This window comes from Musca vetustissima, unplaced genomic scaffold (genome assembly GCF_032173495.1).
Source record: "Musca vetustissima isolate MV318-11 ecotype Yass unplaced genomic scaffold, APGP_CSIRO_Mvet_v1 utg45329, whole genome shotgun sequence".
Classification (NCBI taxonomy): domain Eukaryota; kingdom Metazoa; phylum Arthropoda; class Insecta; order Diptera; family Muscidae; genus Musca; species Musca vetustissima.
In genome coordinates, this window is record NW_026874773.1 from 25269 (window position 1) to 97357 (window position 72089).

General features: G+C 33.1%; 6 protein-coding genes across 6 annotated transcripts in view; 4 read left to right on the forward strand and 2 right to left on the reverse strand.

The window, feature by feature from the left end:
- Nucleotides 1–19062: 19062 nt before the first annotated feature.
- Nucleotides 19063–26466, forward strand: LOC133336569 (nuclear pore complex protein DDB_G0274915-like). The gene is made up of 3 exons (XM_061544853.1): nt 19063–19251; nt 24895–24995; nt 26045–26466. The coding sequence occupies exons 1-3, from the start codon at nt 19121–19123 to the stop codon at nt 26464–26466; spliced, it is 654 nt and encodes a 217-aa protein (XP_061400837.1). The 5' UTR covers nt 19063–19120.
- LOC133336621 (glutathione hydrolase 1 proenzyme-like) lies at nt 26319–32854 on the forward strand. Its single transcript, XM_061544905.1, has 6 exons — nt 26319–26462; nt 28034–28450; nt 28524–28974; nt 29037–29227; nt 29288–29648; nt 32688–32854. The coding sequence occupies exons 2-6, from the start codon at nt 28107–28109 to the stop codon at nt 32832–32834; spliced, it is 1494 nt and encodes a 497-aa protein (XP_061400889.1). The 5' UTR covers nt 26319–26462; nt 28034–28106; the 3' UTR covers nt 32835–32854.
- Nucleotides 32855–37569: 4715 nt separating this feature from the next.
- Nucleotides 37570–40234, forward strand: LOC133336661 (glutathione hydrolase 1 proenzyme). The gene is made up of 4 exons (XM_061544944.1): nt 37570–37669; nt 37736–38784; nt 38843–39039; nt 39727–40234. The coding sequence occupies exons 1-4, from the start codon at nt 37600–37602 to the stop codon at nt 40232–40234; spliced, it is 1824 nt and encodes a 607-aa protein (XP_061400928.1). The 5' UTR covers nt 37570–37599.
- A 5641-nt stretch (nt 40235–45875) lies between these two features.
- LOC133336580 (pickpocket protein 28-like) lies at nt 45876–46474 on the forward strand. The gene is made up of 2 exons (XM_061544862.1): nt 45876–46236; nt 46305–46474. Exons 1-2 carry the CDS (start codon nt 45876–45878, stop codon nt 46472–46474), a joined length of 531 nt encoding a protein of 176 aa, XP_061400846.1.
- A 6250-nt stretch (nt 46475–52724) lies between these two features.
- LOC133336589 (pickpocket protein 28-like) lies at nt 52725–56375 on the reverse strand. The gene is made up of 7 exons (XM_061544873.1): nt 56176–56375; nt 55905–56105; nt 55729–55846; nt 55520–55668; nt 53720–53924; nt 53076–53661; nt 52725–53011 (listed from the first exon to the last, which is right to left on the reverse strand). The coding sequence occupies exons 1-7, from the start codon at nt 56373–56375 to the stop codon at nt 52725–52727; spliced, it is 1746 nt and encodes a 581-aa protein (XP_061400857.1).
- A 6562-nt stretch (nt 56376–62937) lies between these two features.
- Nucleotides 62938–72089, reverse strand: part of LOC133336599 (pickpocket protein 28-like) — an 11650-nt gene continuing 2498 nt past the window's right edge. The window contains exons 2-8 of the mRNA XM_061544884.1: nt 67028–67228; nt 66842–66959; nt 66519–66667; nt 64138–64262; nt 63983–64071; nt 63324–63912; nt 62938–63122 (exon numbers count right to left, since the gene is read on the reverse strand). Coding sequence (XP_061400868.1) covers nt 62938–63122; nt 63324–63912; nt 63983–64071; nt 64138–64262; nt 66519–66667; nt 66842–66959; nt 67028–67228 — 1456 coding nt within the window. The remainder of the gene's footprint in view (nt 63123–63323; nt 63913–63982; nt 64072–64137; nt 64263–66518; nt 66668–66841; nt 66960–67027; nt 67229–72089) is intronic.

Below are 72089 nucleotides of genomic sequence, written 5' to 3' on the forward strand. Positions count from 1 at the left end.
TGTTTGTATCTTGATTTTTTTGTATATATGTACGAACTCATCTACTTGTGCAACGGGGTCTTATTACAATGTCTTGTGCATCATACGCCTTATGGTACGCCGCGTATAGATTTAAATTCAAAAATTATAAAAAAATACAACTTAAATAAATTAGAAAAAAAGTCTACGAAAACACACACATAAATCTAACTCTTTCCTTAAGTGATGGTGGCGGTGTCTGTTGTCAGTGTAGACTAAAGAACTGAAAAGCAGAAAATAAATTTGCAACGCACATTAATCAAATTGTTCCAGATTTTCGACACATCCGATTGCACGGATTTCTGTGTGAGAGCGTTGTGTTTTCTGTGACGGTCCGGTATTAGTTTTCAAGTGAAGTTGACTGATATTTGTGTGGCTGTGCTGTGCATCAAACCGAAAATAAAACCCCAGCAAAAATTATTACAACCGAATTTGTTTTCATAAGGTAAGGACGGAGTGAGTGGGAAGAAGTACAAGAACGCAAACATTTTGTGCTCTGTGACCTTTAACCTTTGCTTTGTATTATTTATTTTTTGTTGACTTGTACGAGATAGATTATTAGTGTTCATTAGTACAAACAAAGACATCTCTATATCTACATTTATTTTTTGTAATAAATATTTTTGGATAAGTAGCGACTAGGGAATAGTAACGATAAAGTTCAAATGTCATGTTTTTTATGGGTATTGTCATAAAAGAATGAAATGTCTGTCATTAATAACTATTGGAATTGTTGGTATTTGTGTCCAAAAATAAATCAAATTAAATTATCATTTGTATTTTCTCACATATAAAATTTATGACAAATTAAATTTTGTACTGACGTATAAATGTCATATATCCTCAGCTATTTGAGGCAATGTTTTAAAGGAATAAATTATTTATATGAGTTTAAAACTTTTTTAATCCAATTTTAAAAGAATTATTAAATTTTATGTTTGCTTATAAAGTTCCTTTCAAATATTATTTAAACCAGTAAGGAAAGTTCAAAAGTCGGACGGGCCGACTATATGATACCCTTCAACACTTTGGGTCCACTCGGAAATTTATGAAAAATTGAATGTCAATCATCGAGCAAAATATGTAAATGATCTATAAATAAATTAAAGTATTGAGCAACCGTGACATCCACCATTTGCTATGCTGCAACACAGTGCGCCATTCAAAATTTATCTCGAAATCTAGACCTAATTCAATACTCTGTACAAAAATTTTGTCTCAATTGGACCACCATCAATAGTATGGTGCACCATTTAAATAAAATTGGATGAAACTAGATATGGGAGCTATATCTAAATCTTAACAGATTTCAAAAAAATTTCGCATACATAAATTTGGACCCAATTCAGTACGCTGTGCAAAATTTGTCTAAATCGGACCAATATTGGCATTTTTGTGCTCCATTTACATCAAATCGAACGAAACTATATGGGAGCTATATTTAAATCTGAACCGATTTCAACAAAACTTGGCGTAAATCAATCTAGACCTAATTCAGTATTCTGTGCAAAATGTTGTCTCAACCGGAATAAAATCGGAGGAAACTATATATGGGACTATATATGAACCGATTTCAACAAAACGGGACATGTATCAATCTAGACCTAATGCAGTACTCTGTGCAAAATTTTGTTTCAATCGGACATATATTGGGAGTTTGGTGCACCATTTACCTAAAATCGGACGAAACTATATATATGGGAGCTATATCTACATCTGAACCGATTTTCTCCAATTTCAATAGGGTTCGTCCGTGGGCCAAATTAGTGACATGTCCCAAATTTCATCCAAATTGGACCTGTACTTTGATCACAAAAATATGGCTACGCTGGCTCTTGAAAAATATCTTTTATCAATCGAAAATGTATGCCTCCATTGATCCTTAAAAAATGTTCTCCAACAATCCAAGTTTTATGGTTTCAATGACACTTATACTAGTCCTTGAAAATTATCTTTTTGAAAAATATTCTTTAAAAAAAATATACTTTAAAAAATCCACGCCTTGTATTGGTCCTTGAAAATTATCTTTTTGAAAAATATTCTTTAAAAAAATATACTTTAAAAAATCCACGCCTTGTATTGGTCCTTGAAAATTATCTTTTTGAAAAATATTCTTTAAAAAAATATACTTTAAAAAATCCACGCCTTGTATTGGTCCTTGAAAATTATCTTTTTGAAAAATATTCTTTAAAAAAAAAATATACTTTAAAAAATCCACGCCTTGTATTGGTCCTTGAAAATTATCTTTTTGAAAAATAATCTTTAAAAAAAATATACTTTAATAAATCCACGCCTTGTATTGATCCTGGAAAAAATATTCTTTAATAAATCCACGCCTTGTATTGATCCTGGAAAAAATATTCTTTAATAAATCCACGCCTTGTATTGATCCTTGAAAAAATATTCCTTAATAAATCCACGCCTTGTATTGATCCTTGAAAAAATATTTTTTAATAAATCCACGCCTTGTATTGGTCCTTGAAAAAATATTCTTTAATAAATCCACGCCTTGTATTGGTCCTTGAAAAAATATTCTTTAATAAATCCACGCCTTGTATTGGTCCTTGAAAAAATATTCTTTAATAAATCCACGCCTTGTATTGGTTCTTGAAAAAATATTCTTTAATAAATCCACGCCTTGTATTGGTTCTTGAAAAAATATTCTTTAATAAATCCACGCCTTGTATTGGTCCTTGAAAAAATATTCTTTGATAAATCCACGCCTTGTATTGGTCCTTGAAAAATATTCTTTAATAAATCCACGCCTTGTATTGGTCCTTGAAAAAATATTCTTTAAAAAATCCACGACTTGTATTGGTCCTTGAAAAAATATTCTTTAAAAAATCCACGACTTGTATTGGTCCTTGAAAAAATATTCTTTAAAAAATCCACGCCTTGTATTGGTCCTTGAAAAAATATTCTTTAAAAAATCCACGCCTTGTTTTGGTCCTTGAAAAAATATTCTTTAAAAAATCCACGCCTTGTATTGGTCCTTGAAAAACTGTTCTTTAAAAAATCGACGCCTTGTATTGGTGCTTGATAAAAATATTCTGTATATCCATGCCTGTGTGGATCATGAAAAAATAATGTATTGTTTTGATACACCTTAAACATATTTAAACAAACCGGTCGAATTGTTCAGTAGATAGGCCCATCAACCTATTTGTTGAACTTAGTCGATTCACCTCATTATTTTAAGTTCACACACTCATAGAACAATTGTAGAACAACAATACACTTTATTGACTGTGTAAATAAATTAATTAACTATAATTGTGAGATGTAATTAAATGTTATCTGAAATTAGTAAACAATAGCTAACAACTATAACATGTTTTGATGGCTGAGCAAACTCTATTACAATGAGACAGCAATTTTGGCGTTAGCAAACAATGCACTGTGGGTGATTTTTACACTTATTTTCAATGACAGCAATTGATGCACCGGGAGGAAGTGAGGGTAATGAAAAAGATTTATAGATTTCAGATCTGAAAAATAGACAATGGAAATATTCCAATGAAAAACTACTTCCATGAATTGAAATGCAGTCATGGAATACCGACCGTCTCAATCGACTTCTGATGGCGATTACAATCTCAATATGCAATATACTTATTTTTCTATATTTCCTTTAAATACATTTGACGTTTCGATGACATACTACCATTTGCCATGTCTATGGATAATTGTGCTCTTATTAAAATCCAATTAAATGCAATGATAATATTTTTTGTGTGTGCAATATATTTAAACAAACTTGCAACAAACATCATCATCATCATTTATACGTGCAACGTTTAGTTGCATGTGTGCCTGTGTACGCCACATCATTGTTATTGTTGTATGCTTTTTTTGCTGTTGTTCTCTCACTCATTCATTCATTGTGTCATTTTCAAACTAGCTTTAGCAAAAATTCCGAACAGATTTTTATCACAATGTCATTGATGTCAAGTTAAATGGATCAAAGTGTTATTCATCCGTTTAATAAATTGCTGTGTTTGTTTGTCTGTTGAGCTACTACAAGTTTTCATCATCGCAAAACTGAGATTATCTGAAATTAGAACAATTTGATATAATCTTCATTTGTTTAATATACATATAGTTGTATGCATGGAAATGTTCGTTTAAATGCCGTTCAAGAGGATTTTTTAGTATTGAAATACATGGAATTTTTTCTATATGGGTTTAAAAGTCATATATTTCAAAGTTTAGACTTATAGTCCTTAAAAATATAACCAACATTAGATGGGCCTTGGAAAACAATTCTTTTAAAAAATCCACACGTAGATGGGCCTTGAAAAACTATTCTTTGAAAAGTCCATAGAAGACCTTAAAATGATCTTTAACCCTATGGTCAACAACCGGGTACATTTGTACCTTTTTTTGAAAAAAATGCTATAAATAATGGAGACATATGGATCAAATTTTGAGGAATCATTATTGAGGTATTTTCGCACATAATCGAAGAAAAAATTATATATATTTTCCATATATATAATTTTTACAATTTTTTAAAGTTATCACCTACGTAGATAAATAACCGTGGTACATTTGTACCCATTCAGAAATAGCTTTGTAATGCATTAAAATATTTGACTATCGTCCGGTTTTTTGGTTTTACATTAGTCTATATGGATCTGATATACATGTAGGAACTAAAAATTATAAATACATAAATCCACGCCTTATATATGTCCTTGAAAAAATATTTTTTAAAAAAGTCACGCCTTTTGTTGGTTCTTTAAAAAAACCCACGTCTCTTAGAAGTCCTTTACGGCTTGATGGCTCTTGAAAAATGTTTGTTTAAACAAATGTTTGAAAAAATATTCTTTAAAAAATCTACGCCTTGATGGCCCTTGAAAAAATATTCTTTAAAAAATCTACGCCTTGATGGCCCTTTAAAAAAATATTCTTTAAAAAATCTACGCCTTGATGGCCCTTGAAAAAATATTCTTTAAAAAATCTACGCCTTGATGGCCCTTTAAAAAAATATTCTTTAAAAAATCTACGCCTTGATGGCCCTTGAAAAAATATTCTTTAAAAAATCTACGCCTTGATGGCCCTTGAAAAAATATTCTTTAAAAAATCTACGCCTTGATGGCCCTTGAAAAAATATTCTTTAAAAAATCTACGCCTTGATGGCCCTTGAAAAAATATTCTTTAAAAAATCTACGCCTTGATGGCCCTTGAAAAAATATTCTTTAAAAAATCTACGCCTTGATGGCCCTTGAAAAAATATTCTTTAAAAAATCTACGCCTTGATGGCCCTTGAAAAAATATTCTTTAAAAAATCTCCGCCTTGATGGCCCTTGAAAAAATATTCTTTAAAAAATCTACGCCTTGATGGCCCTTGAAAAAATATTCTTTAAAAAATCTACGCCTTGATGGCCCTTGAAAAAATATTCTTTAAAAAATCTACGCCTTGATGGCCCTTGAAAAAATATTCTTTAAAAAATCTACGCCTTGATGGTCCTTGAAAAAATATTCTTTAAAAAATCTACGCCTTGATGGCCCTTGAAAAAATATTCTTTAAAAAATCTACGCCTTGATGGCCCTTGAAAAAATATTCTTTAAAAAATCTACGCCTTGATGGCCCTTGAAAAAATATTCTTTAAAAAATCTACGCCTTGATGGCCCTTGAAAAAATATTCTTTAAAAAATCTACGCCTTGATGGCCCTTGAAAAAATATTCTTTAAAAAATCTACGCCTTGATGGCCCTTGAAAAAATATTCTTTAAAAAATCTACGCCTTGATGGCCCTTGAAAAAATATTCTTTAAAAAATCTACGCCTTGATGGCCCTTGAAAAAATATTCTTTAAAAAATCTACGCCTTGATGGCCCTTGAAAAAATATTCTTTAAAAAATCTACGCCTTGATGGCCCTTGAAAAAATATTCTTTAAAAAATCTACGCCTTGATGGCCCTTGAAAAAATATTCTTTAAAAAATCTACGCCTTGATGGCCCTTGAAAAAATATTCTTTAAAAAATCTACGCCTTGATGGCCCTTGAAAAAATATTCTTTAAAAAATCTACGCCTTGATGGCCCTTGAAAAAATATTCTTTAAAAAATCTACGCCTTGATGGCCCTTGAAAAAATATTCTTTAAAAAATCTACGCCTTGATGGCCCTTGAAAAAATATTCTTTAAAAAATCTACGCCTTGATGGCCCTTGAAAAAATATTCTTTAAAAAATCTACGCCTTGATGGCCCTTGAAAAAATATTCTTTAAAAAATCTACGCCTTGATGGCCCTTGAAAAAATATTCTTTAAAAAATCTACGCCTTGATGGCCCTTGAAAAAATATTCTTTAAAAAATCTACGCCTTGATGGCCCTTGAAAAAATATTCTTTAAAAAATCTACGCCTTGATGGCCCTTGAAAAAATATTCTTTAAAAAATCTACGCCTTGATGGCCCTTGAAAAAATATTCTTTAAAAAATCTACGCCTTGATGGCCCTTGAAAAAATATTCTTTAAAAAATCTACGCCTTGATGGCCCTTGAAAAAATATTCTTTAAAAAATCTACGCCTTGATGGCCCTTGAAAAAATATTCTTTAAAAAATCTACGCCTTGATGGCCCTTGAAAAAATATTCTTTAAAAAATCTACGCCTTGATGGCCCTTGAAAAAATATTCTGTAAAAAATCTACGCCTTGGTGGCCCTTGAAAAAGTATTCTTTACAAAATCTACGCCCTATAATCCGCCTTGAAAGCAATTGTTAAAAAATAAGGTGTATATATTTTTCAAAAAAAAAAAAATATTCTTGAAAAGTGTACGCCAGTGTTGGTCCTGTCCCTGAAATAATATTCTAGAAAACAATATTGTTTAACAAATCTACGGCCTGTCCCTGAATTTATTAGAAAATCGGCGCCTTGTGCTATTTATTGGAAAAATATTCCATTATAAATCTATGCTTTTTGTTGGTACGTATGAATGTCCTTGGAAAAATCTACGTTTGTGTAGATCCCTGAACAATTGTGTTTTTTTTTTAATTCAAAAAAAAAAAAAAAAAGAAATCCACGCTTTGGTTGGTCCCTGTAAAAGTCCACTCCTTATGTTTGTCCTTGAAAAAATATTAGGCAACAATTTTTTCAAGTATTTTATGAAAACATAAAGCTTGTGGTGTTTCTTAAAAATATTCTTTCAAAATCCATGTTTCCTATAGATTTTGAAAAAATATGTTCTTTAAAAATTCGACGCTTAAGGATTTCCTTTCCAGTTTATCAAGTCATATTTTGACCTATTTATAACGAAGACATTATATTTCTTCAAATCCTATTTGTTGCCTATTTTAGAAACTTGTAATCCATTTGCAATTCAAAATTACAAATATCACAAACATATATGCATTTATTTGAATCCTTTTCGCTGGAATAATTATCATATCTAGGACATTTTCAGTAACACGTAACACATTTTAGGTTAATAGTTTGTAAATATTACATATTTAAGTACACATTTTTAAGTATTGCCTTAGTTATAATTACAGCCTACGAAAAAAGGGGTCATCACGTGTCTAGGTAATACTTTATTTACAGGCGGCAATATTCAACATGCAAGCGCAGGGTTTTTATTGCATATTTTTTCCTGTCAATAAATGCAGTGTTTTAGAATTGAGGGAAAAGACAAGAATTTTCCATTTTCTATTTGGGGTTAATGACTGGAAAATGCCCTCTAAAGGAAATTGTAATTACATTTTATGGAAGAATAAACAGTAATAGGAATTATGAATATTGAAAGGGTGAAAAGGATATAGAAAATAAGATGGTGCAAAAGAAGTGAAGCTTACTGAAAATTTGAATATAGACTTTAAGATTACCATTTATTATTACGAAACTGTGATATATGATGACATAATTCTATATTGTTAAAACAAAATAATATTTTCTTAGATTTTTGTTTGCTTCAAATAAATTTGATTAAACAATGTCATACAATTCTAAGAAGCTAATGCCACAATTGTGATAGTAATTTAGTAATAACCGTAAAGCAAATATCAAGACAAAATTCGCGTTGCATACAAATGATGACATTAAAAGGAATGAGATTTTGTGTCAGCAGAATTACTAAAATTCTTCGTAAAACAGCTCATCCAATTAAGAACGGAATATTCATTAATTATAATCTCAACAATTTAATACAATAACAAACAGTTTATTAAAACAAAACAAAAATAATAATATTTATTTTAAATCCACAGCAAAATCTCTTTATTAAATACATTTTATTATTTTTATAAAATACCTCCGTCACTCACACGCGCACATGTTTTCATTCATATCGATTCAATATATTGACAGTTTTCAATCCAACTCATAGCCAAGCACATCTATTTATGGCATAACGATGTAATAAAACTAATTAAGATTTTATTAAGCACTTCAGCTGCGTTAACAAAATTGGAAATTGCCATATAGGTAAATGTGTAGATATATGTGTGTGTGATGTTGTTGAAAAAAAGAGTTATTACAAAAAAATAATACTATGCCTATTAATGATATTGTTAACAAAAGAAGTATTTTTTTGTTGTTTTTGTCACAAGTGTTACTTCCATATTGGTAAATATTTTTAAGTAGGCATGGAAGTTCGAATGGTGTCAGAAAGATGGACGGAGTCATGAAATTGTCCATTCAAAAATTGAGTAAGGAACTACAAAATTTAATAGTGTAATAAATTATTTGTTTTTTTTTTTTTTGGTATTACCAAATTAATAAAAAATAACATTTATTAATGGGGAAAAAACATTAGATTACATCCGATAGTAAAAATTATTAATATGAAATATGGTCATAAAATTTTAATTATTAAAAAAATATTTGTGAATAAGAAATTATATATTAAAATAATATTTCGAAATAAGTAAAAAATTTTTAAAATTAGGTATTTCGAAATTATTGTATGGTTTTAACAATATTTTAAAGTTATTTATTAGTACGAGTATTTTTTAAAGAATATTTTTCAAGCACTATCAGAAGGTGTGGATTTTTAAAAGAATATTTTTTTATGGACTATTATAAGGCGTGGATTTTGTAAAGAATATTTTTTAACGACCAACACATGGATTTTTTAAAGAATATTTTTTCAACGACCAACACAAGGCGTGGTTTTTTTAAAGAATATTTTTTTAACGACCAATACAAGGGGTAATTTTTTAAAGAATATTTTTTTAACGACCAATACAAGGGGTAATTTTTTAAAGAATATTTTTTCAAGGACCAATACAAGGCGTGGATTTTTTAAGAATATTTTTTCATGGACTATTATAAGGCGTGGATGTTTTAAAGAATATTTTTTCATGGACTATTATAAGGCATTGATTTTTTAAGAATTTTTTTATGGACCATTGTAAGGCGTGGATTTTTTAAAGAATTTTTTTTTTTAACGACCAATACAAGGGGTAATTTTTTAAAGAATATTTTTTCAAGGACCAATACAAGGCGTGGATTTTTTAAGAATATTTTTTCTGGACTATTATAAGGCGTGGATTTTTTAAGAATTTTTTTATGGACCATAGTAAGGCGTGGATTTTTTAAAGAATTATTTTTTTATGGACCATAGTAAGGCGTGGATTTTTTAAGATTTTTTTTTATGGACCATTGTAAGGCGTGGATTTTTTAATAATTTTTTTATGGACCATTGTAAGGCGTGGATTGTTTTAAAGAATATTTATTCAAGGGCTATCATAAGGCGTGGATTTTTTAAAGAATATTTTTTCAAGGGCTATCATAAGGCGTGGATTTTTTAAAGAATTTTTTTTCAAGGGCTATCATGGATTTTTTAAAGAATATTTTTTCATGGCGTGGATTTTTTAAAAAATATTTTTCCAAGGTCTCAAAAAGGCGTGGATTTTTTAAAAAATATTATTTTAACGACCAATACAAGGGGTAACTTTTTAAAGAATATTTTTTCATGGACTTTTATAAGGCGTGGACTTATTAAAGGATATTTCTTCATGGACTTTTATAAGGCGTGGATTTGTTATAGAATATTTTTCGTGGACTTTTATAAGGCGTGTGTTTTTTGAAGGATATTTTTTCATGGACTTTTATAAGGCGTATGTTTTTTGAAGGATATTTTTTTCATGGACTATTATAATTCGTGATTTTTTTAAAGGGTATTATGTCTTTGTGCATATGTTTGTAACAGACAAAAGGAAACAATATAGACACATGGTTCCTTTTGAGAATATGTATAGAATCACATTCTGAGTCGATTTAAGCATGTACATCTGTCCGTCCGTCCATGTATTTTCGGGAGCAAAGTACAGATCGCATTTATAATCTGAATGGGATGAAATTTGGCACAGCCCATTGGTTTGGCCCAAGGACGAACCCTATTGAAATTGGAGAAAATCGGTTAAGTTTTAGATATAGCTCCCATATATATTTTCGACCGATTATAGGTAAATGGTGCACCAAAGTCCCTGAAAATCATTAGATTTGCACGAATTTTGACATAGAGTACTAAATTAAGTCGACAATGATGTGTGCTGAATTTCGGGAAAATCGGTTCAGATTTAGATATAGCTCCCATATACAGATTCGCCCGATTTTAAGTAAATGGTGCACCAAAGTCCCTGAAAATCATTAGAGTTGCACGAATTTTGGCATAGCGTACTGAATTAAGTGTAGAATTAAGTTTCGTTAAAATCGGCTCAGATTTAGATATAGCTCCCATATATAGTTTCGCCCGATTTTAGGTAAATGGTGGACCCAAGTCCCTGAAAATCATTAGATTTTCACGAATTTTCGCATAGTGCACTCAATTAAGTATAGAAGTATAGAACGTGTGCTAAGTTTCGTTAAAATCGGTTCAGATTTAGATATAGCTCCCTTACTCCCAAACTCCCTGAAAATCATTCGATTTGCACGAATTTCGGCCTAGCGCACTCAATTAAGTGATTCTCGATTTTAATTTTTCAAGATTTTCAATGGACTGGTAAATCAATATCAATGCTTGTTAAGGTTTGTAACTTTGCACAATTGAAGATTTAAAAGAGAAGAAAAATAATTTACAAAAAAATGTTGTTATTGCTTTGTTGTTGTTTTTTGTAATTAAAGAAAAGTTATTATTTTTGATGGCGGGCATGATAACTCCTCACTCATCCGAAAATTCCAACGGTGTTAGAAAGAGTACATGTCTGGCTCTCGTATGAACTAGGATTATTGACTTCGCTCTAAAATTAACAAAATGGCGGAACATTGAAAAAATATTTTTGGAAAATCGCCGATTTTTGACCAAACTCCAAGTTAAGAAATAAGGAAGGTCTTCACCGATTGGCTTTATCCTAGTTCATACGATAGCTATACGATCACAGAGAAACGTGTAAAAATTTGGAATCGATTGGGTTATTAGTTTTTGAGTTATCGTGCCCGCCATTCGCAAAAGAGAAGAACGCGTTTAAAGTTTGAGAAGCCCTTTAGCCGTCACTTGATGCTGACACAATAAATCGGCTATATCTTCCAGAGTTCTTGAAATTTTCAGTTGAAATTTTGTAGAGACATTCTTCAATTAGGGTAAAATCGAATTAAATCAAAAAAAAATTTTTGACCCCGAGAATTGGGGGGTCCCCTTAAGTCCAGAATGACGTGTGCTAAGTTTCGTTAAAATCGGTTCAGATTTAGATATAGCTCATGGTGCGCCAAAGTCCCTGCAAATCTTTTGATTTGAACGAATTTTGGCATAGCGTACTAAGTTGAGTCTAGAATAATATGTACAAAGTTTCGTGAAAATCGGCTCAGATTTAGATTTAGCTCCCATATATATTTTCGTTCCATTTTATGTAAATGCAGCACCAAAGCACCCTATATCTTTAGATTTTGGTATAGCGTACAGAATTACGTCTAGAATGATGTGTGCAAAGTTTCGTGAAAATCGGATCAGATTTACAAAAACTTCCTATATTCGTACGATTTTAAGTAAATGGTGCACTAAAGACCCCTATAGCTTCCATATATAATTTCGACTTATTCATGTTTATTGTACACCAAATAATCAATGGGTGTTTGATTGAGATTAAATTTTAAACAGTGCAGTATACCGAATAGCGTGTGTCAAGTTTGCTTTAAATCGATTTACAAAATTTAGCATAGGTTGCAGAATGACATGTGTAGGGATTGATGTTAGTCGGTTTAGATATAGATAAAGATCACATATTTAAGTTTGTTCAATTTCATGTCAATGTTGCTTCGAAAAGGCAACGTCTTTTAGAATACATATGTAGAATATACCCAAAGTGGTGAAGGGTATCATATAGTCGGTCCACTCCGACTTTACTACTTTCCTTACTGGTTTAAAGATTATTTGTTCAAGGACTATTATAAGGCGTGGATTATTTTTTCAAGGACCATTACAAGGGGTGACTTTTTTAAATATTGTTTTCTGGGACTTTTATAAGGGGTGGATGTTTTAAGGAATACTTATTCAAGGGCTACCATAAGACGTGGATGTTTTAAAGAATACTTTTTCAAGGGCTATCATAAGGGCTTTTTTGAAGAATAAAAAAACTCCAAATTTTTCCCATTTCAAAATATAGCATAATTAAAATTCTGCCCCCTGAGAGCTTTATTTTAATTACGTTGCATTTTGTATAACAAAATACATTCCAATAACTCATTCCCTTCTTTCATTAAAATAAATCCCACTTTTATAAGCAATATTAAAAAAACGGCTACTTCAAACATTGCTGATTTTTTCCGTCTACAAAACTAATTATTTCGGATTATTTTAAAATGCATTCTTACAACTTTGCCCTAGTAAACTAGATTTGCATTACAACATTTTTTTATTTTTCGCTTTCCAAGAAACACCCTTTACGTGTATCGAAAAAATTAACGAGGTCCTTTAGCGTGCACTTTATTACAGTTCGAGTGCTAGAGAAAATCGCGTACAAAATGTAAATGCAAGTATTCCAAGAATTTGTTTCTATGTTATTTTGCAGCGAAAGTGCTGCCGCTACTATACAGAAGAGGATGGCTACCAAGTGAACGTAGATGTTTATGTGTTGGGATATTTAGATTTTAATGAACCACCAGTTCGCTCCTCTTATTCGTGTTCTGTTGCTGCAGTAATTTGCATGTTACTGTGTGACCCATTTTTTTTTTTTCAACAAAAAAAATTCATGGCCCAAACATTCTACTCCAAATTGTGTTACCATTTGTGTGGCGGGCTTTTTCGTTTTGTTTTTGTGGCCAATGCATTTAGAGCAACAACAAAATGCTGGGGTTTGCGTTTTAATGTTTATGTTGCCAGACATTGCTTGCGGTGGGTTTGGTTTTGTAAGTCAACGAATGGATGGCTAGGTTACTATCCAACCCAGACCACCCAAGGCAAATGCATTGGTGTTGATTTTTCTGCTGTCCTTTATGACAGGAAATCATTTTCTTGGTTTTTTTATTTACCATGGTAATATTCGCATGGCCGCCGTACTGCCATCGTCAACATTGTTGTCTTTGCCAGCCTTGCCGACAACATCATCGTCATCAGCATTGCCACTGGCAACGCCAATGAAAGTCACATCGTGAACAACATTGTCACTCAGACACACATATAGTTTTGGTTGTACATATATAGACTACATTTATGTTTAAATGTTTTTTTCCTGTCTCTCTGAACAATTATTTGTGGAATAAAATTGTCCACGTGTACATGTGTGATCGGAAACATATGCCCCGTAATAGTAGCATATAAAAACACAGATTTTTTTTTAAAGGGTTGCCAGAGTTTTATTTATTTTCCCATTAGAATTTAGCCTTACATATTAGTCAAGTCGACTAACTTAAATCTTTGGCTTCAATCTAGTTTAGTAAAAACGATCAGATTTTTTTAATTTTTTCCAGAGGTATTTTTGCCATTATTATAGCTTTGTATATCTAAATATTCAAAATAATATTCTATTTTAATGGAGATTATGTCGCGTAGCGTTAAGTTCGGCCGGGCCGAACTTTGTATACCCTCCGCCATAGATATACTGACAGGTACTTGAAATAAAAATATACGGAAAATACCAAAAAGTGGACCTATATCGACATTTCCACAAACCGGTTATATAAACCAAATGTAAACTATAAAACAAATTTCAGAAATTTTTAATGGACAATTATTCTCTCAGCTTTATGGATAATGAGGGCATATACACTTTGACACGGTTAAAATGGTTCTAGATCCATGTTTCTTTGGATCAAATTTGTTTCAGAAAATGTCGATTTCATCCAAACTTTGGCCATCGTTCAAACTTAGTTCAAGTTCGAAGATGGGGAACCTCGGTCCACTCCTTCTTGTACCTTCCACACAGGGGCTAGGTCTAAATACGGGTTATAGTTCATATATAGTTCATTATCGAACCGTACGTTCTAGTTTTTTATCTCGATATCCTTCGCATGTTAAATGATCACAACAGAGTGTTAGAACCAAATCAAAAACGCGGAAAAAACAGATAATTATATTAATATAAAAATGGGGTTATATGGGGACTACGCCTAAAAGGGGTTGACTATTAATAATTTTTGGTAGGGAGATTTGTTTCCACATATGGCTACAAAATACCAAAATTCAGCGATTTCGATTGAAAAACGCGCTCAAGAACCTCCAAATGCCGAAATTTGGGGGTACCTTTATATGGGGGCTAACAGAAAAAAATTGACTTATATTTATAATTTTTAGCGGAAATATTTGGTACCAAATAAGAACCCAATATACCAAATTTCAGCGAATTCGGTTGAAAAACGCGGTCAAGAACCCCAAAATACCAAAATTTGGGGGTACCCTTATATGGGGGCTACCAGAAAAATGGACTTATATTTATAATTTTTAGTGGAGATATTTGGTACCCAATAAGAACCCAATATACCAAATTTCAGCGAATTAGGTTTAAAAAGAACCTCAAAATACCGAAAATTGGGGGTACCCTTAAATGGGGGGCTACCAGAAAAAATGGACCTATATTCATAATTTTTTGTGGAGTGATTTGGAACCTATTTAGAACTCACAGTATTAAATTACAGCCAATTTGGTGGAAAAATACGACCAAAACCCCCAAAATACTGAAAATTAGGAAGTACCGTTATATGGGGGCTACCAGAAAAAGTGGACCTATATTTATAATTTTTTGTGGCGACATTTAGTACCCAATAAGAACCCAATGTACCAAATTTCAGCGAATTCGGTTTAAAAACGCGCTCAAGAACCCCAAAATTCCGAAAATTTGGGGGTACCCTTATATGGGAGCTATGCCGATATATCCCATCTTCGAACTTGACCTGCCTGCAGACAAAAGACAACCCTATGCAAAATATCAGCACCCTATCTAAATTCCTTCGGAAGATAGCGTGATTACAACAGACGCACGGACGGACGGACATGACTAGATCGTCTTAGAATTTTACCCTCATCAAGAATATATATATACTTTATAGGGTCGGAAATGAATATTTCGGTGAGTTACAAACGGAATGACAAAATTAATATACCCTCTATACTATGGTGGAGGGTATAAAAACGAAATTCTGTCGCGTAGCCGGTGTTTGTACCTGTCCATAGGAGAATGTCTGAAATCCCCGACAGAAGGCCAACCATCCAAAAAACTATTCCCCCAAAAAAAACCTATTACGGCTACGCGAAAGAATTTCCTTGTTTTTGTAGGTTTCTAAGGACCATATGTTTTGATCCACAATAGATACAGATACATATCGCCCTTTTTGGGAAGGGCTCACCCAAAAAAGCCTATTTTAAAGTAGATTCTGTAGGTATCTTAGAGAATGTCTTAAATCCCCGATCAATCCGACAATGGTATTATAGCTTTGCGGCCCAAGAGTTTGTAACACCACGAAATATTGGTCATACTAATTGAGTCGATATAGATATGTGTGTCCGGTCGGCGGCCTGTCTGTCCATTATAATTTGTAAACATGATACTGGTCATAGTTATGGACCAATCGTTACGAAATTTTTCATGCAGGACAGGTTCTAACAAAAGAAACCACCTATTTTTTGTAATGATCGGTTAATATTTATGGACCAAAAGGAATGGGCCAAAATCTGTATTTTTGTCTGTGTTTTCTGGTCGGTCTAGAGGCTATAGTCACGAAATTTTACACAGAAAAAGAGATCTGACCAAGGAACTGGCATGGTTCTTTTCATGATAATCGGTCAATAATTATTTATTTTTTTTGTGTTGAAAATTACAGCATTTTTATACATTTACTTCTGAAGGACATAGACCCGAGAATTTGGTTGTATATTCAGAGTAGTGGTTGACCTTTAAATTGACACGAATTTTATTGATGGATGAGTAGTTATGTGCAATATTTAAGGAGTATAAGTTTTCTGAAATAGTTTGGTAGAACTATTACCACACTAGATGGCGGAAATGTAGCGCTAGGACATTTTGCATGAGGTTCCGGGAGAGGATAATTTTTATTAATGAACAGATGATATTTCGGGAAGAATTGGACCGAAAACCTTTTTGTCTGGTTTTTTAGTCGCCCAAGTGCCAATTATATGGCGAATATCACAACATGAGTATTTTTTTTTTTACTCCGGGAAAACATGATTCTGAAAAGATGCCACAAATGAGCTATTGACATCTAATCAGTCAAGAAAGTGCAAATATCGCGAAATACTACCCTGGCATGGAATAAAGACCCTCAGAATGTTAGAAATTCGTAGTAGTTGTGTAGGGTATAATATCGTCGTCCCCATCCGACTATACTCATCCATTCACTGGTTTCATAGATGTAGATCGATATACAGGTTTCTAAAAGTGGAAAATGAATATTTCATATTCCTAGAATATTTCCTATTCCTTTGCACAATATTTGATCGAAAAATATCTCGCGTTGTGGTATTCAAGAAAGTTAGAATGAAAAATGCCAAGAAGGAATCGGGGTAGAAGATTGATATGTTTCCAAAAATTTTCCTCATCCGATTAGACAGAAGACATGTCATCTCAAAGTTTATTTTTGAGATGAAGAATTTATAAAGCGTTTTCATCGTGAAATTTATAGTTCACAGAAAAAATCATCAAAATCATTACTCGAAAACTGGAATTATGGCGTATACATAAGAGGTGCTCCAAGTATTATTTCTTAGCCTTATAAAGCCTTAATTAATGTTCCTCTCTAATGATTTTGGATGAAAATCTACCGAAAGGAATTAACTGAATCTCCATCGTTTTTACGAAATCTTAATACGCCTTTTTCTGTACTTAATTAGGTTAAACAAATTACCAATATCGAACGGAAATATATATCGGAGATATAATTAAATCAGAATTGATTCCAACAAAACTTAATACTCGTCAGTCTAGGCTGAACTTAGAAAGCTGTACAAAATATCGATGGGCCGCTGGTTCAGAATCGTGAAATTGGACGAAAATAAATATAAATCAGAACCGATTTGCTCCAGTTGCAGTATGTTCGTCCAAAATAAATGAGATGTGCTAAATTTTATATGAGAGGCAGACAAACGGACGGACATATTTGTCGTATTTTACCTATCCTTTTAATTCCCCTACTATATATCTCCGCATTGCATGAAAAATAGTTTCCGATTTTCTTACCCTATCAGTTGCCGAAAGATATATACCCTCAGTCTATGGTTTGCGGAGGTCTTCGGAATTACGCACTGGATTTATTATTCGCTTTATATAAGGTATTTTCTTATTAAAGAGGTTTCAAATTTAATGTGGATCAAATCGGTTATTCAATACGCTTCAATTCAATTAAATTTACAAGTTTATAAAATATTAATGGGTGAGAATATTTGTGGGTGAGAATATTTGTGGGTGAGAATATTTGTGGGTGAGAAACCAGAAGGAGTGGGCCGACGGGTCCCATTTTCGGACTTGATCAAGGTTTGGTAAATATAATAGGTTGTCCATGGGTTGGTTCAAATCGGGCATTCTTTTCGTCTAATATTGGATTAATAAATATTGAAAATGATGACAATTTGTGGGGGAAGTGCCAGAAGTAGTGGACCAATGGTTGAACTAAGTTTGAAGGAAACATTACGATGTGCAAAGTTTGGATAAAATCGGTTACTCCCTTTGAGAGTTATCGTTGGCACCAGCCAACTAGACAAACGGACGGACATTTGTAAATCGACTACAAATTGTTTGAAACGGATTTGGTAAAAAGAAACATGGTGTGGATCTAAATCCAATATTTCGATGAGGCACATTTTTCCGTACCAAAGTGTACATACCCTAATTAGCCATAAGACTGAGGGTATAAAAAGATATATCATGATTAGACCAAAATATATTAAAAATAAAGAAATATTCCTCTTCTCAATCACTCCACACATATTGTAATATATTGTGTATCTTCGAGAACTTTTAATCCTTTTTTTGAAATTCAAACATTTTCAAAATCTCTTTCCCCACTGTTCTATGCAAAACAAAACTTAAATCAGCAAACTTAAATTAATTCACGCTCCTGCATTGACTTTGATAAGTTCGTTTAAAAATGAAATTACAATCTATGCTATCTAATTTGGCAATCCTTTTAATGCACACACAACAGGAATACATTTCCACACACACACACACACACACACATGCATACACTACTACAAACTATCAAAAATAACGAAACACCCGCATCGGGTGTAAATGATATGAAAGACGATAACGGTAATAGCATAGTAGTTCCTTCGTTGACAGGAAAAACGCAAACACACGCATACACAAGTATAAAAGACGAATGCCACCCAACCAGCCAGTCATAGCAGACTAAACAAACGACTAACAACGATGCAATTCTATGGTCAGTATGCATTTGGCAGACGGCCGGTGTGGTAGTGTTACGCATACACAGAAAGAGAGAAAGACAGAATTAGACCGGATACGGAATACAGAGCATATACACACAAGAATTTATTTCGCATAAATTCACCCACATACCCAGCCACCCAAGACCCACACTCATTGACTCAACAATAGCCGACGAAACAGAACAACTGCGGTGTATCTCGTACAGTAAATTCATTTTAAATAAATTAATGTTGCATACCTTTGGGAGTAATAAAAAAATATTAATATTCTTTTTTCGTTCGTTTTCTCTTTTGTTTTTGTCGTTTCAGGGCTGCTGCTGATGGCTTAAAAATGGGTCTAAGCAATAATGATGATGCTATGAACAAAATTCCTCTCAAGTCAGGAGTCGATGATGAAGAGAAAAATGGCGGTGAATTTATACATGATACAGCGACAGCGGAAGAGGCGAGACGAGAGCAGAGGTATGTATTTATGAGTGTAGCTGAATATCAAAGATTTCCACAGAGCACTCATGGTCATAAGTGTTGGCGTTAAGTGTAGTGTTTTTTTGTTTTGTTTATTAGAATAAGAAGACATGTGCTTGAATTTGTGTATAGAGTGAAAATATGGAAAATGTTTAAAAAGTGTTATTAGGAGTTGTTGAGAAATAATACAAAGTGTTATTGTTTTAATGATTATCTAGATCCGACACAGTGCGGAATGGTTAGTGTGAAAGAAAGGTGTTGAAAGATAAAATGACGATGATAACATTCGAATATCGGATTCTTGTCTTTGAAGACCATATAAAGTTCACGGTTCATGAAAACAAAGATGAACCAGTAAGGAAAGTAGTAAAGTCGGACTGGGCCAACTATATGATACCCACCACTTTGGGTATATAATTATCCTGTCTTATTATGTCTTTCTGTAAACAAAAAATTTAATTTCATTCGGGCAAATTTAAACTCGTCTGCGTACCATGGTACAATTTTATGGAAAACGATTTATAGCACAATTGATACACACTATTCGGCCTCACTGTTAACAATTTAATCACAGTCAGACACTATGGCCGCATCTGCACCAATTTCAACAAAACGCAATAACGTCATTCAAGTCTCAATTTGATATGCAAAATTTCATGTTAATCGGACAAACAGTAGGCGTTTGGTGCACCATTTATATAAAATTGGACGAATATATATATATGGGCAATATTGCCAATTTTTTAATATTCCATTTTCAAAAAATCGACTTTTTTGTTTTTGTGGCACATCAATGATTTTTGGTACACATATAGAGAAAAATGTTCTGACTCCGAAACCGTTCGCGATCAAATTTTTGGTTGATGCGCGCAAAAGTTATCAAGGTTTTAATTTTGGGCATAAGAAAAAAATCTTAAAATTACGCCGTTTATTATATTGACCAAAAACGTTGATATATATCTTCCTCCGTAAAATAAGAATATGAATATATTATAATAATCACGGTAAAGTTGCACATATTCGCGAAATATGAGAAAAATAAAAAAAAATATAGCAGATTACATCAATATTTTCATTATATTAATGACATACACACACCTAAAAATTTAAAAATTTAATTTAAAAATATCTACATAATCTAAAGACCACGATGAATCAAATGATATCAAAATCACACAAGTCCGTGTAGCGGTTTCTAAATCACAGCGACAACAAAACAAGATATTGAGGAAAAAATATTTGTTTTTGGTTCGAAAAAATAATGTCATCATATTTATTTTTTAATTTTATACAAGAAATTTCAGAAAAAAATGTTTGGGTTATTCTGCTGTTTTACCCGAATTTCGCACAAAAATTTACATACTTAAAAATAATCACATTTGGTGTATAAGTATACACCTTGTGGATTGTAGCAAGACCCTTCCGATAAATCTTGGGGTTCTATAAATAGGAATAAATCTTAAAATAAAATAATATTATGAAATATACATTTTAAATTGCGTGTAAATCGCGTAATTCTCAAAATCATTTGATGCGCATGCGGTTTCCAGGAAGTACTGAAGTTTATCTTCCAATCCATATATATTTTGCGAAATTTCATTTGACGGCTAAGATGTGCCACACGTTGCATTGAAGTACCCAAAAAATCGTAAAACGCGAATAATTTCCGAAAACTCCATATGCCATTAACGCGCATCCGATTTCGGTGTGCACCCTAAACAAATACATCGATCTATACCGATTTCAATGTGGTCCATTAAGAACCATGGATGTGCCAGCTCACACTATTTTTGAGATAAATTGGGTACATCTCTCTTTCGGCTGAAGTTTTTAAAGGTCTCTTTTCGAAAAAGATCAAAATCCGTATGAGGTCATTTATTGAAACGGAAATGATCTACAGAAAACGAAATTAAATCCGCGATGTTTTCAAAAACATGTTTTGCCAAATTTCGTGTTTTTGGAAGGCCAGTTCCCGCCGTTCTAGTAGATGGATTTTCACGAAGAAGATTTTATATCATCCGAAACGTAAAAAACCTTATTGATCGCGGGTACCCATGTCATTCAGTTGACAGATCTAAAAATTTGGCCCGAAAAATAGGTTTTTTAGAAATTTGATCGCACAAAATTCGCACCTTCGGATGAGTATTACTCTGAAGCTGTGCATACTACATACACAAAATACATATCAAATTACGCAGATTCGCGACTACAATAATCTTATAATCGATTTTTATAAATTCCTGTTTGCGTATTAAAGCTAGAAGTAAAATTAAAAAAACACTCAAAATCGAGCTTCAAAATGTCAGCATCATTTAAAGGTAGATGCAGTGAAAATTTTGAAAAATGATACATAAGGGGCGTAGTCCCCATTTTGTTGGCTTCTAGTTTTATTTTGACACGAAGACCGTGCAATGAGTGGCTTAGTCACAAATCGATAGAGAACATAAAAAAACTGGTTCGCCTCAACCTGATTTTACACATTTTTTTACATTAAAGTAGACACAGCTTCCACCAAAACAAAGTTTGGAGGTCAATATCATGAACAGTTTGCAACGACAGATCAATTAACCCAAAACTATTCACTTTTTTCATACACTTAAGTAGTTCCCGAGTTACAAAGGGGTGAACCTCCGCTTCAGCTATGTTAAAAAATTGGCAATATTTCCCATATATATGTATATGTGGGAAATTTGAACCCATTTTCCCGAAACTTACCACTCATCATTCTAGACTCAATACATTGGTGCACCATTTACATTAAATCAGACGAAAATATATGTGGGAGCTATATATAAATCTGAGACGATTTTCACGAATCTTAACAAACATCACTCTTGACTTCGTTCAGTACGCTATGCCAAATTTCTGGCAAATCCAAGGATATATAGCGATTTTGGTGCACCATTGACCTAAAATTGGACGAAAATATAAATGGGAGCTATATCTAAATCTGAACCGATTTTCACGAAATTTAACACACCTCGTTCTAGACCAAATTCAGTACGCTGTGCCAAATTTCGCAAATGGAAGGATATAAAGAAACTTTGGTGCACAATTTACATTAAATCGGACAAAAATATATAAGGGAGCTATATCTAAATCGGAGCCGATTTTCACGAAACTTAACACACATCACTCTAGCCTTCATTCAGAACGCTATGTCAAATTTCGTGCAAATCGAAAGATATATAGGAACTTTGGTACATCATTTACATAAAATCGAACGAAAATATATATGGGAGCAATATCGAAATCTGAACTGATTTTCCCGAAACTTACCAATCATCATTCTGGACTCAAGTCAGTACACTATGCCAAAATTCGTGTAAATCGAAGAATATAAATGGACCTAAAATCGGACGAAAATATATATGGAAGCTATATCTACATCTGAACCGATTTTTCAATTCAATAGGAGTCGTCCTTGAGGCAAATAAATGAGCTGTGCCAAATTTCATCGAATTCTAATCAAAAATGCGACCTAATCAAAAATGGACAGAAAGACGGACGGACATTCATAAATCGACTTAAAAAGTGATTCTATGCACATTCACAAAAGGAACCATTGGTCTATCTCGATTCCTTTTGCCTGTTACAAACATATGAACCAAGACATATTACACTGTACCACAGTGTGGTGGAGGGTATAAAAATTGGATGAAACACATTTCCTAGTAAGCTAACGATGTGATACCATACACAACTGCAGTGGGTTTCGATAAGAGGTGCTATTTAAATATTCGAAGAAAACGGGATATAGGAGTTCTCGATGACCAATTCTCATCACCTCTTGGAGAGATATTACGGCCCGGAACCTTCTTTCAGTAAGGGAATACAAATCCAACCATAAAATGTTATTAAACCTATTTCCATCCAATCTTATTTTCGAAAAACAATTTTACGCATTTCCCGGACAAATCAGCAAAGGCGCCACATTGTTGATTAGCAACCGGTTTGAGTAATTGTTTTAACTGACGATTATAAGACTTTGTGCATAATACGGGGTGAGGATGTTGGTAAAATGTCAAAAAACAAGACAACACTTGGACAAAATATTAAAATTATAAATTTTATTAAAATTATAAATTTATTAAAATTATTATATATTAAAAAATTGTTTCAGTCACTAAAAATGTTTGAGTCAAGACATGACATCAACATTTTTATAAACTACATTGGATTATAAATTAAATTATATTGTTACCAGGTCTGCGGGAGTCTACGTGTCGATTTCGGGCAATTTTAATATTCACATCTCCATTAATATACTAAAAATCTCGAAAACTAAATCCGATTTGTAATTCAATGAATTCCGTTTGAAATTCGAATTATTATAATCGGCATTCATTCGACATCCATATGGAGTTTAGCTCTGCGTGACCCAAAGTTTGTAACACGGCGAAATATTGGTCCCAGACCCACATTTGAGTATATCGATCGTCATATCGACTAGCTGAGTTTGTCTGTCCTTTGTAAATTGTAAACACAAAACAAAGGCTGTAGGTATGGACCAATCGACACGAAAGGTTTAATGTGGGTTCGGATCGGTCCAAAGCAGACCCTTCTGTTTTTGTCAATGGTCGATTCATATTTAGGTTGTGAAATAAACCTAACACATTTTGTTTGTATGTTTTTTCTTGTAGCTCTAGAGAATATCACGAAATTTTACACAGAGATAGGGATCTGATGAAGAAATAAGCATTTCCTGATAATCGGTCAATATTTAGCGGGTTAAATGAACCCCGACTTTTGTGTGAAAATTGGGTATATATTTAGTCCTGAAGGGCATAGATCGGAGAAGTTGGTTACATATCCAAGAGGAGTGGTTGACCTTAAAATTAATACCAATTATGTTCCGGTTTTGGTCAAGTGCGATGGTATAAATCGTTGATTATCGTTTTTGTTTGGTTTTCTAGCCGCTCAAGAGGCCACAGATAAGCCAAAGATAACAAATTTTAAACTTCAATATTAGGTTGGGGAAAAAGAAATCCATTGATTTTTTTTTTTGGTGTATAGGGTTCAAAACAGTTATGGTCGATTTTTAGCTCCTAGAATTTCTTATGAAATCCTCAATTTTCAACTCGAATGTCAAGAATTAAAAATTATATTCTAGAATGTCACAGAAATCCTTAAAATTTCGTATCACGTTGGCAATATTAAATACATATTTTTTACTATTAAACCTAAGTCTGTTTTTACACGGTAGATTGGTTCCAGAAGAAGCCGTGTAAAAAAGACATTGATCTTAATTCCTCTAAATTAGGGCTATTCACATTTGCTTTGACCAGTAAAAATTGTTTGTACGCGCTAAAGGGGAATTCACTTAAATCTTTAAGCTAGTGTTCGCAAACTAGCGATACTATCGATGGTTTCAGACTTTTTTCTTTCATAAATATTTTTTGTGATATGAACATACTTCGCAAAAATTAAATTTGACAAAAAATTTAAGTACATAGAATTTCAAATCGTGCTAAATGGAATAAAATCGTGTAAAAAATTAAAAATATTCAATTTTCAAACCGTGTTATATCAAACCGTGTACAAAAGGACCGTGTAAAAACAGACTTAGGTGTATTGATAAAACTATGACAATATTTATGAACTTCACTGTACTAAGTAACATGTGTTGTCTACTTTCAGGCGGGTAAAGTTGCTGAATTTAATGAAAAAATTGACCATCGGCATCATATGTTTCATTGGTATTGCCTTAATTAGTTATGTTATCATCAGTTTATGTTTTAGTGGTAAGTAACGAAAACACATTCAATATTATTTAAATTTTATTAAAAAATTTTTACTAAAGAAATGGAAACTTGTTGTATGGCCATTTTCGTCAAAATAATTTTATAAAAAAATTGGTGAAAATGACAATAAAGCGAATAGCTACACATGTTTTTATTTTCTACCAAAAAAAAAGAATATGAAATATTTGCACTGTTTCAAAATGACAACTGACACCTTTCTTGTTTTTTCTCTCTGTTCTTTTTTCTTCACGTTTGTTTTTCTGTGTTGTTGCCTTTATGCCGAAAATGCTTTACAATAATGCACACGAAAAAAATAATGCAAAACCAAAAAAAAAACGACAACAACAATAACTAAATTGTTCCCAAACAAAAATAATATAATAACTAATGTCAATATCCTTGAAAAAACATCCTCCTCTTTTGTGTTTTGTTTTCACACGTTTGTTTTTTATTGCTCCAAATATTTTTTTGTGTGTTCTCATTTTTTGTGTTGACAACATGTTATTCTTGCGCTTGTTATCTTTGCTGGCGGCGGCGGCGATGTGTTCCACTCCCTGTCTGCTTTTGTGTTTCTTTTTGCATTTCCTGCTTTCCCTTTTCTTTTGCTCTTTGCTCTGTCTTCGTTAATGTAGAATGGCCCAAGTCGGGAACAATGCCAACAGCATCAACACTCACAAAACGAACAAATACATCAACAACAACAACTAGGACTACAACAAGAGAACAAGAAACACCTCCTACAAACACACATACCACAACGAGTTTGAGCAAAAGCAATCCCACCAATTATCCAAACCTGCCCCAAACTTTATCTACTTCCACTCTCGAAAGCACTACCACCACCACCTCCAATACAATTGAAACCGCAGCAAATTTAAGCGCCACAGTTACAGCCAGCACCACAACCACCACTCCTCTCTTAACTACTACAATAACAAGTACAGCAACAACAACAATAGCGAGAGATACAGATAGCCCCCCACTTCCACCCACAGCTAGTCCTTTACTAAGTTTACCCACAACCTTTAACTCTTCTCTTTTGTCAGATGATAATAGCAATACTAATGGCCCCGCAGTAGCATCCACAACATCAACAAGTCCTTTAGATAATGGCAGCAATGGCAGCGACAGCAGCAGCAACAATCAAATATTGTCAGCCTCCATATTGGGTGCGGGTGGCGTTGCCACACCAACAACAGCGTTGCCACCATCCTCACAACAGCCAACAACAGGTGCCAGTGTCACAAGTGGTACTACAACACCAGCAGCAGCAACAACAGCCGAGAAGGATGCGGCTACTGTCGTTGAGAGTAGTGACGACGATGGCAAGGTGACAACTGAAGTGACAGACAATTCCCTGCTCAAGGATGAACCAATTCTTGAAAAGAATTTCACCTCAAATTTGGGCGTTTATGAAAAGGCAGCTGTTTGTTCCGATAAACCTGTATGCAGTCAAATTGGCAGGTGAGTGAGAGTGAATGATAGAAGAGGTGGTAAAATTTTGTAATTTAATCGTTGAAGACAATGGCTAAGTTTTGAGTCTATTATTTGTTTTGGCAATTAGATTATGGCAGTTTAATATCTCCTTTGAACACATGGTAGTCAATTTTAATTGAATCAATTAAATACTGAAGCAAGTCAGGATAGAATATGTCTCCTTAAAGAGCAGTTTGTTTGAAATATATTTTTTCAAGGTCTACAATTAGGCGTGGGTTTAAAAAACTTCAAGGCCTACCATTAGGCGTGGATTTTTTAAACGTCTACCATAAGGCGTGGATTTTTTAAACGTCTACCATAAGGCGTGGATTTTTTAAAAGTCTACCATAAGGCGTGGATTTTTTAAACGTCTACCATAAGGCGTGGATTTTTTAAAAGTCTACCATTAGGCGTGGACTTTTTTAAAGTCTACCATTTGGCATGCATTTTTTAAAAGTCTACCATTTGGCATGCATTTTTTAAAAGTCTACCATTTGTCGTGGATTTTTTAAAGTCTACCATTAGTCGTGAATTTTTTTAAAGCCGACCATTAGGCGTGGATTTTTTGAAATTATAATTTTTCAAGATCTATCCTAAGGCGTAGATTTTTAAAATATAATTTTCAATGTCTTTTCTGAGGCGTATTTTTTTAATATATGTTTTTTAAGGTCTATCCTGAGGCGTAGATTTTTAAAATATAAATTTCAAGGTCTATCCTAAGGCGTAGTTTTTTAAAATATAATTTTCAAGGTCTATCCTGAGGCGTAGATTTTTAAAATATATTTTTCAAGGTCTATCCTGAGGCCTAGATTTTTGAAATATAATTTTCAAGGTCTATTCTGAAGCGTAGTTTTTTAAAATACAGTGTTCAAAGTCTACGATTTTTAAAATATACATTTTCAAGGTCTATAGATTTTTAAAATATAATTATCAAGGTCTAACCTGAGGCGTAGATTTTTAAAATATAATTTTCAAGGTCTATCCTGAGGCGTAGATATTTAAAATATAATTTTCAAGGTCTATCCTTAGGCGTAAATTTTTAAAATATAATTTTCAAGGTCTATCCTGAGGCGTAGATTTTTAAAATATAATTTTCAAGGTCTATCCTGAGGCGTAGATTTTTAAAATATAATTTTCAAGGTCTATCCTGAGGCGTAGATTTTTAAAATATAATTTTCAAGGTCTATCCTGAGGCGTAGATTTTTAAAATATATAAAATATATAATTTTCAAGGTCTATCCTGAGGCGTAGAAGTTTAAATGAAAAATTTGTGTGGTCTATCTTAAGGCGTAGAAGTTTAAATGAACAATTTGTGTGGTCTATCTTAAGGCGTAGACGTTTAAATGATAATTTTTGAGGTCTATCTTAAGATGTAGATATTTAAATTATAATGTTCGAGGTCTATCTTAAGGCGTAGAAGTTTAAATGATAACTTTTTGAGGTTTATCTTAAGGTGTAGATGTTTAAATTATAATTTTTTAAGGTCTATCTTAAGGCGTAGATGTTGATGATGATTTTTAAATAATATTGATATAAAAAATTCCATCTCTCCATTTCAGCAACATCTTGAAGGATGGCGGTAGTGCTGTCGATTCAGCAATTGCCACCCTACTCTGTAACGGTATTGTGACAATGCACAGCATGGGTATTGGCGGTGGTATGTTAATGAATATTTACATCAAAGAAGACAAGCAAGCCTATTCGGTAGATGGCCGTGAAGTGGCACCCTTTGCTGTGCATGATGATAAATTCAGCAACGTAGACAGTAATGATCTATTGCATGGTCCCCTATCGATTGCCGTGCCCGGTGAATTGATGGGCTATCATAGGGCCCATGAGAAATTTGGTAAATTACCATGGAAGAAATTGGTGGAACCCTCACTGCAAATCTGTAAAGATGGTTTCTATGTTACCAAACACCAGTACAATGCCCTGGCCTATAAGGATAAGTACATGAGGAATAATACGATATTGAAGTAAGTTGGGAGGGAGGAGAGGAGAGGAGCTTTGGAAAATAAAAGGCCTCTAATAATATATGTTTGTTTACAGGAAAATGTTCTATAATGAAACAACCAATACCATCCATCCAATTGGCACCCGTATTCAACCCGCTGAGGAGTTATGTAATACCTATAAACTATTGGCCGAAAATGGTCCATATGATTTTTATAATGGCACATTGGCCAAAATGGTTGCCGAGGATCTACGAGATTTGGGAAGTTTGGTTGATTTTGCCGATTTGGAAATCTATCGTGCCGATTTGGTTAGCTCCGTTACCATGCAATTGGGTGATGATATTTTGTATGCCAATCCACCGATTAGTAGTGGTACTGTCGTGGCCAATATTTTGAGTATATTGGAAGGTTTTAATTTCTCAAGTATTGATGTGCAGGATACTAAAAATGAAGCCTTGACAATACATCGTATTACCGAAGCCATGAAATTTGGTTTTGCCAAGCGATGGGAATTGGGAGATGCCCGCTTCAATGATGTGAGAGATGTAAGTTTTGAAAATTCCTTTATCAGAAATCTGAATTCTTATTTTCCAATTCTAAAATCTAGTTGGTCAGCCGTTTAACAAATCCCGAAACTGGCAACGAAATGAGAAAGAAAATCAACGATAGCCACGTTTTAGAAAACATTGCCGAATATGGTGCCCAATTCTCTGGTGAAGATGATGTTGGAACTAGTGGTTTGGTAGTCCTAGCTCCCAATGGTGATGCTGTTTCAGTTACCAGTTCAGTTAATGATTAGTAAGTATTAAAATCTAAATTTTAAAAATATTTATTTTAATATTTTTTCTGATGTTTTAGCTTTGGTTCTGGTTTGGCTGGCAAGAGGACAGGCATCATATTCAACAGTGCCATGAATGATTTCTCATTGCCCGGTAAAAGTAATCTCTTTGCCTTACCACCATCTCCAACCAATTTTGTTGATGCCCAAAAGCGTCCGCTGTCATCGATGTCGCCCATGATTTTGGCCGACAGGGATGGCAATGTAAAACTGCTTGTGAGTGCTGCTGGTGGTTCGAAAATTATCTCAGCCCTGGTTGAGGTTATGGCTGGTGTTCTATGGATGGATCAAGATATTAAACAGGCTATTGATAGGCCAAGATATCACAATCAATTGTCACCAAATGTTTTGGAATATGAGAAGAGTGGACATTTTACGGAGGTAAGGAAATAAACGAAAAAAATAGACTTGGATTTTTTTAAAAATATTTTTTCAAGAATTAGGCATGGGCTTATTATTTTTTTTCAAGAATTATGCGTGGACTTATTAAATTTTTTTTCAAGAACTAGAATTTGGGGGAGAATTTTTTTAAAAAATTTTTTCAAGGACTAGAATTAGACGAGGATTTTTATACCCTACACAACTATGTTGTGAGAGTATTATAGCTTTATGCTGGAGCCAGAAATATTGGTCCTTGACCCACCTTTAAGTATACCAATCATATCTCGACTAAGTGAGTCGATCTAGACATGTGTGTCCGTCCGTCAGTGCATTATAATTTGTAAACGCGATACAGGCCATAGTTATGGACCAATCTTCACGACATTTTGTATGTAGGATAGGTTCTGGCTAATGAAGACCCCTATTGTTTTTGGTAAAGATCGGTTAATATTTAAGGGAATAAATGGACCAAAAACTTTACTTTTGTCTGATTTTCTGGTCGCTCCAGAGGCCGCAATTATGGCCCAAACATGGAGAATCGGATCGGGCCCAAGAATAAACATGCATGTTTTGATAAATATTGCTCAATATTTATCGGCTCAAATGGACCCTGACTTTTGTGTAAAAAATGACAAAATTTGTATTCCAAGGCGTATATATTTACCCTTGAAGGACATAGACCCGAGAAGTTGATATACTACCAAGAGGATATTCCGTGGTATCCAAATTGTTATTTTATTGCGTAAATGTTCGCCTCGGAAAAACAAGTTTTGAAAAGTATGCCAGGGTAGAAAGTGGAGCAGTTGACCTATAATGAAACCAAGAGAGTGGAAATATCGGCCTGGCTCGGAATATAGATCCGCAGAAACATGGACTTCAGTGGTGGTTGTGTAGGGTATCATATGATCGGCCCCGTCCGACTATACTACTCCGCTCACTGGTTTTAATTTTGAACCGGATTCAACACTGATTTATGCAAAAATGGGCGAATCATATTTGTCCATAGCGCCCAAGTTTTGGTATAGGCCTGAAAATTAGAATTACAAAATAAGCATTCAAATACTTAAATTCGGCAGGGAAGGGTCTTGTCAAAATATGGAACCTTTTTTTAAAAACATCGATCAACATTTTCTGTTAGGAGGTCTTTCACCATCTAAAAGCCTCAAATGGCAAGTGATAACCAGTTATCCCTTTTATAAAAATGGGGCTTCTAAAAAAATTGTTGAAAATCCAAACTACATACACTCAGGATAGAAAACTGGGATAGAAACTTCAACATTCCGAAAATGCAATTGTCTCATTGACTATTAAACAAATGGACCTATATTGACAGATTTATGGGTTGAAGGTTTTATTTTACAGGAATCCGAAATACCAAATCGGTCTGGGAATGTCAAAATATGGGAGATATATCAAACCATTGACCTATATTTTCCGCCAGAAGGACTTCCACCTTCCAAAAACACCCAATGACAAGTGACAGCCGGATATATTGCAAATACCATTGATATCATAAAAAACTTAAAATCATGAACTTATAAAAAAATCCTCACTTAGGATAGAAAACTTGGCTAGGAAATTTAATATACCGAAAATTAACCGGTTATTGAAATATCTTTGGGACGACATTTCTAATTTCTAGGAGTCCGAAATGCAAATTATACCACCTTGGGGCGGAACTTATATATGAGGGTTATGTATACGATTGAAAAGGGTCTACCAAAAATTGACGGAACCTGTGGAAGCTATGTCAAAACATGAACCTTTATTGAACAGTTTCTGCAACAAATATCAATCACCCTCCCGAATCGAATGCCAAATTATACAAAAATATGTGTAAATATGATTTTTACGCTCTAAGTGCCAAAATACAGAAACTTCGGTGGGAAAATGTGGATAAACCTTCTCAATTCTGAAAATTCTGAATTCTGAATATCGCAAATCCAAGAGGAGTAGTTGGTCTTTAAATTGCAACAAATTATATTGTCGAATGTACTCGGATGTGGGAGTTACACTTAAATATTTACAGGTGCTTACGTATTCAACACGTATTAACAACACTAGAGGACGAAAATGTAGCGGTGATCGCTTTGAAATTTTCCACGAGGATCCAGGTATGGTCACGGACAACGCCTATAATTTTCGATGATGATAAGATAATAATATTGGGATGAAGTGAACCGATAACATAATTTTGTGTTTTTTTTCGAGTCGATCTATAGACCATAAGCCGAACATCACAACACAATCCACGGTGAATGTAACCAGGATTAGTAATTAGAAGAGTTTTACTGAATATTGAGAATATTCGGAAAATATGTCAGTGTAAGAAAGAGATGCTGTTGACCTCTAATCGGGCAAGAGAGTGCAACTATCACCAAATATTGGCCAGGCTCGGAAAAAATCCGCAGAATCCGTATGGTCGGCCCCGTCCGACTACACTGCTCCGCTCACTGGTTAAATAATATTTTTCAAGCTCTGTTATAATGCGTTGATTTTTAAATAATATTTCTCAAGCCCTATTATAAGGCGTGGATTTTTAAATAATATTTTTCGAGCCCTATTATAAGGCGTGGATTTTTAAATAATATTTTTCGAGCCCTATTATAAGGCGTGGATTTTTAAATAATATTTTTCGAGCCCTATTATAAGGCGTGGATTTTTAAATAATATTTTCGAGCCCTATTATAAGGCGTGGATTTTTAAATAATATTTTTCGAGCCATATTATAAGGCGTGGATTTTTAAATAATATTTTTCGAGCCCTATTATAAGGCGTGGATTTTTAAATAATATTTTTCGAGGACTATTATAAGGCGTGGATTTTTAAATAATATTTTTCGAGCCCTATTATAAGGCGTGGATTTTTAAATAATATTTTTCGAGCCCTATTATAAGGCGTGGATTTTTAAATAATAACTTCTCAAGACCTATTTTTTAAACGATATTTTTCAAGGCCTATTACATTTTAAAATAATAATATTAAATTTTTAAATAATATTAATTTTAAATATTAATATTAAATTCCTTTTTGTTCCAGGAACTTGTAAAACTGCTCACCGAAAGAGGACATCAGGTGAAACCCTTCAACTACACTGGATCAGTGGTATGTGGCATTGTTAAAAATGCTACAGCGATTTATGCAAATGCCGATTACCGTAAACAAGGCGGTGTTGTTGGCTTCTAAATGATACCAAATACAAGAAATACACACAACAAAATGAAAACACATAATAATAATATAATTCGAAACGAAAGGAAATTGAAAATAACCCACAACAACAACAAGAAAAACAACAAAATCTCAATTAAATGTGCTTTATATTTAATAAAGGAATTTTGAAAATCAAGAGAAACAATTTTTTTAGTATTTAAAAACTTGGAATAACAACTTTACAAACATTTTTTTGTAACAAATATTTGAGATAACTCCAAATCAAACAATTTCGAAATTTATCTATACAGAAATAAGAAAACAAAAATATATACACTCATCTTATATATTTTGTATAGTATAAGCATATTAAATAAATAAAAAAAAAACAGAAAACCAATTGAATTGAAAAATAAAGCTGAAGAATAACAATAATAATTTATCTTTTTTGATAGGTTTAAAAAAATAATAATACACAAATTGTATTACAAAAGAAGTATTAAAATAATAAAGATAGAAAAATGAAATCAAAACACTCCCCGCAAAAGAAATACATATTAAAACCCAAACACATACATAGATTACAAAAAAATAAAGCTTTTTATACATCTTTTATGATTGTGTCGAATTTCGATTAAATCCATAACAACTTGAAGTATTCTCTCTATCTACTCTAAACTATTATTGATCTTACTACTAAACTATTACTCAATATTTATTATTATATATTGTAATAATTAATTGTTTATTTTTTTTTATTTTATACAATGACTAGTTCGTTCTCTCGTCGAATATTACTATAAATATATATTTTTGTATGTAAATGATAATGTTTTTTGATACATGTCCTTTTTTTAAATATTGTAAATTGTTATTTAATAAAAAAAATAATAATGATAATTATATACACAAATATGTATGTAAAAGTGTGTCTATTCCACCTTAATCTAACCCCCGCCTCCTCAACAAATGAATTTATTCAATAAATATGCATTTGAAAATCTGTTTATCTACACTCTGTCTATGAACATTACGACACACATACAACATGCATCCACACACATACAAAAGAAAATCAATAAATCAATTTTCCATAGTTTTATTTATATAATATCATGATGATAATGATAATTGTCTATATTTATGATAAATAAAATTTAAATTAAACAACAATAAATAAATGAGTATAATTTTTTTTTGTTCAAGGACTTTTTAATGGATATTTTTACATGGACTATTAGAAGGATATTTTTCCATGGTCTATAAGATCGCGTGGATGTTTTTAGAGAATAGCTTTTCCAAGGCTACCATAAGGCGTGGATTTTTTAAAGAATAGCTTTTCCAAGGTTACCATAAGGCGTGGAATTTTTAAGGAATAGCTTTTCCAAGGCTACCATAAGGCTTGGTTTTTTTAAAGAATAGCTTTTCCAAGGCTACCATAAGGCGTGGATTTTTTAAAGAATAGCTTTTCCAAGGCTACCATTAGGCGTGGATGTTTTAAAGAATAGCTTTTCCAAGGCTACATTTTTAAAGAATAGCTTATCCGTGGATTTTTTAAAGAATAGCTTTTCCAAGGCTACGTTTTTAAAGAATAGCTTTTCCGTGGATTTTTTAAAGAATAGCTTTTCCAAGGCTACGTTTTTAAAGAATAGATTTTCCGTGGATTTTTTAAAGAATAGCTTTTCCAAGGCTACCATAAATCGTGGATTTTTTAAAGAATAGCTTTTCCAAGACAACCATAAGGCGTGGATTTTTTTAAAGAATAGCTTTTCCAAGGCTACCATAAGGCGTGGATTTTTTTAAAGAATATTAAAGCCTTGTTTTTTAAAGAGGTGATTTTTCAATGCTGGATTTTTAAAAAGGCGTGGATGTAAAAAAATAGTTTTCAAGCCGTGTTTTTTTAAGTGTTGTTTTTAAAGCGTGTTTTTTAAGACGTTTATTAAAAAAGGAAGGCGAGTATTTAAAGAAATTAATGCGTCGTTTACAAAAAATATTTTCAAGACTTGGGTTTAAAAAATATGTGTTTTAAAGTCGTGTTTTTTAAAAAATATATATTTTTAAGGCGTGTTAAAAAAATTTTTAAGGCGTGGTTTTTAAAAAAATATAGTTTTAAGGCGTGTTTAAAAAAATATAGTTTTAAGGCGTGTTTAAAAAAAAATATGTATTTTTAAGTCGGGTTTTTTAAAAATATGTATTTTTAAGTTTTTTAAGGTGTGCTAAAAAATATAGTTGTAAGGCGTGTTTAAAAAAATATAGTTTTAAGGCGTGTTTAAAAAAATATAATTTTAAGGCGTGTTTAAAAAAATATAGTTTTAAGGCGTGTTTAAAAAAATATAGTTTTAAGGCGTGTTTAAAAAAATATAGTTTTAAGGCGTGTTTAAAAAAATATATTTTTTAAGGCGTGGATTTTTTTTATTTTTTTTCAATGCGTGGATTATTTCAAAAAAATATTATTTAAAAATAATTTTTTCAAATTTTTTTAAAAAGTATATTTTTTGGACTTGGATTTTTTTAAAAATATTTTTTAAAGGCGTGGATTTTTTAAATAAATAGTCTTTAAGACTTGGATTTTTTAAACATTTTGTTTTTGCAAAATAGTCAGGCTGAATCCCTGTTTGTTGTTTTTATAAAAAAGTGGGAAAGGTATGGTATTGTTTGTAAATGCCTTGTTAACCTCGAAGTGAGGCACCAGCGAGATTCTCATGCAGTTTATGTCGTTGGTCAGCTAAGTACTTCGCTTTGTTACAAGAGACATTTGGGTTTGAAAGGTTTTTTTGTATAGAAGCAATAAATAGCTTCTGGGGAGAATATTCCAACAACTGATGAGGATCAGTGGCGTGATCCGAAACTATAGTCTTCCCTGCCTTACCCCTCAGCAAACAATGCCATACATTCCCTACTAATAAATATTTGTTTTTTATAAAAACAACAAATTGAGATTCAGCCTGACTATTTTGCAAAAACAAAATACAAATGGTATCCCAAATAAACCGCCAACACTACTGAAATTTTTTAAAAATATTTTTTCAAGGCGTGAATTTTTATAAAAATATATTTTTTAAGATTTGGATTTTTTTTTAATATTTTTAAGACGTGGGTTTTTTTAAATTTTTTGTTTTACAAAATGTTGTTATATGGCGAGAAATTAAAAAAAACTTTAAAGTCTGTTATGGGCATGTCTTTGTTCATATGTTTATAACAGGCAAAAGTAAGCGAGATAGACACATGGTTCCTTTTTAGAATATGCATAGAATCACTTTCTAAGTCGATTTATGCATGTCCGTCCGTCTGTCTGACCATGTTAAATTGTGAACAAAGTACAGGTCGAATTGTATGAAATTTGAAACAGCTCATTTATTTGGCCCAAGGACGAACCCTATTGAAATTGGGAAAAATCGGTTTAGATATAGATATTCGTTAACACACATATATATATATATATTTTTTTTTTCGTCCGATTTAATGTAAATGGAGCACCAAAGTACCTATATATCTTTCGATTTGCACGAAATTTGGCATAGTGTACTAAATTAAGTCTAGAGTGATGTGTGTTAAGTTTCCTAAAAATCGGTTCAGATTTTGATATAGCTTGCATACATATTTTCGTCCGATATAAAGCAAATGGTGGACAAAGTTCCTATATATCCTTTGATTTGCACGAAATTTTGCATAACGTACTAAATTAAGTCTAAAGTGATGTGTGTTAAGTTTCGTAAAAATCGGTAAATAGTGCAACAAAGTCCCTATATATCCTTCAATTTGCACAAAATGTGGCATAGTGTACTGAATTAAGTCAAGAACGATGTATGGAGGGTTTCGGGAAAATCGGTTCAAATTTCGATTTACCTCCCACATATACCCACATATATTCGTCCAATTTTACATAAATAGTGCACCAAACTCCTAAAGTTTGTCCTATAACCAGGAAATTTTGCACAACGTATCAAATTGAGACTTGAATGACGTTATTGTGTTTTATTGAAATTGGTGCAGATGCAGCCATAGCTTACATACGTATTTCGAACGGGTGTCTGATTGAGATTACATTTTTAAAAGTGCGGCATACCAAATAGAGTGTATAAATTTTGCTATATATGGAAAACACATACATTTGGCCCGAATGAAATTAAATTTAGCATAGGTTGCAGAAAGGCATGAATATGTTCCTTCGAGGGAACATTGACATGCAATTGTAAGTATACATATGTACAATATACCTAAAGTGGTGAAGGGTATCATATAGTCGGTCTAGTCCGACTTTACTACTTTCCTTACTGGTTTAAAATATATTTTTTCGGCCCAGTCCGACATTACTACTTTCCTTACTGGTTTAAAATATATTTTGAAAGACTACCATAAGGCGTGTTTTTTAATATTTTTTAAAGACTGTTATAAGGCGTGAATTTTTTAAAGCAAAATATAATAAGGAGTGGATTTTTAAAGAATATTTTTTCAAGGACTATTACAAGGCGCGGGGGTTTTAAGTATATTTTCAAAGTACTATCAACACACCCACAAATACAAGAAACCGAATAGAATTAAAATTAAATGTTTTCAAACCGATTATATAGTGCAGTGTATATAATTTATAGAAAAGCTTTTTCATTACACTTTGACCATATACGCTGAAGTTTGTTTTAGTACTCAGTTGACAATTGAAAGCTCCATGCTGGCATTGCGCATGTCCTTATCTTTGCTAAAAATATTTTCATTTGACACAATAAAACTGACTGTGATAGTGTAAACATAAACAAGATTTGTTACTGCAAACAATTTTAAAATAAAATATAGCATTTAAATGTGGCTTAAATTCGTTTTAGGATTACTTCTAGCCTATCTATACTTTTTTGTATTCAATGACAAACAAGGTATTCAAAGATTGTAAATAATAAAGATTTAATTTCAACTTACCATCTCATTCTCCATTGTTACAGAATCACCTGCAAGAAAAGAAAAAACATGTAGTGCCGGTTGTGGTGGTGGAAGTGGTAGAAGCAATCGTATCGAAAGTAAATGGTTGATACCACCAAATGTAGAGGTACCACAGCCGCCATCCATGTCAACGTTGCATGTCTATTCGGATGCTGCTGTGTGTTCGGATAAAAGTGTCTGCAGTAATATTGGCAAAATGTTGTTACAGCAAGGAGGCAATGCCATGGATGCCGCCATTGGAACGCTACTCTGCAATGGCCTGGTGACAATGCAAAGTATGGGTTTAGGTGGTGGCGTAATAATGACTTATTATGAACGAGAAACACAAAAATCATTTAGCATCATGGGTAGAGAGCGAGCGCCACGTAATATTAAAGAAGAATTACTTAAAGACTATGAAACTTCCGAAAATTTGGCTCAATCTCCATTGGCGATTTGTATACCAGGAGAAGTGGCTGCGTATTATGAAGCCCATAGAAGATTTGGTTCATTACCATGGCAATATATAATGCAACCCACAACAGAATTGTGTCAAGAAGGTTATACGCTAACACGGCATCAACGTGATGCCTTGTTCCTGAACGAGCAGAGGGTCCGTAAAGATCCATTGCTTCGCTCAATGTTTGTCAATCCCACAAATCAACAATTTTATAGGGAAGGAAGTCATATTGATATACCTCAAGTATTGTGTTCAACATATAATCTGCTAATGGAAGAGGGTCCTTCAACATTTTATAATGGCAGCTTGGCGACATTAATTGTGGAAGATTTAAAGGAGATGGGCTCCGGCATAACCCTTGAAGATCTTAATGATTATCGAGCCGATATTCGTGATTCGTTAACAATTGAAATTGATGATTATTATTTACATGTGCCTTCACCGCCGGCAAGTGGTCATATCGTGGCTTTTGTAATGCAAATTTTAAAGCATTTTAAAGAGTCCTTTTTGGGTTTGCCGGATTTCAGAGCAGTGGATATACATCGTATTGTAGAATCATTGAAATATGGTTTTGTCAAGCGCTGGGATATTGATACAGAAGTGGATGAAGAGGTAGGATTATAATATTTTTGTATTTAAAACATAATTTATATATTTATTTACTTTTTAGATATTGAATAATCTTTTATCATTGGAATATGCCAAAAATATATCGCAAGTCCTTAGCGATGGAATGACTTTCGATGATCCCTCATATTATGGAGCAAATGTGGATTTAGTGCATACACCAGATTATGGAACAGCTCAAATTTCCGTTTTATCGCCGAACGGCGATGCAGTATCCGCTACAAGTTCCACTAATTATTAGTAAGTTTATAAAAGACAAAACTTTTATAAAAGACCTTGAGAAAATATTCTTTAAAAAATCCATGCCTTATAATAGACCTTGAGAAAATATTCATTAAAAAATCCATGCCTTATAATAGACCTTGAGAAAATATTCATTAAAAAATCCATGCCTTATAATAGACCTTGAGAAAATATTCATTAAAAAATCCATGCCTTATAATAGACCTTGAGAAATATTCATTAAAAAATCCATGCCTTATAATAGACCTTGAGAAAATATTCATTAAAAAATCCATGCCTTATAATAGACCTTGAGAAAATATTCATTAAAAAATCCATGCCTTATAATAGACCTTGAGAAAATATTCATTAAAAAATCCATGCCTTATAATAGACCTTGAGAAAATATTCATTAAAAAATCCATGCCTTATAATAGACCTTGAGAAATATTCATTAAAAAATCCATGCCTTATAATAGACCTTGAGAAAATATTCATTAAAAAATCCATGCCTTATAATAGACCTTGAGAAAATATTCTTTAAAAAATCCACGCCTTATAATAGACCTTGAGAAAATATTCTTTAAAAAATCCACGCCTTATAATTGACCTTGAGAAAATATTCTATAAAAAATCTACGCCTTTTATTGGTCCACGAAAAAAATATTCTTTAAGCAACAATTTTTTATTATTCTTCATTTTCAGTTTCGGCAGCGGTCGTATGGGTTCTAGAACGGGCATCCTGTTCAATAATGCCATGTCAGATTTCACCGTTGAGGGACTGAGAAATTATTTCAATTTACCAAATGTGCCAAATCGCAATCGTATAAAACCTCACTCGCAACCAATGTCTTCCATGGCTCCCCTCATTGTTACGCACAAAGAAAGTGGTGATGTTCGCCTCGTTACTGGAGCGGCAGGTGGTTCTCGTATCATCTCCACCTTAGTACAAATTCTTATACGTACACTTTGGATGGATAAAAATATTAAACAGGCTATCGATTTTGCCCGGTTTCATCATCAATTGTTACCAAATATTTTGGAATATGAATTCGGTATCTTACAGCAAATTGTTGAGGATTTAGAGAGTCGTGGCCATGCAACGGAAAGGGTGCGTCACAAAAATACTGCTGTTTGTGGTGTGGAGAAAGTCAAGGGTGCTGTACTGGCCAATGTGGACTATCGTAAAGAGGGTGGTGTGGACGGGTTTTAAAAGCAGGTAATTAAATGAGTTTGAGTTTCATTACATTTTGGTGTCGAAATGCAATTTAGGAAAATGTGAAATTCTCATTTGGAAAGTTAATTATGCCTTATTGTGTAAATTACATTTTGGAACATTAATTACTTTATATTGAAAACGTTTTACCTTATTTAAGCATTTGAAATGCAATTTTAACATTAGTTTACTTCGGTCAGATCCAGCGATAAGTACATATCTGGTCTTCTAGAATGCCTTATGGAAATAAAACACCAAATCAACCTCCCCGACCGGGTTATCTTTCTCGTTTCTTTGTGTATTACCTTAACCAGTTAAAACTATTTTTAAGAAGTACCACTTTAAATGGTCTTAAATATTTGGCCTTTAAATATTTGACATTTTTTGAAAAGTAAGTACAATTTCTACATATTTTATTTAATATTTAATACAAAGAATTTTTGAAAAGTGGAAAGTCGATTTCGAATACACAGTTAAAGGTTTCGTTAAGATCTTCCGTGTTTAACTTTTTTACTCTCCACCATGAGGTGGGCCTTTAAAATACCTAAAATCGATCGGGACTTGTATATGGGGTTTATGTCATGGTATACAGCTGCCGGGAAAAATTTAATTACCAAAATACAGACACTCAGGTTGCCAAACAAGTCGCCTTCTTGTTAGCTTATTAAAAATATTTTTAAAAAATCCACGCCTTATTGTTGGCTCTTTAAAAATGCTGCCCATCTAAATATAAAATTGTGGTGGTTAACCGGATCTCTTCATCACCGACAGATTCCAATACAAGATATACAACTGAATTTCTATACAATCAAAATTACCTCTGCATATTGTTTCCTAAATCTAAAGAAATAGATGTGGGTGGCAAACATTCGCCTGCGATTCAAGATGTTCGCCTTCACAATAAATATCTTTTTTGTAGAAATGTTCTTGATGGTTAGCTGTGGGCTAAATTCTATTCAAAATAAAATTCCACTCGGGCTATAGCATGAACAAAATATATATCCTATTGTAAATGTTTGAAATTATCCGCGACGGGACCTTAAATTTGGATCTTTGTGAAACTAAGAAATAATCCCTTCCCATTAATAAAATCTTGGCTCCAAAAACTTTTCCAAACTATTTATATTTGAATTTGTTTGACAATTAGCTGTACAAATAAAAAAGAAAAAACTTTGAAACCATATGATTGTCACTTACACCTTATTTAATACACCTTGTTTAAATCCATGTTTAAATGACAATCTATCTATAAAAATCATATTAAATTCCTTATAGCTTTCGAATGGGTACATTAATTTGAGTTCCTACATCTAGATCAGATCCGTATAGACTAATTTAAAACCTCACGTTAGTCAAATTTTTTAATGAATTACAGAGCTATCTTTGGATGGGTACAAATGTACCACGGTTATTGATCTACGTATATTTTTTTGGTTATTGAATAATCAGAGTTGATTTCGAACACACAACTTTTTGTACTCTCCATTATGAGGTAGACATTTAAAATGCTTTAAATCGATAGGAACTTTTATATTGGAGCTAGGGATAAGTAAATCGACTTTTGATTTACTCAGTCAAAGGCAAAAATCGACAAGTCTCATAATTTCCCTTTTGGTCAGAGGCATAGATCAAAAAGTTAAAATATCGACTTTTGCGCTTGAAATTGCTACCGGAAGAAAATGTAATACCAAACTTCTTACACTCAGGTTTAATAAATGGTTAAGATCATGAATATACCGAATGAGAACTCAAAATATCAAATGAAAATCAAAATGAATCAGGTCAGAATATTCTACAAATATCTTTGCCATAATGTTTTACTACAAGTCTCAGAATAGACCAAAACCCAAAAATCGGCCTAAACGTGGAAAATCATGAAAAATATGGAAACTCTGTTTAGGGTAAAAGCCGATCTTATTCCGAGTTTGTACCATTTCTTCCACTATATGTCGTTTTCGGAGGATGGTGTAAAGGACAAACATATTCTCGGCCAAATTTTAGTATAATTCACTGAATAAGAGAAATCGGTATATTTAATATATATACCGAATATATAGAGATGTCCATTTAGTACAAAACAATTCAAAAATATGTGCAATTTTTTCATAGAAATTTCTAAGTACCGTTGAAAAAGGGTATGCAATTGTATGAAAGTAACATGAAACATAACTTTTGCTACTCAATGATACCAGATTACATTATACCCAATTCGATAGAAAATCGTGCCCAAAATACCGAACATTTTTATATGGAGACCTAATACGGTTATATCGAGGCTATACCAAAACCTGAACCGATTTATGCCTTTGTAATACATTTCAATAAAAAAATATACTTTATAGGGGTAATATTCCGAGGTGTTAGTGGAACTTTAAACACAAATTACAACAATTAACAAACATCATAAAGTTTGGTTTGAAAATGCAACCATTTGATGGGTTCTATGTCGAACAATGGTGATTTTCTGAAAGACTTTGCATTATTCCTTGAAAGCGCGAACAGCCAATTTTAGGAGGAAATTACGAAGGGATTGAAATACGAACAATCAGTCAGGCCGATATACGTACCAGTATACAGGGATGTATAGAGGATTTCCTTTTTGGGGGGCCCACTAGTGCAAAATGAATAAATATACATACATTTACTGTGGAAAAATATCAGTAAGGGGTGGTTGGTTCTTGCCCCAGTGCCCCCTCTGGCTACGTCGCTGCCAGTATATAGACCCACATTAAATTTGGGAATATGTAACTCGGGTACTCCAAATGCCTAAAATCGAACGGAAGTTTTTACAATTTTTTACCTTAAATGCCAAATTTTCGCCACTTCAATTGAAAAATCTTCAAAATATCAAAAATATATCATAGAAGATATATTCAGTTTTGAACGCCAAATAGCTTCCTACCAACGCATGAAAAAACCAGTGAGCGGAGCAGTATAGCTGACGGGGCCGACCATACGATACCCTACACAACTAGGACGGAGTTCTAACTTTATACGACGGAGTTCTAACTTTCTAAAGAAGTTCTAACTTTCAAAAGAAGTTTATTCCGAGCCTGGGAAATATTTCGTGACATTTGCACCCTCTTGCCCGATTAGAGGTCAACAGCATATCTTCCATACACTGACATATTTTCAGTACATCCCTCCTTATTACTTGTCCAGATTGACTTCAGCGTGGGTTGTATGTATCGATTCGAAAAATTGCAAAAAATTAAGTTTTCGGTCCACTTCATCCCAGAATTATTATCTGATCATAATCGAAAATTACAAGCTCTGTCCATGACCATAACTGGAAGCCCATGGAAAATTTCAAATATATACGCCATAGAATCCAAATTTTATCATTTTTCACACAAAAGTCAGGGTCAATTTGACCCGTTAAACATTAACCGATTATTATCAATAAAGGCATGTTTATTCTTTGGCCCGATCCCCTTCTCAATGTAAAATTTCACGATGTTCGGGCCATAATTGCGGCCTCTGGAGCGACCAGAAAAACCGACAAAAATTTCGTGAAGATTGGTCCATAAGTGTGGCCTGTATCGTGCTTACAAATTATAATGGACAGACGGACGGACGAACACACATGTCTAGATCGACTCACCTAGTCGAGATATGACAATCTGTATACTTAAAATTGGGTCTATGCACAAAACTATAATACTCTAACAACATATTTGTGTAGGGTATAAAAATAAAAATCCCGTTTTAACAGCGTTTTATGAACTTTAAAGTGACCTACACCATGAGGTTGACATTCAAGATTTCTAAAATGAATGGGGGTTTTCAGGACAAATAGCGGGATTTGACACCCAATTTGACTTTAAAATACCCTATTACATCCAATTTGGTTGAAAAACGTGTACAGAATCCCAAATATACCGAATAATAGGCGGAACCATTGTATTTAGGCTACCCTGAAACTGAGATGAGAACCCAAAAATACCTAATTTCAGCCAATTCGGGTGAAAACGTGTCCCAATAAAAATACCGAATATTGCGGGGTACCGTTGAACAACGTCTGTTCAAAATTTCAGAGCTCTATGTTAGTATTGCGATATCTATCGAGAATTCAACAGACGGGCATGGATAAATCGACATAAAATTTTATTTTGATCAAGAATGTATATGTACTTTATGGGGACTCCGGCGAATATTTCGATGTGTTGCAAACGAAATGACAAATTAATATACACTTCACCTTATGGTGGAGGGTATAAAAAATACTTTAATATTTATTAATTTTGGGGTAATAAATAATATTTATTTTTTTTTTATTCCACAGATTGTTTTTCTTCATATTTTTTGTTGCGGCCGCTTATAATTCTTTAAATTTTGCCCTTAACATCATTGAAAAGTGGAAAACTTCCCCGGTTATAATTATTATGAATCCCGAGGCAACATTGGTTACCAACGATCCTTTTCCAGCGGTAACAATTTGTAATATGAATCAGGTCAGCAGGAGAAAAGCGAGTAATATTCATGTGTAAGTACTGTAATAGTGGCATTTGATATCTGAAAAAGGTGTAAGTGTTTTTAATTAATATATACAATTTTATTAATTTAAGATTTTGAAAAGTTTTTTCCATTTTTTGTACAGTGTTAATTTCTGCGATAATATATTTTTTGATTTTTTTGCAGGAATTCTTCAGATTATGCAATGCTAACACAAATTTGTTTTCAAGATCTAAACTATACGGCATATGCAACAGCTCCATTTCATAAAGCAAATGATTCGCTTGTTAATTTCATGTTAAGGGTAGGTATATATGATATATTAAAATATATTATGCTTGATCTTGCTGGATATTGGCCATAATGTGTCTTGCAATAAATCCATATTCGATTGATTTATGTGGCATATGCTCATATTGATTGATATTGATCCATATATATATATATATATATTTTTAGAATAGCCAACCCTGTTCCGAACTGATTGCCATGTGTATATGGGATCAGACGCCAATCACATGCACCGATTTGTTTCGGGAAGTATTTTTGGATGAGGGTATCTGTTGTTCTTTCAATATTGCCCATCCATTTTTACTTTACAAGGGAGAGTAAGTAGACGTGGTACAAACTGTACAAAACCCTTGAAAAATAATTGCCTATTCTCTCAGATTTATTATGACTCGAGATTTCACGTCCATTGAGAGTCAATGGATTCCCATTGATTGGCATCCAGAAACTGGCTATCCAGATGATTTGCCGGTTCGCTATTATCCACGCAAAGCTGTTGGTCAGGGTGTGTCAAAAGGTTTAACACTGGTTTTGAATGGTAATATCAACGATTATTATTGTTCGTCGACAAATGGACCGGGATTTAAGGTAGGCTTTCAAAATTCAATATATAAATAAAAAGGTGTATAATAATAAGAATGTTTTATTATTAAAAAATTGATTTTTTCAGCTACAATTACACAATCCCATAGATGTGCCACAGATCAAAGAAACTGGCCTATTGGTAAATTTGGGCTATCAGTCAAGTTTTCGTATTGCCACAATTAAAGATGAGGCACAGGATACGTTGCGTACCGTGGCACCCAAAGATCGTCAGTGTTACTTTGCCAAGGAAAAGCCACTACTCTATTACCAATATTATACACGACGAAATTGTGATAGTGAATGTGATGCCATGTTTTTCCTGCGAACATGCAATTGTATTCCCTATTTTCTACCGAAAATCTTTGATAATGCCACCATTTGTTACATACAACATTTCGATTGTCAAAAGAAGGCCGAAAGGGTTTACACGGATCCCGAAACGATGAAATGTAAAAAGGAATGCTTGTCAAGTTGCCATGATCTCAGCTATATGCCAGATGTTTTTGAAACCCCTCTGGCTACAGATGATTTCGAATTGGATAATAGTTTTATGCGGAACTTCTCCAAGGAATATATTTCGGAAAATTTAGCCTTGGTTAATATTTATTTTCCACAAAATTATTATCGTAGTAGTATTAAGACTCCGTATACGGGTCTAACGGAATATTTGTGTAAGTTGAAAATTTATTTGTACAATTTGGAAAGTTTAATTTATTGTTGTTTTGTTGTTGTATTACAGCTCAAACTGGTGGCATTATGAGTTTGATGATTGGTTTCAGTGTATTTTCCCTGGTGGAATTTGCATACTTTTTCATTATTAAACCCTTGATGCAATTGTGGACCAAGATTTTCCGCAAAAATATTATTAATGTAGGTCAAGTGGAAGCCAGAAGGGAATATGCACATTAAACGAGAATGTTTGTAGTTTTTACGTATATAAATTTCTTACACGGCACCAACTCACCATGCAGGAGAATTGTCAACAGCACTAACGGATTTTAATAATTAATATTTGGCCCACACATCTATATGTTACTAATAAATATCTGTATTTATAAATAAGTAAAAAATTTCGCTAAATTCGGGCGTGTCCTCCACCATGGGAGGTGGGAGGCTGACAATATTTATATAAAAGTTATGTATTTGTAGATTGGACGCAGGAGGCTTTTTTGCCTCAGACTAAGAAAATGCCACACATGAACCCATATTAAATATTTTATGAAAATATTAGATTAGAGCCACTTGTTTTGGAAAATTCTGCTGAAAACTTCAAAATAACGAAAATGGGGTTAGTCCTATATAAGGGGGTAAAGCTAAAACATTTTTACTCACTATCAACCCAGAATATCAACTTACCTTTTCTTCAGCAGGAAAATGCGCCTAGGACCATTAAAATATCTAAAATTGAGGGGGACGTCTTATTGAGGATTATCTATGAACTAATTTCGAAAATATTCTGCAAAGAGTTTTATCACCTTCTAAAAAATTCCTTCGGGTTAAAGGACTTTTAAAATACTGACGATTTTAGCTACTTTTAAAGTACATTCTTGGTGAATCTCATGTTGCTTTTGCTGTCATGTCATTAACTATCTTATATCTGAACTATTTTTCCGGAAATTTTAAGGAAGCATGTAGGAATTTGCTGTAGTAAAAATACAATAAGCATGAATAATACACATTTTTTGCACCCAATCGAAGCATTTGCTCCACTTAAGTTAACTCATCCTCAAAAGAGGAGTAATACACGCCTCAACAGCAACTTCTGCCGACGAAAATCAATGACAACGCATTTTAGTCTTCATGAGTAGGAATAAAAAGAAGTTCATGGGTGTCTAGTCGGGGCTTTACAGGTCATCAATTCCACGTTTTGGCCGGTCAAAACGGTGTTGGTTTAAGCCATTGTGTGAGAGTCCCAATGATTCTTCTTTTCTTATAATTTGTTGGCATTATGGAGTACCACTCAAAATTGACCATTATAAATTGATCAAGCGAAATAATCACCATTTCAGCATTTTTTCAAAAGAAGCAGACGAACATTTGTTATGGAGTGCTTCCTGACTATACGTGATACGTACTTTACTTACTTAGCTGGCTTGTAACAGAACAATTGTTCCATAAGCCGAGTTTAAAAAATATTTCCAATAGCGTCGATCTCTTGCGCAGCTCTTCCAATTTGAAAGACTATGCTCCGATATATTGTCTTCTACTTGATCTTTCCATCGGATTCGTGATCTGTCCTCCCTTTTATATGCCTTTGAGCTGGGGCATCATCCATTCTCACAAAATGGCCTAGCCAAGGTAGTCGCAGCAGCTCGATCCGTCTGACTATGTCGATGAATATATGGCATAGCTCATGGTTCATTCGACGGCGATATTCAGCATCGACACAGATCGGCACATAGATCTTCCGGATAATTTCCGGAAGATTTTCTCTCAAACACTCCGAGAGCTGCCTCATCTGCACAAGTACCCATGCTTCAGATCCATACAACAGAACGGGTAGTATCAGCGTTTTGTAGAGTATGAGTTTAGTCTGGCGAGAGGTGCCTTGTTTCTAAATTGTTAACTTAGATATTTAGTAGCATCTGTTCGCCAACACTATTCTTCTTCGAATTTCAAAACTGATGTCACTTTGTATGAATGCAGGAATTGCAGGAATTCTCTGAACTGTTAGGGCTTTCAAATGCGGCTTTATAGTCGACAAATAGATGGAATGTGTGGATCTTTTCCGTGGGTCTTTTCCAGTGTGAAAATCTGGTTAATGGTGTATTTTCCAGGCTTGAAGCCGCTTTGGTATGGTCCAATAATGTTATTAACCATTGGCTTCAGTCATTCACACAGTACGCTGGATAACACTTTATATACAATGGGAAGGAGATTTATTCCTCATGATATTATAAAATTAATTTTGAATAAAACATTGACCATTTTGTGTTGCAGGTTCCAGAATGAGTGGACCGATGGTTTCCATCTTCCAACTTGAATTATCTTAGAAAACAATATTACGATGTGCATCTTTAGCATCAAATCGGACAAACCATTGCTTTTGGATTAACAAATTTTCAACATTTTGACCCATTGTGTTGGAGGTTCTAAAAGGAGTGGATCCATCGATCTCATCTTTGAGTTCGATCTAGGCTAGATACAAATATTACGATGTGCAATGTTTAGATGAAGTTAGGATATTCCGTTCATTTCATATAATAATATAATTTTAAAAATGTTGACACTAAGGTAAGTACTAAAATATTAGGTTGTGCAAAGTTTGGTTTGAATCGGATGCTCAGTTCGCATGAGATTATAAAAATCATTTTCAGCAAAATGTTGACCATTTTGTGGGGTGGGTACCAGAAGGATTATCTCAATCTTCGAACTTAATATAAGTTTGAAATGAATGTGTTCAGTTTGGATCAAATTGGACATTCCATTAGCTTAATATTCGATTTAAGAAAATTGAAAATGTTGGCCCTTTGTGGAAGTTTATCGATATTTCCCATGTATATACCCTCACTAGTCATAAGACTGAGGTTATAAGGGACCTTCATCGAAAATTTTCTGAAAGTATATTGATCACCGTCCAAGAACCCAGAATAAAAATATCAAAATATCGTAAATATGGCTGTTACAAATTCTCAGCCTCCAAACCTATTGAAAGTACTTCAAATACCTTTAATAAATACGAAAATCTATACATAATTTTTCACACAAATTTCACAACTAGCCCAATTTATGTAGTAATATTCACATTCATAAATAATTATAGTATATTTTAATATTTATTGTCAAAATAGGTTCCACAACATTCGTTAGTCTACGAGAATTATATAAATATTATGTAGTTATTTGTAGTATATGTATACATTGTTAATATTAAGTTTGGTTAATAAAAATGTAAAATAATAATGTCTCATCATATATTTTTACTAAAATCATTACAGTATTGGTATAAATATGGCAACATTGGCCTCAGTTGCAACACACCTGAATGTGAGTATCAAACCTAGTTTTTATTTCATTCACCACAATCAAACATCAATCCACATCTTCATGCGATCTTCTCAGTTGAATTTCTGAGTTTGATATTACCGGTTGCCTGCACTACTACCGCAGATAAAAATATTTTCCACACTCGTAAAGAGAAAAACACACCAAGAATATATTAGAAAAAAATCGTAAATTATTATACAAAGTCTGTATTGTGTATTAATTAAAACTAATTTATCCTATAAAGAAAACCACAAGAACAGCAACAGAAAAAACAAATTGTCGGTTGGAAAAGAAAGTACGAACTATAAAATAAAATTCTTGAATTATCAAGCAAAAATATACGAAGAGAAACAAATAGTAATAGAGAAATAAAACGGAAAATTTGTAATAAAGTGAATAGAAAATAATTGTGTTTGCGTTTTTGTGTTGAAACGTTATATTTATTTATATTTTAAATCTGATTTTAACACTTTTCATTTAGTTTATATAATTTTAAATAGCGTGAGTAGCTGCCATAGAAAAGGTAAATTGTATTATAGCGTGTGTCTAATGATTAAAATGTTATGTACTTATGTCTAAACAATATGCCACTGCATGGAGAATTTATCTCAAGCGTTTAGAACACATCAACGAAATTTTTCAATGCACAATTATATTATTAGTGAAAATTAAACTAAAGAATTATACTCCCTAAAATAATCTTTAATACTAGATTGCCGAAGGCGGTCATTTAGACCGTTTTTCAATTTCAAGTACAAAAACAATTGTGTGTATTAGGACACAGCTTTTTAAAATTTGGTAACTTTTGTACCACCTAGAACTACGTTTATTAATCATAGTAGCTGCTCCCCCCTCTTTCATTCCCGGTATTCACATGTGCTATACCTATATTGTCTAAAATCGGTCATATTGACTTGCGAAATATTAAATAATCAAACTACATTTATTATTGTATAAAATAAATTCCTTATATGATCTGATCATTACAACAGCATCGATAACCGTTTGCTACTATAGAAACACAAACGAACACACAAATCGGGAAAAAATAAATTTTATATTTCCAGTCGATTTCACTCTTAGACTTACTCTTACTCTTACTTACTTACTCTTTTTCGAAAATTTTGTTCGCACTCTTATTTTTCAAAATAGGGAAAATCGAGAACCCTCCCACCGAAAACAAATAACAATATTTTGTGTGATTGTAAATAATGTAAAAAATATTAAAAAATATGTTAAAAAATTCTTTACACAATAAAAATTCTTTCAAAATAAGGTCATTTTGACCGATTTTAGACAATATACGTATACATAAAATTCCAGTCTTTCTGGTGTTAAAAATCCCGCTTATTGCTTCGATGGCCCTCCCTAAAAAATTCTTTAAAAATCCATGTTTGTTGTAGAGATGGTTCGCCCAAAAATACTCTTTAAAAATCCACGCTTATGAGATGGTCCTCCTAAAAATATTTTTTAAAGATCAACACTTGAAGGTCTTAAAATACTCCTTAAAATATTCTTTCAAAATCCACACTTATAATTGTGATGGTGATCCACACTTATAGTTGAGATGGTCATCCTAAAAATATTCTTTAAAAATCCACGCCTATTGTTGAGATGGTCCTCCCAAAAATATTTTTTAAAAATCCGCGCCTATTGTTGAGGTGGTCATCCAAAAATTATTCTTCAAAAATCCACACTTATAGTTGAGATGGTCATCCTAAACATATTCTTTTAACATCCACACTTATAGTAGAGATGGTCATCCGAAAAATATTCTTTAAACGTCCACACTTATTGTTCAGACGGTCATCCTTAAAATATTCTTTCAAAATCCACACTTATAATTGTGATGGTGATCCACACTTATAGTTGAGATGGTCATCCTAAAAATATTCTTTAAAAATCCACGCCTATTGTTGAGATGGTCCTCCCAGAAATATTTTTTAAAAATCCGCGCCTATTGTTGAGGTGGTCATCCAAAAATTATTCTTCAAAAATCCACACTTATAGTTGAGATGGTCATCCTAAAAATATTCTTTAAAAATCCACACTTATAGTTGAGATGGTCCTCCCAGAAATATTCTTTAAAAATCCACACTTATAGTTGAGATGGTCATCCTAAAAATATATTTTAAAAATCCACACTTATAGTTGAGATGGTCATCCTAAAAATATTCTTTAAAATCCACACTTATAGTTGAGATGGTCATCCTAAAACTATTCTTTAAAAATCCACGCTTATTGTTCATATGTTCATCCTAAAAAGATTCTTTAAAAATCCACACTTAAAGTTGAGATGGTCATCCTAAAAATATTCTTTAAAAATCCACACTTATAGTTGAGATGGTCATCCTAAAACTATTCTTTAAAAATCCACGCTTATTGTTCATCCTAAAAATATTCTTTAAAAATCCACACTTATAGTTGAGATGGTCATCCTAAAAATATTCTTTAAAAATCCACACTTATAGTTGAGATGGCCCTTCCAAAAATATTCTTTAGAAATTTTAAAGAATATTTTTAGGATGACCATATCTTAGAAATATTCTTTAAAATCTACACTTGTAGTTGAGATGGTCATCCTAAAAATATTCTTTAAAATCCACACTTGTAGTTGAGATGGTCATCCTAAAAATATTCTTGGAAAATCCACACTTGTAGTTGAGATGGTCATCCTAAAAATATTCTTGGAAAATCCACGCTTATTGTCGGTATGGTCATCCTAAAAATATTCTTGGAAAATCCACGCTTATTGTCGGTATGGTCATCCTAAAAATATTCTTGGAAAATCCACGCTTATAGTTGAGATGGTCCTCCCAAAAATATTCTTTAGAAATCAACGGTTATTGTTGAGATGGTCCTCCTATAAATATTCTTTAAAAGTCCTTAAAATCCAAGCTTGTTGCTGATATGGCCTCCCAAAAATATTCTTTAAAAATCCACGCTTATAGTTGAGATGGTCCTCCCAAAAACATTAAGAAATGTTTTGTGAGATAGACCTACAAAACATATTTTTAGAAATCCATGCTTATTGGTCCTAAAGATATCCTTTAAAAATGTAGGGTTTGTCAGAATATTGCTTCCAAAAATATGTTTTGGAAATTAATGATTATTTCAAAATCACGTTTACTGCATTATTTATTTGTATATTTACTAATTCCAAATAAGTTCCTTAATATTTATCCTGGTATTGTTCCAAATCATCCCTATTCCAAATCATTATAGGATTCTGTAGAATTTTGCGACGATTAAATAGCATCTCATGATGAAATTTATCCATTGTAGACTCTTCACTATCATCCGATGAGTATTCCTCCAAATCATCGTTAATATCAATTTTCTGGGGTAAGCGGCGTAGTCTCACATCAAAAAATGATTTCAAAAAAGCGAAATAAAAAAATTCCACAATGGAGATGACACTAAAGCCAACCATGAGACTCATGACACCACCAGTTTGAGCTGAAATGTCAATAAAGCAGCTACTATAATTCTCATATTAAACACTTGGTTTCAGCCAACTCACATAAAAATTCCGTCACCCCAGTATATGGTACCTTCGTATTACCACGAAAGAAATTCTCTTGATAGTAGAATTGTACCTGAGCCAAATCTCGTTCCATAACTTCGTGCGAAACATTCAAATAGTATGGATCCAATAGAGTGTAATTTCTTTGCGATAATGGTGATACAAATAAATCGGGGAAGAATGTCACTTCTTGACATCCGGCCAAACAATGTTCCTTACACGAACGTGCTTTAGCTTTAACCAAATATCCTTCAGCCCATTCAACACATTCCATATCTTTGAGGAAGCAAATTGAGGCATTTCTATCCACCATTGCCATATAGTAGGGTATACACCGGCATACACTGAGAACAAATTCTGAATCACATTCCATTTCACAATTACGCCTCGTATAATATTTGTAATATTTCAACGGTTTCTCATCACTGAAGTAACATTGACGATCTCGTGGTTTGACACTGCGTAAACTTTGTGCAGATTCCATTATTTTAGCATTGATACGAACTCTGGTCTGATGGCCAAGGGTTATGGGTAAACCGGTGTCTTTGATGTGTGGCGAATCGATTGGATTATACAGGAGCATCTAAGGGGGAATATTTTTTGAATGTATATTTATTAGTCCCATGCAAGGTACCATTTACCTTAAAACCAGCTCCATTAGTGGAGCTGCAGTAATAATCATTAACATCAGCATTTAAGATGACAGTCAGTCCCTTTGATACACCAGATCCCAGTGCCGGGCGTGGATAGAAATTTTGTGGCAGTGGCTTTTTGTAGCCTTCTTCAATACTCCAATTTATGGGTATTGTGGTGCGACCATTCGATGATGTGTAAGCACGAATTATTCTAAAGCTGAATATACGACAGATTTAAAATCAAATAAGAGGGCAGGCTTATAGGTAGGATAATCCTTCTTAAAAATAATATTTAAAAATACACGATTAAAGGTTATAAAGCCCTGCCAAAATATTCTATAAAAATCAACGCTTAAAGGTTTTAAAGACCTCCAAAAAATATTCTTAAAATCCACGCTTAACGGTTTTAAATTCCTCCTAAAAACATTCTTTAAATATCAACGCTTATTGTTGAGAGGAACATCCTACAAATATGCTTTAAAAATCAAAGCTTATTGCTGAGAGGGACTTCCTAAAAATATGCTTTAAAACTCTACGGTTATTGTCCTCCTACAAATATTTTTTTTTAAATCCGCGCTTATTGTTGATATGGTTCTCCTAAAAACATTCTTTAACAATCCACGAGATAGTCCTCCTATAAATATTCTTTAAAAATCGAGCCTTGAAGATGTTAAAATTCTCCCAAAAATATTCCTTAAAAATCAACCCTTATTGTTGAGATATGCTTTAAAAATCAAAGCTTATTGATTTTATTGATATAGCTTATGCTTTATAACTCCACGGTTATTGTTGAGATGGTCCTCCTAAAAATCTTCTTTAAAAATCCTCGCTTGTTGTTAAGATGGTCCTCCTACAAATATTTTTTTTAAAAATCCACGCTTATTGTTGATATGGTTCTCCTGAAAACATTATTTAAGAATCCACGAGATGGTCCTCCTATAAGAAGATTTTAAAATTCTCCCAAAAGTATTCCTTAAAATCGCTTATTGTTGAGAGGGACCTCCTAAAACTATTCTTTAAAAATCCACGCTTATTGTTGAGAGGGACCTCCTAAAACTATTCTTTAAAAATCCACGCTTATTGTTGAAAGGGACCTCCTAAACCTATTCTTTAAAAATCCACGCTTATTGTTGAGAGGGACTTCCTAAAACTATTCTTTAAAAATCCACGCTTATTGTTGAGAGGGACCTCCTAAAACTATTTTTTAAAAATCCACGCTTATTGTTGAGAGGGACCTCCTAAAACTATTCTTTAAAAATCCACGGTTTTTGTTGAGAGGGACCTCCTAAAAATATTCTTCAAAAATCCACGCTTATTGTCGAGATGATCCTCCTAAAAATATTCTTTAAAAATCCACGCTTCTTGTTGAGATGGCCTCATAAAAATATTCATTAAAAATCCTGATTTATTGTTGAGATGGTTCTCCTAAAAATATTCATGAAAAATCCAAGCTTATTGTTGAGAGGGTCCACCTAAAAATAATCTTAAAAAATCCACGCTTTTTGTTGAGATGGTCCTCCTAAAAATATCCTTTAAAAATTCACGCTTTTTGTTGAGATGGTCCTCCTAAAAATATCCTTTAAAAATTCACGCTTATTGTTGAGATAGTCCTCCTAAAAATATTCTTTAAAAATCCACGCTTACTGTTGAGAATGACCTCCTAAAAATATTCTTTAAAAATCCACGCTTGTAGGTCTTAAAATACTCCCGAAAATATTCTTTACCATTTCACGTTTGGAGGTCTTAAAGTCCTTCCAAAAATTGTGTTTTATGATTGAGGATTGGTTCGGTTCTCGCTGAACTTACCCTCCTTTAAATAGAAAGAATGGATGCATTTGATTAAATACACAACACATGCCCTCATCCAAAAGGACTTCTCGAAAGAGATCGGAGCATTTAAATACAGTTGGACCAAATTTACAATATATGATCATATTTTCGCAGGTTTGGGCGTTCTGCAAAGCGTACAAAAATTATTAAAATATTATATCCCAGAAAATTTGTGAAGCTCATACCCTTGTAATAAAATTGGCAAAGGTATCTCCCTCGTAACGTGGCTTGAAATCACGAAATTTTGAATAATTATATTTTTGAAAACATAATTTCTGCAGTAGAGCATAGTCAGGAGAATCTCTATAAAGACAAAAAATTAACTCCAAAACTTCCTTTTAAACTAACACACTTAACTTACTTTGGAAACTTTCCCACCTTTCTGCGCAGGGCCTGATTCATATTACAAAATGTAACCGTGGGAAAAGGTAAATCTTGAATCGAAGTCGTTTTAGAACTCATGCTAATTATGACCGGAGTAGTTTGCCATTTGTCTAGGAAATACTTGGCCATATAAATGCCAGAGGTGAAAACAATGGTGAATGAGATTAGGTAATAACCCCTGCAAGGAATTAATTTTTAAATGTATTTTAATATATTCAAAAACCAAAAAAAAATTGATTTCTGTATACCTCTCCCACAAATTCCTATCACGATCGTAAACATATTTCAACCCATTCAATGATGTCTCCAGTAGAAATCTTTTCAAATTGACTTGAAAATATTTATGAATTGGCAATCGTTTCCCTTTTGGTTCTTCATTTGAGTGGTGTTGATGAAGAGGATACTGAATTTCTTCCATTTTCAAATTGCGACTGATTTGATTGGTCATATAACTGAAGTATTTATATGTAGTTATGTCGTAATGACTCCTTTGATTGATTTAGGTCAATTGAATTAATTCATTAACGTTTAGCGTATTTTCGTATTTAGTTGTGTTATTAAAAGGCCAAAATAGGACTGAATTGGCAATATAATGGTCTTTCGTATTTATATTTATAGATTTTTAAGAACATTGGTATATTTGTTAAAACACTTGTCCTCGATATTCAAGATATTATTAGTCATGTACATATACAGCATGATTAGATTATAAATGAAGAGTTGCAGCGTTGGTTATAAAAAAGGAACTACCTTAGATATTAGGGCCTAGGAATTTAAAGCATATCAGTAAGCGCTATAAATAAGAACGGCTTACATCCAAAAACGATAATACATAATATATTTATGACGTCAGAAGTCATTTCTGAATGCACCAAACAAAAAACAGCAAAATTATTTTTTTTTTTACCGGGAAAAAGTAATAGATTTCTTTTCCCCCAAACAATACAATTGACCTTCATAAATGGCCTTTTATTGGCAACGTGCCCAAACTCCCCAAAAAAACCGAATAAACATGTAATTTTATTTTGACCAAAAATATATACGGATTTTTGCACATAATCGTCCTCCTAGTCGTAACCCCGTACTAAATAATGTAAGCTACCGTTATATGGAAGATATGCCTGAACATATTCATGTTATCCTGTTGGCCAATTCTGGCCGTTTCTGGTCAATTGCTATCTTCAAACGGCCCAGTTGTTGACAGCAGAGATCATATAAAAGCAACTCATAATAAATAATCCACTTCCAGTCCCACCAAATCCATAGTTGAACCTTCCTTGCCGTTAGTCCTCATTCGGCCACTGTTTGAGGTGCTCCACCGCTCTTTAACCACGATCGTTTTCGCACAGGGTTATCGTATGTGATCCATTTTCATATGCAGTCACCATCCGTTTAAGAAATGTGTATATCTCATTCCGTTTGGCCATGGCTTCGTAGATGGAAATTTGATCCATCTGTTAATTGGTGTGGCACCCAAACATACAGCTTCTTTTTGAATCCAGCTTTGTGTAAATGGTTTAAAACAGTTTTATGTTAGATTTTTTGCTCCTGGGCGATGTTACGACTGCCGGTCAACTTCGATCATTTCTCCGATTTGATCGACATTTTCGACGACCGGCCTAATGGATTTCTTTTTCCCCAACCTAATATTTTTTCCGATTTTTTTACCCTTCACCACACTGTGGTACAGGGTATTATGTCTTTGTGCATATGTTTGTAACAGGTAAAAGGAATCGAGATAGACCCATAGTTCCTTTTGAGAATATGCATAGAATCACTTTCTGAGTCAATTTACGCATGTCCGTCTGTCCGTCCGTCTGTCCATGTATTTTTGTGAACAAAATACAGGTCGCATTTATGATGCGATTTGAATGAAATTTGGCACAGTTCACTTGTTTGGCCCAAGGACGAACCCTATTGAAATTGGGAAAAATCGGTTCAGATTTAGATATAGCTTCCATATATAGTTTCGTCCGATTTAATGTAAACGGTCCCTATATATCTTTCGATTTGCAAGAAATTTGGCACAGAGTAATGAATTAGGTCTAGAATGATGTCTGCCAAGTTTCGTGAAAATCGGTCAAGATTTAGATATAGCTCCCATGGTTTCGTCCGATTTCATGTAAATAGTGCCCCATAGTCCCTATATATCTTTCGATTTGCACGAAATTTGGCATAACGTACTGAATTAAGCTTCGAGTGGTGTCTGCCAAGTTTCATAAAAATCGGAACAGATTTAGATATAGCTCCCATATATAGTTTCGTCCGATTTCATGTAAATGGTGCACCAAAGTCGCTATATATTTTTCAATTTGCACGAAATTTGGTACAGCCTAATCATTTAGGTCTAGAATGATGTGTGTAAAATTTGATGAAAATCGGTCAAAGATATATATATATATATATAGCTCCCATATATAGTTTCGTCCGATTTCATGTAAATGGTGCACCAAAGTCGCTATATATCTTTCGATTTGCACGAAATTGGGCATAACGTACTGAATTGAGTCTAGAATGATGTCTACGAAGTTTCGAGAAAATCGGTCCAGATTTAGATATAGCTCCCATATATAGTTTTGTCCGATTTCATGTAAATGGTGCACCAAAATCCCTATATATATTTCGATTTGCACGAAATTCGGCATAACGTACTGAGTTGAGCCTAGAGTGATGTCTGCCAAGTTTTGAGAAAATCGGTCCAGATTTATATATAGCTCCCATATATAGTTTCGTCCGATTTTATGTAAATGGTGCGCCAAAGTCCCTATATATCGATTTGCACGAAATTTGGCATATCGTAATGAATCACGTCTAGAATGATGTGTGTTAAGTTTACTGAAAATCGGCCCAGATGTAGATATAGCTCCCATATATAATTTTGTCCGATTTAATGTAAATGTTGCACCAAAGTCCCTATATATATTTCGATTTGCACGACATTTGGTATTGCGTAATGAATAAGGTCTAGAATTATGTGTGTTAAGTTTCGTGAAAATCGGTTCAGATTTAGATATAGCTCCTATATATTTTTTCTTCCGAGTCTGTGTAAATTGTGCACTAAACCCCCAAAGTTTGTCTGATTTCCACACAATTGGTACAATGAACTGTAGTTACTATAATACATTTCCTTTACATTGCTTTATATAATTTTGTCCCATTGTAAGAAGCAACCCTATATCTGACCAAATGAAAACTTTAGTGTAGGTTACAGAATGACATGTTTATGGATCCATTTTCATGGTAATGGTCCTTCAAAAATTCGACGTCTGTTATGATTCATCTGTTGAATATACCCAAAGTGGTGAAGGGTATCATATAGTCGGCCCCGTCCGACTTTACTGCTTTCCTTACTGGTTTTTTTACTGAAGCAGCAAAATGCCACACTTGGTATCCGATTAAAAATTGGTATAGTCGATCCTGATCAATTTAGAATCCCTTTTGCAAAATTTGGTCCAGATCGGTTCATATGGATTTATATACAGCGTCGGCAAAAATAGTAGAAAAAAGCAAGTTTAAATTTATTTTTTATTTATTTGTTTTTTCTTTTTTTTTTTTTTGAAAAGAAAGGCGGATTTTTATAATTATCACTTCAATTTGAAGATATATTTAAGTCAGGGTTAGCCAACAATACATATGCAAACTGCTATGATTGTGTTGGACACACGCATAGATCCGTTGGGAGAGTAATTTTCGCTCTCTCGGTACAGATCGTATATGTTTATGCATTACCAAGCATACGACATGTTCGATGGCGAGAATAATGTTGAGTTCCAACACTGAACTGTGATTGTATTGGTAGTCTCCCAAACCTTCACCACACTGTGGTAGAGGGTATTATGTCTTTGTGCATATGTTTGTAACAGGCAAAAATAATCGAGATAGACCTATGGTTCCTTTTGAGAATATGCATAGAATCGCTTTATGAGTCGATTTATGCATGTCCGTCCGTCCGTCTGTCTGGTCGTCCATGTATTTTTGTTAACAATGTACAGGTCGCATTTATGATCCGATTTGGATAAAATTTGGCACAGGTCACTTAATTGGCCCAAGGACGAACCCTATTGAAATTGGGAAAAATCGGTTCAGATTTAGATATAGCGCCCATATATTTTTTCGTCCGATTTAAGGTAAATGGTGCACCAATGTCCCTGTATATCTTTCGTTTTGCACGACATTTGGCATAGCGTAATGTCTTAGGTCTAAAATGACGTGTGTTAAGTTTCCTGAAAATCGGTTCAGATTTAGATATAGCTCCTATATATATCTTCGTCCGATTTAAGGTAAATCGTGTACCAATGTCCCTATATATCTTTCGATTTGCACGAAATTTGGCATAGCGTAATGAGTTAGTTCTAGAATGATGTGTGTTATGTTTCGTGAAAATCGGTCCAGATTTAGATATAGCTCCCATATATATTTTCGTCCCGTTTAAGGTAAATGTCGTACCAAAGTCCCCTAATATCTTTCGATATGCACGAAATTTGGCACAGCGTAATGAATTGCAGAATGACATGTTTATAGATCCAATTTAATTTCACTGGTCCTTTAAAAATGCGACGTCTCTTAGGATTCATCAGGTGAAAATATCCAAAGTGGTGAAGGATATCATACAGTCGGCTCCGTCCGACTTTACTAATTTCTTTACTGGTTTTTAAATTAAAATTTTAAGTTTTTTATGAGTCCATATGAATATAACTTTTTTAACATATATATATATATGTTTCGCGGATAAAAAATATTTCACATGTATGCACCAACAATTTTTAATCACATAAATTTTTGTGTTCTCATAATTACAATCCTAATCAGCATATATTAAAAATCTTTAATCATTAAATATCTTCTTTAAATTGAGTTTTACAAAATTTTACAGCTTTTACGGCTCAGTATATCATGATGAGGCGTTGCCAAGTTTAAATGATTTTATTTTTGTGTGCTTCAAGGTGTTGTGAATTCCTTTACCATTTTATTCAACTACATGACTTCAAAAATTAATTTTTTGCCTCAAATACAAATATTGATATCCGAAAATACCGATACTAAGCAAAGCGCCAACCATCGCTTCCACGTCGAAGTGCAGATACAATCACCTCCTCCGAGATCCGTTTGCAATGCACCTAACCTAACCCTATCCGAAACGATACTCGTTTACCAACATACCCAACGAGTGAAAAATTTACTTCATCGCTGTAGAAAATTTTGTTCGAAAATTGACGACTTTATATAGATGTAGGTGTAGATATAGATAATTAAGCCATAATGTGCCGTAAGACAGTCCTAATTCTTGAGAACGACGAGGAATCGACACATTCGGGTCTTCGGTAAAATTTGCACATATAGCAGCGATATTTTCAGCGAAACTATGATATACAGGCCATACAATATTGGTAACCGTTCCAATCTCTTCAAATTACTTCATAGTTCCGAGATAGTTAAACAATCCATGCTCTTCAAAGCCAGAAAAAATTGGTTTAACAACATAGAAATAACCCGGATAACCCGTTATATGCAACATTTTGTGTCAATTGGAAACAAGTGGCGTGTCTTGTATGCTCAATTTACATTAAATCTAAAGAAATTATATACACATAGGATAAAAAAGTAAAATCTGTCCTTCGTTAAATATGTGAAGATGATTGACAGCCCGTTTCGGTAAGACGATCGAATGGGGTTTTCTCGCTTTTATTCGCACTTAATTTACCAACTACTGAACGTATTTGATCATATACCTTGAAAAAACTGGGACAAGTGTAGAGTTTACATAACTAAGCGAGATGTTACTGCTACACCTAATAAAAATTGAATTTTACAATTCTGTGATGAAATTTACTGCATCACAACATGCTAAAAACCACTGAGCGGAGCAGTAAAATCAGACGGGGCCGACCATATGATATCCTACACAACTACCATAAAAACCTATCTTTCTGCGCTTCTATATTCTGAGCGTGAGCAATATTTCGCGCAATATTTCTCTTGACCGATTGTATTTCTTTCTAAACCTGGCATATCAAAATCTTTTTTTTTCGAAGTTAATAAAAGAAATAAATAATTTTTATATGAACTATAACACTTTATTTAACATGCTTCGTGATATCCGATGTGGGCCAAATATGCATCATTTTGTTCTATAATTTGTTGCCATTTTAAAGGTAACTTCATAATGCCTCTTTCATAGAAGTCTTTATTTTCAAAACCAAACCAATTTTTTTATCATTAAGAGATTTTGCAATGCAAGATACACTAAATCTTCCCAACCAAGCTCCCGAAGTTTCTGGCGAGTAACTGTAAATGTGTGTGGCCTAGCGTTGTCTTAGTGGAACACGACACCACTCCTGTTGGCCAATTCTGGCCGTTTTGGGTCAGTTGGCATCTTCAAACGGTCCAGTTGCGACTGTAAAGATCAGAATTTAGCGTTTGGCCATTTGGAATATATAATCCCTATAATCCCCTTCCAGTCCTACCAAATGTATAGCAGAACCTTCCTAGTCGTTAGTCCTGGTTTGCCCACCATTTGAGTTGCTCCACCGCGCAGGGTTATCGTTTGTAAACCATACAATAAAAATGTATGTACACCATACAAAAGAAATAGAAATTAAAGTCATTTTTACGACATATAATAAATTGTTGCTCCCTACGATTTGTACACCCTCCACGAAAAAATGGAGGATGTATTCGCAAAGTTTTTATTGATCACCTAAAGTTTAAAATAAAAGTCATACAATAGTTATTAAACAATTTATTTTTCAACACGCAAAAATTACATTAATTTGTGAAATATGCAACAAAAACCAAGTTCAAATGTGATTTTATTTTTTAATTTCCGTTGTTTTAGTTTGATATTTTTTCATATCGTCCATATTCCAGACCATGACACGGTTGTTAATTGGTTTGCGGGGTTTTATCAAATAACGCGGGTGACCTTTATCCAATGGAGTGTCCTTTAATGAAATCAAATATAATTAGTACAACATAAAATTTAAATCCATATTATAAATGGACAATATTATTTAATTGTCGAAGCTTACTAGGTTCTCTTTAGAATTTATTTCTTTCTCGTCCTCTTCAGTTAGTTTTTCTGGCTGCCGTGGCGGATTTATATCGAAAAATATTTTCAGAAATCCAAAATAGAAAACTTCACCGACACATATAACACTGAAGCCAACCATTAAACTCATAATGCCACCAGTTTGAGCTATATTGAAAATAAAATTATATAGATATGTTTTAAATATTATAAATTCCTTAAAATCCCAAAGAAAGCATTTATTCATGATGAACCCAAAAAAATATCATTCTCAATCTGTGCGCCTTAGTTATAAAGGAAAATAATTCACTAGATGTTGAGGACATTATAATTGAATGAGCCAATCATATTTCCAAATTTTTTACTCACACAAAAACTCCGTTAACCCCGTGTACGGTGCCTTCGTATAACCACGAATATTATTGGTTTTATAGAAAAATGTCACAATGGCCAAATTGTTTTTCATATCTTCCAGGGTGCGATTGTGAAAAAATTTATCCGGTAAATGATAGAAATCATGTTGCGTAAACAGCGAAGAAAACATATCTGGCGAATGGGTTATTTCATGACATCCCGATAAACAGTCACTTTTACATTTATCCACATTTGAAACGGACATTAACAATTCTCCCCGTCCAACACATTCCATATACTTGAGAGAGCAGGTCGTTACATTCGGCCGAATAATTGGTAAATAGTATGGTAAACATCCACACATCGCATATAACATTTCAGCATCACATTCCTGTATACAATTGTGACGTGTATAGTAATGAAAAAATTTCAAAACTTTTTCATCGCTGAAATAGCACTGTCTATTCTTTGGCGATACTTGACGCAGTGTTGGCGCAGCTTCAGTTATTTTCGTTTGAATTCGAACACGAGTTTGTCTACCAATCGCTATGGGCAATCCATACTCTTTGATGTAGGGCGTATCGACAGGATTGTAGAGCATCATCTAGTTTGCGATACAGGAAATTAATCAAGGTTATTATGATAGGAAGGTGGGATGTGTATCATGTATATACCTTAAAACCAGCACCATTTGTCGATGAGCAATAATAATTATTTATGTCAGCATTGAGCACCAGTCTCAAGCCTTTCGATGATCCAGGACCTTTTAGTTGAATAGGTATTATAAATTATATTACTGTGTATTTTTTATTTAAATAAATTGTTTTACCTGGTGTTTTCCTGGGAAAAAATCTTTTGGGTAAGAAATCTTTTCCGTAGCCCTCCTCGAATGTCCATTTAACAGGCAATGTAGTTCGACCGTTTGAGTTAGTAAAATCTCGTATAAATCGGAATCTGATTAAATATATAAAACATTTATTGTAAAATAAAGGAAGTTATATGCTAGAAGGTATATGGAATAACTTTTCATTCAAGAACGTTTTTTTGTGTATTTAAATATAAATTACATATAAATTTTTCGGTATATATACACTAAAATTCTGAAATTGGGTTTATATTTAGTACCATGAAGTTACACCACGCCAAATCGTGTTTTTCGATTAAAAAATACAATCCCATTAGATTTTTTAATGTGTTTGCATAAACGTACTACCATGTGTTGTGTTGCTTACATTGATTTGCAAAACAAAAAGAACAAAGTTTCAGTCGGTATTTCCGAAAGATGCAAGAGAATAGTTAGTTTTTCAAAAATATTTTTATTTTTCAATATAATCTCCTAAAACTTCAAAAAAAAAAACATAGTCCAACGCTTTTCTAGCAATTCTATCCCTTGATTAAAATAGTTTTTTAGATGTGAGAACAAGTAAAAGTCACTACTCTTACTTTAATTCTCTTATGCGCTGATGAGTTGTCATGACGAAAAATAATTTTTTTTGTGTAGTAAGCCAGGACGTGTTTCTCGAATTTGTACATTTTATTGAACCAAAAAGTTGCAATAGTACTCTGAATTTATTGTTTTACACTTTTGCAGATACTCAATCAATAAAATACCTTTGAGGTCGCAAAAAACACGTTGCCATGACCTTACCAGCCGATTGAATTGTTTTTGTCTTCTTTAGAGTACTTCCTCCAGCTTCAGTCCATTGTTTGGATTGTGATTTTGTCTCTGGAGTATAGTGGTGGATCCATGTTTCATCAAAAGTTATGAAACGACGCTTATTTCGCTTAAAACGATCAAAACAAGCTGGAGAAATGTACATTCATCCTAAACAAAATTTAACATGTGTTCATAACAGAGATGGAAGTTTCCAAAATACTTAACTTTCTTCTGTTTATACCGAACTTTCCGAACTGTCATCGTATATGGAATTGAAATATTAACGCTAATTTAGTTGAAAAACGAGCCCAAAATGACCGAATATGGATATCCGTTATCAGAAAAAATTGATAATTTAATAATTACATTCATATTTATTTTTTTTTTATATATTGTCCATGAACCTCACTTAGATATGAGTATAACATTTCATTGTGAGTTTACTCCAGTTAAGCATTTCATTGTGATTTTATTTCATACACTGCATTGCTATTATAAAATTCGCATATGTATTTTCCAAATTATTTTTATATAAATACAATATATAATATGTCAAGCAAGTGTTGATACGATCAGCATGACCTATCGAGTGTGATGATTGTTCTACTTTTGATTTAACATCCGAACATGGATGTCAATAAAACAACGAGGTAAGACATAAAAAAAGAACAAAATGTAAATAGGAAACATAAAACTACAGAGAGTTTCTGTGTGTTTCTGACAAGAAACCAGTATTTAAAGTTTTATGTATTTCATTCATAAAATGCAGAAAGTTTTATGAATTTCATTCACAAAATGCAGAAATTCGGACAATGGCAACACATTCATATAATTTATGAATTGTTATCTTTTTTGTGTATGCGGGTTACCGTACGAAGTTAACCCATATTGGTAAATTTTGGTAAGAAGATGTGTCTCAAATGAAAACTCAACATACAAAATTATAGCCAATTTGATTGAAAAGCGTGTTCAAACTCCACAAAAAGACAAATAATGAAGAGTACCGTTATGTGGGGGTAATCGTAAAAAGTGGATCTATATCGATATTTTTTGGTAGGGATATTTGCTACCCAATGGGAGCTCAAAGTAACAAATTACAGTCAATATCGTTTAAAATGTCGAAAATACAGAATATTTGAGACTGCCGTTATATAAGGCCTATACCAAACCGTGGACCGTTATAACCCATTTGTAGTGCCAAACATCCAAGGAGTAATAACAATCTATGTGCAAATTTGCAAAGCTCTATCATAAATATAGCGTGCTCTATTGTGATTTCAACAGACAGACGGACATGTGTAAATCGGCATAGAATTTTATTCTGATCGGGAATCGGGAATATATATACTTGATGGGGTCTCCCTTGAATATTTCGAGGTGTTTGCAAATGGAATGACAAATTTAATATACAATCTACATTTTGGAGGAGGATAGGTAGAAAAGCGAAAATCGAACATAAACATATTAAAAATTTTAAAATAACTAATTTTGATCCCTTGGTGATGACTTTAGATGTCTTTTATGGTTTAATATTTATAACTATTATGACTTACTCCTTTTTGAATAGATAATATGGATGTAATTGATTGAAAACACAACAAAGACCTTCATCCAGCAGAACTTCGCGAAACAAATCAGTGCACGTTTCTTCAATATCGCCAAATTTACAATAAACTATCATTTCTTCACATGACTGGGCATTCTAAAAGTGAATGTATAAATTCAAATTATTTTAAAAAAATATTAAAAATCCACTTTTGGAACCATGAAATATTAGGCTTAGAATAACATTTCCTACAGATCCAACTACTACTAATGCCTTATATTATTTTCCATGGCTCCAAAGTAATCTAAAAATGTGTTTCCAAATATTTACTTCAACAATAAAAGTAGATAGCAAATCCGATTTAGAACGTTTGGTAAAATTATGAAATTTTGTATAATTATATTTTTGAAAGCATATCTTCTGCGAATAGGCATATTCGGGTGAATTCCTGAAAAATATAAATACATTACTTGAAGTATGTTATTCTTAAATACGTTATCCATTATCTTAACTTACACTGAAAATTTTTCAACATTGCTACGTTGAATTTGATTCATATTACAAATGGTAACCGTCGGAAAGGGTAGACTTGATATTGGTGTTGGTTTCGAACTTAAACTGATGATAACTGGGGTGTTTTGCCATTTATTGAGAAAATAAATTGCCATGTAAAGGCCACAAATAAAACAAATCAGAAATGATAGCAAATAGTACATTCTGAAATGAGGTGATAATTTAGCGGATTCACACTTTAATTCATTCAATTTTGTTGTTTGGCGTAATACCTCTCCCAAATACTACGTTCCGAATCGGCAACATATTTTAAGCCATTCAGGGCCGTCTCCAGTAGAAATCGTTTTAAATTAATTCTCAAATACATGTGAATTGGTAATTTTTCAATATATTTTCTTTCATTATGATTCACTTTGAAATTGCGACCCGATATCATTTGACTTGAAACTGATGTTAATCAAACGACTTAATTTATTGTATAACTGATATCCTTTAGTTCAGATGCCATTTTATTTGAAAACATTTATTGTTATAGTTAAGGATCCTAATTATTATAAGTAAATGATAATGGATATAAATTAATGAACATTTACAAAAAAAATTATATATATTTAATTACAATCTAAACGATTGATACTTTAATTATATATGTAACATGAAGAATTGTCACGTGAATTGTCCATTTAGGCAGACCAATTCAATTTAATAAATTGATTTAGACTCAACATAATTATATGCCTTTTTAAGAGGACGTTTTGGTTATAACAATTAACAAGGCATTGTAGGTTGATGAAGATTTCATGGATGGCCCGTCATTAAATTTCAAACTAGACGAACTAGAGACAATTAATGAAAAAAGGAAAGATAAATAATTCGGCTGGGGTTAATTCGAGGCAAAATAAAACACGATATGAAAATATATCTTCAGTCTAGATAGACTATGCTAATGACAGCACACGAATCCTAAAATATTATATAATAATTCAAATATTATATGAATAGTGTTGGGAAATGTTGTCAATGTCCAGATTTCAGCATTTTATGAATGCAATTAAACACTGGTTTCTTGTTAGAGACAGAGAGAAAAAACAACTATGTTGGGTTTTCTATGGTACATAAGCTTTCTGTAGTTTTGAAGTTGCTCGTTACAACACTTGCATGTCATATTATATCTGGTATTTATATTGAAATAATTTCAAAATAGTAATCGCTTTGTATTCGAACAATATACAAAATATTTACATTTCATAATGTAGCTGTCACGTATTTGTAAGAAAGTTAAAAAGCAATAAGGCATTGGTTTTTATTCTATGTGAGGTACATGGACAATATGAATGGAATTATGAAAATATTAATTCTGCGTCATTCATTGTTTTAAATTCGGTTGGGCTTGTTATTCGTATGAACACTTGTTTGATGTATTGTATTTAGAATTTACATCGAAATAATTTGGAAAATACATATGCGAATTTTGTAACACCAAAGCAGATGTCGATAAGAGTACCTGATATAAAGAAACAATGGAATGCAAAACTAGTCACAACCGAGTGAGTGGAAAGTTGATGCTTGTTTGCAAAAGAAACAGAGGAGGGAAGAGGAGGAGAACGATACCAAAAAAAAATAGCCGAACAAGGAGTGATTGTTGTGGTGATGTTGTTGTTTTTTTCTTGGGAGGAATACGTTTGTTTTTGCCAAAAGAGAGAGAGAAAAGCGCAAATTGTTGTAAAGTATAGCGAATTAGGAAACTAGTTGGGATAGTAATATATTGGATTTCCCATGTTTATATGAATTCAAATTGCCTCAAGGAGGTCATATACATATGTTGACGAACCTTTAGTGTAGGATGGCTAGAATGATGAAACCAAAGTTCAATCACCGAAATGTGCGGTCAAATGTGTAGGTTCTGCACACTGTTGACGCCATTACATCAGGGATACTTGCTACAATGTGCGGTGCCGTTAATAAGGAATACAATCTAGGAATTAAGCTCCATTTACACGAAGCAATTCGTCAGAAACGCATATAATTGTGGAAAATCTAATTGTAACTTGGCCCCCGCCGACCCTTTTTTCCTAAAACTGAAGACGCTGATAAAAAGGAAGCGTTTTGCTCAATGAATACAAACTATATATATTATCCGCAGATGGTTGTACCGATAGATTTCTCGTAAAGTATCGATCAAAAAATTTCAGATTTATGCTTGTTGGAAGGGTGACATTTCTCCGTCAAAAAATATTTTGCTGTCTTTTGTTTGGTGCATTCAGTTGTGACTTACAAGATGTTAAAAATGGAACAACAAAGAGAAACGTTGGGAACTTGGTTGGGAAGTTTTAATGCATCCGCCATACAGCGATTATCATATTTTTCTTGCATTGCGAAATTTCTTTATTTATAAAGGCTTGTGAAAATCGACTACTGGGTTTTTTTTTTGCAAATAGAGAGCAGGATTTCTATGAAAGAGGCATTATGAAGTTACTTTAATATAACAACAATTCATACAACAAAACCGTACATATTTGGCCCAAATCCGACATTCCAAATCATGTTAAAAAAGGTCCTACAATTCATATAAAAATAATGGTTAAATTTTCTTTTCAAAAAGTATGAAAAATCTCCGAACAAACTATTTACAAAATACAATGGTCCCGAAAAAATTGAAGTATTTCGGAAGTCCACCTCGTGTTGGTGCAAAGTATCGATAATACAGTGAACGAACTAGGGCACACAAAAAATTGTATCATTTAAGAGCTTTACATTATACCATAGATAATACCAGGTCGACGTACTACGTTTATGCCTTCAACACGTTTAACAAATATAGACATCAACTTCATTCCAAAAAATCTCTATATATATAAAAATTACGTGTATGTTCGTGATCGCTAACCTCAAAAACTACTGCACCGATTAGGACCAAATTGTATATACATGCTCTATGGGGCGTGAGGAGTGTTTCTGTGAAGTTTGAAGTTCATCCGAAAGATGTCGCAATATTTAGTATTTTTGGGCGTGATAAGTGTTTCTGTTTAATTTTAAGTTCGTCCGACAGATGGCGCGATATATAGTTTCTTTGTGTTTTGCCCGATTAGAGATTGAGTGCTTAATCGACGTGTGCCGTCGTAAAGTATTCCGACACCGATTCATACATAACCTGTTTTCGTGAAAAGCGCGTAAAATTATTTTTTTTTACAAAAATTATGAAAGTGATTTGAATCCCTTTTTTCAGTTATCTGTAATTGAAGTGGGAAGGTTTTTATGAATAAAAATTTTGAGAAAAAACGCATCTTTAAGGAACGGGGCCGATTTATGATACTATACCGACAATTTACAGTTTCTATACCCTACATGAAATACCGAATTAAAGGCAATTTATAGGGTATTTGTTACTACTTTCAAATTACCTAAAATCGGACTATGCCAAAATATGGGCCGAAGATAAAGCCAATTTGCCTACGTTATAAAACCAACCCATGGCACAGATCCACATGATATCTGAATCGTTGTCTGAAACTTGAACGTCTTCTAAATAGGAAACGAAACCAGCTTTATTTGTGATAAAATGTCAATACATATACATACGTTGTTATGTCCATGAAAAATATTCAATACCTATACAATTTAGCTAGCTATGGAAGATATTATTGAAAATTTTCTTATATTCGGAAAGTATATATGGGCAATATTGCCAATTTTTTAATATTCCATTTTCAAAAACTAAGCTTTTTTGTTTTTGTGGCACATCAATGATTTTTGGTACACATATAGAGAAAAATTTGCTGACTCCGAAACCGTTCGCGATCAAATTTTTGGTCGATGCGCGCAAAAGTTATCGAGGTTTTAATTTTGGGCATAAGAAAAAAATCTTAAAATTACGCCGTTTATTATATTGACCTAAACGTTGATATATATCTTCCTCCGTAAAATAACAATGTGAATATATTATAATAATCGCGAAAAAGTTGCACATCTTCGCGAAATATGAGAAAAATAATAAAAATATAGGAGACTACGTCAATATTTTCACTATATTTATGACATACACACACCTAAAAATTAATTTTAAAATATCTACATAATCTAAACACCATGGTAAATCAAATTATATCAAAATCACACGAGTCCGTGTAGCGGTTTCTAAAACAAAGCGACAACAAACCAAGATATTGAGGAAAAATATTTGTTTTTGGTTCGAAAAAATAATGTCATCATATTTATTTTTTACCGAATTTTACCCGAATTTCGCCAAAAAATTTACATATATAATAATCACTTTTTGTGTACAAGCATACGCCTTGCGGATTATATCAAGACCCTTCCGATAAATCTTAAGGTTCTAACAATAGGAATAAATCTTAAAATAAAATAATATTATGAAATATACATTTTAAATTGCGTCTAAATCGCGTAATTCTCAAAATCATTTGATGCGCATGCAGTTTCCAAGAAGTACTGAAGTTTATCTTCCAATCCATATATATTTTCATATATATTAATTTCATTTGACGGCTAAGATGTGCCACACGTTGCATTGAAGTACCCAAAAAATCGTAAAACACGAATAATTTCCGAAAACTTCATACGCCATTAACGCGCATCCGATTTCGGTGTGCACCCTAAAAAAATACATCGATCTATACCGATTTCAATGTGGTCCATTAAGAACCATGGATGTGCCACACTATTTTTGAGATAAATTGGGTACATCTCTCTTTCGGTACATCTCTCTTTCGGCTGAATTTTTTAAAGTTCTCATTTCGAAAAAGATCAAAATCTGTATGAGGTCATTTATTGAAGCGGAAATGATCCACAGAAAACCCAAATAAATCCGCGATATTTTCAAAAACATTTTTGGCAAATTCTAGTAGATGTAGATGGATTTTCACGAAGAAGATTTTATATCATCCGAAACGTAAAAAACGTTATTGATCGCGGGTACCCATATCATTCAGTTGACAGATCTAAAAATTTGGCCTGAAAAATAGGTTTTTTAGAAATTTGATCGCACAAAATTTTCACCATCGGATGAGTATTACTCTGAAGCTGTGCATACTACATACACAAAACA

Bases quoted from the DNA above. Each gene is read 5' to 3' on its own strand.
- LOC133336569 (XM_061544853.1), top strand. From the start codon at position 19,121: ATGGGTCTAAGCAATAATGATGATGCTATGAACAAAATTCCTCTCAAG. The intron at 19,252-24,894 runs GTATGTATTTAT...GTCTACTTTCAG, and splicing joins GAGGCGAGACGAGAGCAGAG to GCGGGTAAAGTTGCTGAATT. The intron at 24,996-26,044 runs GTGGTAAGTAAC...CTCTTTTGTCAG, and splicing joins TATCATCAGTTTATGTTTTA to ATGATAATAGCAATACTAAT.
- LOC133336621 (XM_061544905.1), top strand. From the start codon at position 28,107: ATGCACAGCATGGGTATTGGCGGTGGTATGTTAATGAATATTTACATC. The intron at 28,451-28,523 runs GTAAGTTGGGAG...GTTTGTTTACAG, and splicing joins AGGAATAATACGATATTGAA to GAAAATGTTCTATAATGAAA. The intron at 29,649-32,687 runs GTAAGGAAATAA...TTTTTGTTCCAG, and splicing joins AGAGTGGACATTTTACGGAG to GAACTTGTAAAACTGCTCAC.
- LOC133336661 (XM_061544944.1), top strand. From the start codon at position 37,600: ATGTGGCTTAAATTCGTTTTAGGATTACTTCTAGCCTATCTATACTTT. The intron at 38,785-38,842 runs GTAGGATTATAA...TTTACTTTTTAG, and splicing joins ATACAGAAGTGGATGAAGAG to ATATTGAATAATCTTTTATC. The intron at 39,040-39,726 runs GTAAGTTTATAA...CTTCATTTTCAG, and splicing joins ACAAGTTCCACTAATTATTA to TTTCGGCAGCGGTCGTATGG.
- LOC133336580 (XM_061544862.1), top strand. From the start codon at position 45,876: ATGTTTTTCCTGCGAACATGCAATTGTATTCCCTATTTTCTACCGAAA. The intron at 46,237-46,304 runs GTAAGTTGAAAA...GTTGTATTACAG, and splicing joins GGGTCTAACGGAATATTTGT to CTCAAACTGGTGGCATTATG.
- LOC133336589 (XM_061544873.1), bottom strand. From the start codon at position 56,375: ATGACCAATCAAATCAGTCGCAATTTGAAAATGGAAGAAATTCAGTAT. The intron at 55,847-55,904 runs GTAAGTTAAGTG...TTGTCTTTATAG, and splicing joins AAGGTGGGAAAGTTTCCAAA to AGATTCTCCTGACTATGCTC. The intron at 53,012-53,075 runs GTGAGTTGGCTG...TTGACATTTCAG, and splicing joins TGGGGTGACGGAATTTTTAT to CTCAAACTGGTGGTGTCATG.